Source organism: Balaenoptera musculus, chromosome 1 (assembly GCF_009873245.2).
Source record: "Balaenoptera musculus isolate JJ_BM4_2016_0621 chromosome 1, mBalMus1.pri.v3, whole genome shotgun sequence".
NCBI classification, from domain to species: domain Eukaryota; kingdom Metazoa; phylum Chordata; class Mammalia; order Artiodactyla; family Balaenopteridae; genus Balaenoptera; species Balaenoptera musculus.
Window position 1 is genome coordinate 150425294 of NC_045785.1, and position 70744 is coordinate 150496037.

The 70744-nt window shown below is 49.9% G+C and overlaps 2 protein-coding genes and 1 non-coding gene across 3 annotated transcripts; all 3 read left to right on the top strand.

Moving 5' to 3' along the window:
* The first annotated feature begins 18670 nt into the window (after positions 1-18670).
* LOC118882976 (proline and arginine rich end leucine rich repeat protein) lies at positions 18671-33014 on the top strand. The gene is made up of 3 exons (XM_036829418.1): positions 18671-18823; positions 26815-27800; positions 30326-33014. The coding sequence occupies exons 2-3, from the start codon at positions 26831-26833 to the stop codon at positions 30499-30501; spliced, it is 1146 nt and encodes a 381-aa protein (XP_036685313.1). The 5' UTR covers positions 18671-18823; positions 26815-26830; the 3' UTR covers positions 30502-33014.
* Positions 33015-36285: 3271 nt separating this feature from the next.
* On the top strand, positions 36286-43975 carry OPTC (opticin). The gene is made up of 8 exons (XM_036873670.1): positions 36286-36376; positions 38082-38319; positions 39076-39211; positions 40738-40896; positions 41598-41800; positions 42849-42944; positions 43432-43623; positions 43903-43975. The coding sequence occupies exons 2-7, from the start codon at positions 38089-38091 to the stop codon at positions 43600-43602; spliced, it is 996 nt and encodes a 331-aa protein (XP_036729565.1). The 5' UTR covers positions 36286-36376; positions 38082-38088; the 3' UTR covers positions 43603-43623; positions 43903-43975.
* Positions 36656-36762, top strand: LOC118887040. Its single transcript, XR_005017866.1, has one exon. It is a non-coding gene; the product is annotated as a U6 spliceosomal RNA (small nuclear RNA).
* Positions 43976-70744: the final 26769 nt, after the last annotated feature.

Consider the following 70744-nt stretch of genomic DNA (forward strand, 5'->3'; position numbering starts at 1 on the left):
TTCTGTTCTCCATTTCCACTGTGGGTAAGGTCAGAGGGGTGGGCTAATGAGTTCAGAAATATACCTGAATTTGATGAGAGACCCTGGGGCTTGGGGTAGGCTGTCATCCTCTCTGTTCTGTTCATTTCTCTGCTCTAGTGACAAGCCTTCCAGCCTCAGTCTCATACTCCACAGGGTAGGAGAAAATTCCTCAAGGGAAGGCTTAGAGAGAGCTGGCTTTGGAGGACTGAGCACCATTTAGAGAACTGGGAGAATAAAAATATATGCCCATGTCCATATCTGTGGGTGTATTTGAAAGTGGAAGACACTTGAAAAAATGCAGAACTGAATGATGGCATTAACTGAGTCACCCCCTGCTTGCAGGCACTCTGATCTGACTCCCGATAAATAGGTAAATCCCCAGTTTCCCTTGGGACATGAGCGAGTATTTTTTGGTCCAGATGATGTGGAAATGCTCCCCGATGTTTAATGTAAATCCCTCCTCCTGCAGCCAGCCTAAGCCCTGTTCTTCCTTCCGAGAGGTCAAGACAGTGAGCAGGCAGTCAGAGGGCCCCCTCTTCCTTAGCAAGAACATTTTCCAAGTCCATGGTGGCAGCTCATCCCAGTGGGAAGCCACTGAAGGCAGGAGGTTCCATGGCTCCACCTCACAAAGTGCTGGGGGAGCGGTGGGTACGGGACTCGCTGGGCCGCCCTTCAGAGGAGCGGGTGAGGCAGCTGTTCCAGACGTCAAGGCTGCTAGGGCGTTAAACACATAAAGGTCAACGGAGCCTGTGTCTGGAGCCTCCTCTGGGCTCCCCTGAGCAGCAGCCACCAAGGCACACTGTGTTCATGACCCATTACACCACCCAAGGTGGCGACAGCTATGAAATTGCAAAATATTTTCCATCCTCAGCCCTGTTCTGGTAACTTCACTCTTCGTGGCTAATACTTCTAGTTCTTCCATATTTGCCTGAGATGAATGAATGACTAGATTCAGGAGTTTTGTTTGGTTTTTTTTGTTTGTTTTTTTGGTGAAATGTTTGGAAAATTACTGCTAACATTACAGTGATCCTCTTTCTCCCTTTTTTTTTTTTTTAAGGGAGTGGGGTTGGAATAATTTTTTCTTCTTCTTCTAAAAGGTACTAGAGATTTAGATTTGTAGTACAGTGACCACCTGTCTTATATTTTCTCAGAAAGCCCCAGTTTTTTAAATGTAATTTGTGTAATCGTCACATAAATATGATTTAAATTTTATGAATCATTATTCACAAACTCATGTGTACTAGAAGTGTGACTCATTTTCTTTCATTTCTGTTTTGACTTTTTATTCAGTTGGGTTGGCAGAATCTTCAAGAACCACACCCCTTCCCCAGGGTGGTGTCTAATGTGCCTGGTCTGATTCTCAACATGGCCTGTTTGCAGAAGAAACCTCCTCTGGGACCTCAGCTACCCTACCTGGTCTTGGTGGATGGGACCCTCAGATAGTGAGTAGATGTCCTTTGTTCTGCCCCATGGTCCCTTCAGGCTGATGGCCCTCTCCGTTATTCTCTGCTACTCTCCAATGATTCTGGAGCTCCAACCATGTGCTGGAACAAACAGGAGCTTCTATAAGGCCTTTACGTGCCTAGGCGGTTTACCTGCCTAGGTGTAGCATTTCTCTACGCACTTGTTGCTGCCTGGAGCTGTCCCAGTCGATGAGGCCCACACCCCCTGTTCTTTTTTTTTTTTTTTAAAGAATCTTTTCCCAAACCTCGTATCCACCACTCCTTTTCTTTTTTTTTTTTTAATTATTTATTTATTTATTTATTTATTTATTTATTTATATTTTTGGCTGTGTTGGGTCTTCGTTTCTGTGCGAGGGCTTTCTCTAGTTGCGGCAAGTGGGGGCCACTCTTCATCGCGGTGCGCGGGCCTCTCACTATCGTGGCCTCTCTTGTTGCAGAGCACAGGCTCCAGACGCGCAGGCTCAGCAGTTGTGGCTCACGGGCCTAGTTGCCCTGCGGCATGTGGGATCTTCCCAGACCAGGGCTCGAACCCGTGTCCCCTGAATTAGCAGGCAGATTGTCAACCACTGCGCCACCAGGGAAGCCCCATACCCCCCTGTTCTTGGATCCCTCTTATCTCCCTGGTATTTTCCCCTCTCTGGGGTCATTGAGTGAAGAAATGTGTGCAGGGTCAGCTTTTCCAAAACTCATCAATGTCTGTGCTCTCTTGTCCCCCTCCCCCAACCCTGTACATCTGAATTTTAGGAGCTGTCCCTCTGAGCAGGGTGAGGAGAGTCTTATATTTCTTACATAAAAATATATAATATTATTAATATATTTCTTATATTTCTCTCCCAAGTCTTGTATCTAATCTATATTCTAGTCAAGGGGACAAAACTGTGCAGAGGGTGATTTTTGCTCTGCTGATACAACACTGCCCGAGGTAATGAACTGAGAAAGCCTTAGCTTTGGAGAGGAAGGGCAAAGAGGAGATGGAAACAAGGGGTGGGGGCAGGGGGAAGCATGTTAATAGTTCTGAAAGTTTTCCTGCTCAGCATAAAGACTCACAGCACTTTAATATGTTGACCATATGTCCAGTATTTCCTATGACGGTCCCCAGTTTGAGTAATTTTATTCTTTAAAAGGAGACTCAGTGTTAAATCTGTAGCTAAGTTTGTTTTAAATTGCATCCTTTGGGAGGGCTTTCCATATAGATACATTAAAGATGGGAGAGGGTGGGAGGACCCTGAGGTCGGCCTCGCTTTCTTGTGCAGGTGGAATGCATCATGGCCAAGTGGAGGTGTCCAGGGTCCCCTTGTGCCGCCTGGATTGGAAGAAGACATTGCTCAGAAACCCTTCCAAAGAACTGGGGAGTGTCCCTGAGCATCTCCCACTCCCAAAGGACAGTGCATGTGCTCCCTGGTTCCCCAAGCCTAGCAGAGCAGCTCGCCCCTCATCCAGAGAATTGTGGAATCCTATGTGCTTCAAGGACTGTTTCCAAAATGATCTCCCAAGCAGCTCATGCCTGAACTTGGAGTAGTGACAACTACATATCTCACACCCCACTCATTTTGTTCTCTTCTTGTGCCTTCTCCCCAAGTATAGCATCCTGTACTAGCATTTCCTAGTATGTAAATAGCTTATAATCGGGGCTTGGTTTACCTAGTATGTTCTTAGAGAAATAAAGGTAAGTGTCATGTGTATAAGAGTCACACCCAAGCCCCCCTGCTTTTCTCTCCCCCCACACCGCCCCAGGGTCATCCCAGCCACTCCCATGACTTCAGCTACCACCTATCTGCAGATGACCCAGTCTCTGTGTCCAGCCTACACTTCTCACTAAACCCCACACCTAACCACCCATCTGCCTAAGCACCCACCTTCCACTTGGAAGTCAAATTTGAAACAACTCAAATTCAAGTTCTCCAAAAGTGGACTCCTTAATTTCTTCCATAAACCTGAGGCTCCTTTGTGTTCCATATCCTGAGGTGTCACATTTGACAGTGGTTTTCGGTCCATGTATGTCAGTGGATGGATGGGTGGGGGGGGGGAAAGGGCGTGTATATGAACCTCTTGAAATTTTATGCAAGATTTTGTGTGTACATGTGTTTTCTTCCTGCAGAAAGAGATGGCAGGTTTTTCAGAATCTGACTGTGACCCCTGAACTAGAGAGTCAAGCCCCCGTCTGTTTCTCTGACTTCATCTCTTGGCAGTCCCGCTTTGACCCCCAAGCCCCACATCTCCTGAACCTATGCTCACGGGCAGTGACTGACTCTTGGAGTTCCTGGAAAATGCCATCAGTTTAATGTATGCTGGTTCTTCTACTGAAGGGTGTTCCCACCCTCTTTTTCTGCAACTTTCAGGCAGTACCTCCTCTGGGAAGCCTCCCTTGCCTGACCCAGGCAGAGCTGATCAGCCCTTCCCTAGTGCCCCACCTCCATATGGCATCCATCATACTGTAGGACAGCCTCTTGCACCCTGCGTGTGCCTCAGAATCCCCTGCTCATCTTTTAATAAAATGCAGATGCTCCAGCCTTGCTTCCTCCTCAGTGAATCAAAACTGTGAAGGAGAGAGGCCCCCAGGGGACTCTGAGGCACACGCTGCATGCTAAACCACAGTTGTAAGGCCTTTTTTGGGTCCATATTACTTGGATGCACCAGACTATGAACTCCTTGAGAGCAGGGATCTTGTCTCAGTCACTTCCCCAATCTCTGTGGCACTTAGAACAGTGACAGTGCACAGTAAAATGAGCCAATCTCAACACTGGCCTACTGGGTGCCAGGTACCATTCTAGGGATTTCCATATACTGCCATTCAGCACCTACAATTTTCTCATGAGTTACATCATTGATCCCCTTTAGAGATGAAGAAATATTTGTGAATGAGTGAACAAGTGAATCATACTTTCTAGAAAGCTGATTGGTTTAGATAAATCTGAGTATGATTTAGTTCATAAACATGACTTTTTACAGGGGCAAGAAATGTCTCACTCTGCTCTGATCATGTCCAGGGAGGGGAGAAAGAGAGAATCCGGGAAGAGATGTGATGATTTTCTGGAAAAGAGAACTACTCAGGTGGTGGCAGAACCAGACCAGGGCTGCCAGAAACTCACCCAAGAAGCCCCAACATAGCCCAGGCTGAGCCTGCCTCTTCCCAAACATGAGGGGTTTGGCACAGGGCAGACTAAGAGGGCCACCAGGGGAGGGAGGGCAGCATTCCTGTCTCCTGCCTCTTCCTTCTCATGGCCGTTAGCCCCAAGGCCCAGTCTCTAGCTGCCATTTGCTCTCTTGGGAGCAAAGTGATCAGGAGTACAGTTTAAATCATGAAATTATTATAAAGCCCTTGCCTACATAGGAAGCAGGCCTCTGTGTCCATTCACAGCCACCTGCAAGCTGAACAAGGCCTCTGAGATCACAGAATCCTGCTCCTTACCACGGAAGTAATGGGAGGACCACTCCCAGCCAGAAAGCACAAGCAGGATTCAGAAAACAATGCGGAAAGGTGGCGGGCAGGCCCTCAGTCACACCACAACCATGGCACTGGGGTGACCCAACCCTATTCTCTTCCCGTTTTTCAAAGTCCTGCTCTTCAGGGACCATCTTAACCCTAACCCTCCAGAAGCCTTCCCAGAAATTGCACACTGTGTCCTCTCTCAGGCATCCACACCCAACTCAACCCCAGGGCTTTCCCTCATAACACTTCTCTCTTCCCAGGCTGCTAGTCCCAGCTTCCCCAGGGAGCCATGAGCCCCTCAGACATCACAGACCTCCCATAGGAGCTAGCACCCCACTGGGAGCTCAAGAGTAAACAGCCTGACTATTCCGCTTACCAACAAGTCTGAAAAAATTAAAACCCTCCCAGTAAAATAACATCCAGTTATTTGAGTGAACAATTTGCCCTTATATTTTAACGTAGATTTTAGAGTTGTCCCAGCACAGTTTTTTAGAGATGTAACACAACAAGAGTTTAAAATGGTCCTGAATTCTAGACTTAGACCCCTTGGGTTCAAATTCCAGCTCTGCACCTTATTAGCTGTAAATTCACAGGCAAGTTCCTTAACCTTGCTGTTCCTCAGTTTCCTCATCCCTAAAATGGGTATAAAAATAGCACCTAGTCATAGGGCTGGTGTGAGGAGTGGATGAGTAAGTGTAAAGTACTTAGGACAGTGTCTGCCACACAAGCAGGAGCTCATAATGGGATCCTCTCATTAATTAAATTGATGTGATTCTCACATGACCTCTTGTGATTCTCACAACACTAGAAAGTAGGTAAAGATCTCTCCTCTTCACAGAAGAGGAGACCAGTCTCAGAGAGGTTATGTGACTTGCCTCCGACAACACAGCTAATACATGAGCACATGGTTTCTCAAAGCCAGGATTCTGAGCTCCACAGACATGGCAGAAAAAAGCCCTGGACTCTGGCATCCCTACTGTCCCTCCAACTTCCCCTCCCCTGGCATTCCTGTGGCCTTCCCACACATTCTTGAAGCTTCTCAATAACAGTTGGCTTTCTTACCCCAAACCCACTGTGGGCTGGGGGAATGGTGTCCCCCTCGCCCGCCACACTCCTACTTTTCTGATCTTGGGCAGAGAGACATTCACGAACCACTCTGGGCTCAGCTGACAGTGCTGGTGGGTGCTGTGAGCAGGCAGGAGCCACGGCCCTCATTTGGCTCTCCCAGGACCCAACCTACATAGGATCCTATAGATTATCTCGTGGTGTCATCCTGCCAGGCTTTGCTGACACAGCTGCCCAGGGCCCAGTGCAGTGGAGCCTGTCAGAGGGGGATGTCCTAGAACACAGGACTCTGCCCCTGAGGCAGCTTGGTAGAGCTGATGTGCCACGAAGGTGGCTGGGTAGGTGTCCTTGGACAGGCAGAGAGGACAGAGAGTGGGTTGAGGAGCTTGCTCTGCATGGGAGCCAGATGCTATCTGAAAGGCAGAATGATGTTGCACAGAAGATTTGGGTGGGATCCGCAGACAGGAGAGACCTGGACAGAGACACACGAGCTGCAGCGTGAATGCTGATCCCTTCAGGGTGTCCTGGGCTTTGCAGCTCACCCAGTCCCTTCAACACAGGTGTTGCCTCACTAAGTCTCATAACCGTCCTCTCAGGTAGATATTGTTATTATCTCCAGTTACAAGTGAAGAACTGAAACTCAGAGCTCCTGTCTCCAATTTAAGGGTCTTGCTACTAACCTCACCGTTGAAGAGACACAAACCTAAGTCAGGAGACCAGGCAGGATCCAGACGCGTATGTGAGCGGGTGACGCTGGTGGGCAGTGGGGTAGAGACTGGAGAGCAGGCTCTGCTCAGTGCCTTCTGATCATTGCCTGGTGGGAATGCAGCCTCAAGATTACAGGATCTTCGGATTTTTCCGGAGAAGCTGGAAATCTGCATTTTTAAAATGTGAAATTTCCCATTTTTTAATGTTGGCAACTAATTTTATTTAGTTTAAACTGTCTAGCAGGCTTCTCTGGTGGCGCAGTGGTTAAGAATCCGCCTGCCAATGCAGGGGACGTGGGTTCGAGCCCTGGTCTGGGAAGATCCCACATGCTGCGGAGCAACGAAGTCCGTACGCCACAACTACTGAGCCTGCGCTCTAGAGCCCGTGCTCCACAACAAGAGAAGAAGCCACCGCAATGAGAAGCCCACAAAAAAGAGTAGCCCCCACCCGCCACAACTAGAGAAAGCCTGCGAGCAGCAACAAAGACCCAACGTGGCCAAAAACAAATAAATAAATTAATTATTTTTTAAAAAGTCTAGTGGGCTAAACAAAACACATTCTTGGGCTGGACTTGACTCAGGCTGCCAATTTGCAGACTTGGGCCAGCACACTGCCTTTAAGATGCCAATAAGGCTGGGATAAGCCCCATCCTCCTTAACTGAATTAAAATGTTCAAATGCCCCAGGTAGGTCATACACATGTAAGTCAACACAAACCAGTGAGTGAGGAATTATTTACTGAATGCCTGTATGTCAGACTTAGTTTTAGGGATACAGGATGTATCTCAAGAAAAACAGAAAAAACACCAAACTCATGGAGTTATATTCTAATTGGGAGACATATGATAAAGATAAATTTGTGAAATTTAGGATGTGTTAATAACAACTGCTAAGGAGAAGAAGAACGCAGAAAAGGGACTTACGAAGTTTTGTGCAGGTATTTCAGTTTCAGGCAGGGTGGCCAGAGACAGCCACTGAGAAGGTGAAATGTGATAAAGACTTGAAGTTGAGAGACGAGGGAGTTATGTAGATATCTGCAGGGAGAACAGGCAGAAAGAGGGAATAGCATGTACAAAGGCCCTGAGGCCTAAGGAGAGTACCGGAGTGGTTGAGAAACAGGAAGGGAGCAAGAGTGGCCGGGAGAGGGGTGAATAGTAGTATTAGAGGTGAGAGAGGTAAGAGGTAAGAGGAGTGAGGAGGACAAAGCCGAAGTACCTAGGGCTTTGGGTCTCACTTGGAGTGAGACTGGAAGCCATTGGAGTGACAGGGTCATTCTTGCTGCAGTGTTGAGGATCGGTTGAAGAGAAGCAAGGAATGAAGCAGAAAGAGCTTTTAAAAGGCTAGTGTGGGGCTTCCCTGGTGGCGCAGTGGTTAGGAATCCGTCTGCCAATGCAGGGGACACGGGTTTGTGCCCCAGTCTGGGAAGATCCCACATGTCGCGGAGCGGCTAGGCCTGTGAGCCACAACTACTGAGCCTGCACGTCTGGAGCCTGTGCTCCGCAACGGGAGAGGCTGCGACAGTGAGAGGCCCGCGCACCGTGATGAAGAGTGGCCCCCTCTTGCCACAACTAGAGAAAGCCCTCGCACAGAAACGAAGACCCAACACAGCCAAAAATAAATAAATAAATAAATAAATTTAAAAGGCTAGTGTGATAATCTGGGTAAGGAGATCGTGGTGGCTGGGGTCACAGAGCTGGCTGTGAGGGTAGTGAGAAGTGATCAGATTCTGGACATATTTTGTGGGTAAGCCCAGTGGTGTGCTAGTAAAGGCTGAACAACCAGCTCTTGCAGGGTGGTGGCTGATTTCCATTCCTAACAGGTACAGAGCGGTGTGTGAGAGCACCAGGCCTGGAGCCCTCCAAGGGGCAGGAAGGGTGTCAACCCCACTCTTGCTGGATTCAGCAGGGGCCTGGAGGCAGAGTTACGCTTCCAGGTCCATTCTTCCCCACCAGCTTGGTTATCCAACTGCTTTTGTGGGATCTTGGGTACCCCTGCCCATGGGGCAATGAAGAATTGTAAGACACAGATCTTCTATGGCTGGTAGCTGTGTGGCTTTTGACAGGTTATTTAATCTGAGTCTCAGTTTTTTTGTATTTAAAGTGGGGATAAAAATGACAATGAGGCAATACATTAAGGTTCTTAACATATTGCCTGGCACATAGTAGCCATTTAATGTGTGAAAATTATTATTATTATTAATATGACAAGACTAAAACAAGGGGAAAAAATGAAAGATTAATTTAGGGTAAGATATAATTAAGGATATTTTTAGGTGGTATAGACCAGATCAGCCTTCAATCTTGGAAGCAAGTAGGGCCAAGAAAAGGGGAAAAATAAAACTGGAGTTAGTGCATCATTCATGCATTACATAAATATGTATAAGGGGCCTACTCTGTATCTTTTTCCCCCCTTCATAGTACAACCACCATTTGTGATATACTTAGATTTATTTATGCGTTTGTTTATTTTTTTTCCAGCTCTATTGAGGTATGATTGACAAATAAAAATTATATATATTTGGGTTACACAATGTGATTTTTTGAGGTTATTTTCTGTATCTCCTGCTAGACTGAGCTCTCCAGGAGGGCAGGGACCGTGTCTGTTTTGTTCACAGCTGTGTTCTCAGAGCCTAATATAGTGCCAACCACATAGTCGGTGCTCAATAAGCATTTGTGGGATGAATGCCAGGCCTGGGCAGGGTGCTGTGATACACTGTAAGACTTCATAGAGCATTTCATCTCAAGGGGAAGCTGGAATAACTTAAATAATTCTCTGAGGGCAGTTTTGAGATCTTTGTGAGAGCAGAAGGTATCAGGCAAGGGGCCTGAAATGAGGAGAGAGGGACAAGGCAGTGGAGGAAGATGACAGGCACATGAGCACTGATAGGAAGGCAGCAGGGGCACCAGAGATGGGCTGGGGTGGAAGGAGCAGGAGAAAGGGCCCAACGCTGGGCCTAGAAGCCAGGAGTGGGGCCAGGAAGGTGAGGGTGAAGCTTGCAAGAGGGAGGCTGAAAAGGGAGTGGCCTGGAGCCACCTCCGCCCCAACCCGCCAGGGGCTTGGGTGGAGGGAAGGGACCCAGCTCTGGGTCACAGGGACCGGGTGGAGTCGAGGCAGCCTGGAGCTGCACGGAAGGGTTGGGAGAGTCCTGGCAGAGCTGCAGGGCTCGGAGGCGCCTGGGGCTCAGTGAGGGCCTGGTGCAGAGGAGAGTGCTGCTGGAGCGGAGCGGCCAGGATGATTTAATCCCACGGCAATGTGACGGCTAATGAATTTCATATCCCCTCCCTGAGCTCAGCCACAAGAGGAGCCCAAGGCTGGGGGAGAGAGGAAGAAGCTGGGAGCAGGATGGGAGAATAAAGTGAGCAGCCTGAAGACGAGGAAAAGGAGAGGAAATGGGGGGATGGGTGAAGGGGAGGGAGGACCAGAGGAGAAAGGAGGGGGAGAGAAGAGTGGGAGGGAGGAGCAGGGTCTCCTGACAACAAGAATCAGTGTGACAACCTCACGGACCAAATGACCCATATCACACCCTTGTACCTCCATGGGTGGTGACCATCATAAATCAGGTTCATAAATGCCAGTCTGATGGGGTGACACAGCCTCTTCCTGGGAGAACATGTAGTCTAAGGGCAGAGCCACGTTATAAGAAGAACATAGCTGGCTCCCCTCTGAGCCCGTCCTTGCCTTCCTCCTTCTGCCCCCTCCTCCCCACACCTCCCCATCTCCCCTCTTTCTCCCTCTCCCCAGAACAAATGGGAAGGAGGGTGGCTGCCTGTCCAGAGAGCTACTGCATTCAGAAGGAGCAGACAGACGAGTAATGTTCATGATATAATAGCCCTAATGACAATGCCACCGTTTACCCAGCACCTGTCTCCAGAACCCAAGGCTCTCTTCAAATCCAAGTTCTGCTTAAGGCGGGAGGGGGCTTCTCTGTCCTCCAATAAGGATCTGAATATAAAAAAGGAACCTGAATTCCAGCATGAGAGAGGCAAGGTAGACTGAAGGAAGAACTTCCTCACAAGGTCATTTAAGCTTAAAGTGCTAGGCTAATGAAGACTGGGGGTATGAAGGCAAGGTGGGGTGGAAAGCCTTCATTTCTGGGGGTATCTAGTGAAAGCAGAGCCACCACTATCCCAGACTGCCTCCTCCCAACTCACCACACCACTTTGCTAACGCCAGAGCCTCTCATTGAGCCCTGGCCCATGGAGCAGACATTCGGGGCTGCCAGCCACCTTCCAAAACATGTTTTGCCTTTTTGCCTTCATTCTGTGGCTTGGCTCAACTGGGCCTGAAAATTCCCCACACCTGGGGTAGGCCAAGATGGGATGCTCCACCATTAACATCACTGTTTCCAGCCTGAATGCCCTGCTCTGTCCTCAGAACAGCCTTATGGGATGGGACAGCAGGTCTTCAGTCTCCAAAAGCAGCGAGGGGCAGCTTCCAGGGCCACATGGGGGGAGGGGCATCCAGAGGCCGCGGTTCAGAGTCTCTGGGGTCTTGCTGCACAGCCCCTAGTGCCACCCCCAGAGTGCCTCCCAAGAAAGAGCATCTACGGTGGTCTTCTAAGACCTGGCTGGAGCAGCCCCGTCAGCTCACTGCCAAGAGGTGACTGGATCGAAGGGGCATCATTTGTGCCCAGTAAATTTCTTCCCAGATTGCAGCCCTCGGCCCAGAGCTCCCTTGGCTAAATCCTCTGTCTATGGCCGCCAAGACCAGTGTAAACACTACAAAGGAAACACAGTGTCTCTTGGCAAGGACACTTCATAACAAAGCTCGGGATTCTTCCATGATGCTGTCTCATGAGCTACAGCCATAAAAAGTATTTATCCTTTACTGTGAATCTTTGGGTTCAGACAGTCGTTATGGGTCTTGTTGCCCCGATTGTCCTGTCTACGTGTGTATTGCCCATTTTAGACTGAGAGTCCATGGAACACTTCAAATAAGCCCTAAGTTCCCCTGCTACCCTCCCTGGGCACTGACTGGGGAGGGAGAACAAGGATGAAGCCAATCATGGCTCCTCTTCCCCACACCATCAGCTGGGAGAATCCCTTCTCACACTGCTCTTGGGAAATGCCAATGCCAGTCTGATGGGGAGACGCAGCCTCTGTCAGGGGCAGAACCACACCATGTGAAGAAAAGACAAAGGAGATCCAAGAACAAACCACAGGCACGCAAGTGTGAACAGAAGGCAGGGTGAATGTAGGAACAGAGAGGTTCCAGGGATCTGCTCGGGTGGGCCGCCCTCCCTTCCGGAAGGGTGCTTTGACACAATTTACAGGGCAGGATAGTGGCTCCACTCTGGAGGAGCAAGCTGGGGCCCACAGACAGCTACCAAAGGGCGTTCTCTCTCTCCCTCTGCTTCAGCCTACAGAGGGAGAACCCCTGGAGGCAACAGAAGCCTCAGGCAGTGGGTGGGAGCGTATGCACACAGTGCTGTGACATCCTACAGTAGCACTTCTGAACACTGCAGGCTGAGAAAGGAGAAAACTGGAGCTGAGAACATTGGCTTCCGTCTTTGCCTCTGTCTGGATCCTTTCCCTCTGGTGGGGCCGGAATCAGGAGGGAGCTAAGGGTGGGCAGCCACGTGGCTCAGCCCCTGAGCCCTGTGATCTGGCTCTGAGTGAGGCCAGGGGTGTGCACGGGAGGTAGGCGGAGGGGGGCCAGGAGGCAAGAGGGGGATGGGGCACCGTTCCCTGAGCTTCAGGCCAACCAGTCATTTTTCCAGACTGGGCAAGCAGAGCAGAACACAAGAAAAATAAAAAGAAAGGAGGCTGATGCTCATGGGGATAATGAGAGGAGTGGGCGAGCATTGTGTCAGCTGCTGGAAAAGAGATAACAGCTCTGTTATCTCAGTAAAAGCCACAGACCAGGTCTCGGGAGACCAGGGTTCCAATGCAGCCTGACACCGGGAGTAGTGTGGGTAGGAGTCGAGTCATATCATGTTTTATTAACTAACACCGCCCCCCACACTCCCAAACACACATAACTCACTGTGGATTACCATTCGCTCAGCAAGCATTATCAGTATAGTGTAGCATGGACCCTAGAGCCAGGCTGCCTGGGTTCAAATCCTGACTTTGACACTTAGAGACTATATAATACTCTGTAAAATGGGGATAATAATAATAGTACCTAGTCCTGTGGTTGTTATGAGGATTAAATGAGCTAATGCACTGTAAAGTACATGCATGGCACATAGTAAACTCTTGGAAATGTTAGCTATTCTGACCATTATTAGTCCTCTGCCAGGTCCTTTGCCAGGAGCTGGGTTTCTGCCTTGGAGACCCTCCGATCATACATAGGAGGTACAAGCAGTAACTGCGCGGTGCGGTAAGTGCAGTAAGAGAGCTGTGGCCCAGGGGAGCACGGACAAGAGCAAGCTCACTCTGCCTGTGGAAATCAGGGAGAGCTTCATACAGGAGATAATATTTGATTTGGGTCCTGCAGGGTGAATAGGAGTTCCCCAAATGACGAATAAGGAAAGAAGGACATCTGAACCTAGATTGGGCAAAAGCTTAGAGACATGAAAACCTGGGATACATGACCTCAGGAATCTGGCTCTCAAGTTCTGTAGGAATTATAGAAGGAAATGAGAATGGCAGGAAAGCCAGGTCAGACTGCAGGGCCTCGTGTCATGTTAAGGCATTTGAATTTTGTTCTGTAAAAACCTGAGACTCACTATAGAATTTTAAGCAAGGGGATCGCATGATCAAGTTTGTGTTTTGGGAAATAACACACTTGTGGGTCATGGAAAATAGATTAGAAATTGAGAAGCCTGCAGAAAAACACACACAGGAGGATTTTGCAATGGCTTGGGCAAACACAAAGGAGGAGAAAGTATTTTAGTGCTTCTGGACTGGCTGCCAGATTACACTGAGGCCAGGGTGCAGGGTACTGACACCTACTGTGTGTCAGGACTGTGCCAGGTCCCAGGGCTCCAAGTAAGAATCAGATTTGACACAGGCCACTGGGGAGTTTGTAAAGCAGGCAGAGAGGAGAACAGAGGAGGGCAGGGAAGTGGCACAGGTCCTGGGCTGGACACACACTAGGGGGCTGCTGGAACACATGGACAGAGTTCCTGTGGCTACCCATGGGGTTGGAGAGGAAAGTGCTGTCAGGAGATCATCCTAGAGGATGCAACAGCTGGCGGACAGAAGGGTCAGAGAACAAAGATGTGGAGATGTGAAATAGCCTGGAGGATTCTGGTTGTTGTGAGACAGTCACATGGTTAGGGTCTAGAGTTTGAGAAATGGGGCTGAAGAAGTAAGGAGGAGTCAGAGCTCAGCCAAAGGTGGTGGATCCCAATCCTCTCACGGTGGCAGCCTTTAAAAATACAGATCTAGGGCTTCCCTGGTGGCGTAGTGGTTAAGAATCCGCCTGCCAATGCAGGGGACACAGGTTCAATCCCTGGTCTGGGAAGATCCCACATGCCCGGAGCAACTGGGCCCGTGAGCCACAACTACTGAGCCTGCACGTCTGGAGCCTGTGCTCCGCAACAAGAGAGGCTGCGATAGTGAGAGGCCTGCGCACCGCGATGGAGAGTGGCCCCTGCTTGCCACAACTAGAGAAAGCCCTCGCACAGAAACGAAGACCCAACACAGCCAAAAAAAAAAAAAAAAAAAAACACATCTATTTGAATCAGCATCTCTAAGTGGTGGAGTGGGCGGGGCGGGGGGTGGGCTCAGACATTTTTAAGAGCTCTCTGGTGAATCTGACCTGCACCATAGGCTAAGAACCATGGTTATGGGGACAGGGAGTCACTGAAAGGTGACCTGGTCAGATCCACGCCTTAGGAAGATCCAGGTGGAAGGTGGAGGGCAGAGGGAGGGGTGAGGCAGGGACACTCGTTCAGGAGCCCCAGTAGTGGTGTAGTACCATGGCAGGTGAGGGGGGAAGGTGCCAAAGCCATTAAGGAAATAGAACTGACAGAACTTGAGGAGTCCATACGGTTGGTGGGGGAGAAAGAGAGGAGTTGAGAGTAACTCTGTATTTTAGGGATGAGAAACTGAGGCCTGGATCAGTGGTTCTCAACAGTTTTGAGTGTGAGGATTTCTTTTCAACATAAAAAAAAAATGTGATGATAGTTAAACTTGCATTAATAGAAAATACCTAAGGACACCAACTACATGGATTTCTAAAATGATCTCTAGATCATTTTAAAGATCTTGCGTTTTATTCATCGCAACAGCATAGATATATACATGAACAAGAACATTGGAAGCAGAACAACCTGGATTCCAATCTTATCTCTACCATTACTAGACGTGTGACCTTGGGCACATGAACTATCTGTGCCTCCGTCCCTCACCTGTCCAATGGGTGTTTCAGCAGTACCGCATCATGGAGTTGTACTAGGATTGAAGTGTTGTTCATGTAGAGGGCTGAGAAGAAGGCTTGAGGTATGGTAAACTTCAATGAGCTTTAGCTATTACTATAACTTTTATTCAGGTTAAAGATGATGCTTGGTGCACATGTGGATGTGAGGACGCCCAAGGTCATGTGTGGTGGTCCCAGGTTGGCCTGAGTTGCTCCTGCCCTCCTGAACTTTGCAACATGGGGCATAATTAACTACATATGCCCACGTGTCATCATCACATGGAGGCAGTGTGACTGTGCCTATGTAAGGCAGTGTCATTACCCAACATTCCATTGCATGGAGCAGGATGCCATCGGTGACTTATCAGAATTATATCTGGAACTTGGATATTAGATCTAGGTGTTGTGACTTGCAAAAGGCAATTTTTACAACCTAAATATTAAGTTAGACTGGAGTTCCAGGATGATGTAATTGGAGGGTGGAAGAGGCATCCCAGAACCTTGGAGGACCTCACCTTGGAAGGCAAAATGCCATTACCACTCCCCTGAGCCTGGCTTCTCGAGGACCTGAGGAACTCTGGAAGCAATGCTGACTGAACAGCCCCCTGACCAGTGTTGTCTGGTCATGCCAGCTGATGGTGTAGCAGGACTGATCAGCTGGCCCACAAATTGACAGCCTCTAGACAGGATCATGAACAATGAGCAGGAAGGGACTTCAGGGTCCTCCAGTACAACTGCACTCCCTGAGTGGCTGCAGACACGGTTCATTTCTCCCCTCCCTGTCTTTCCCCCTCCCTTTGGTTGACAACCAGAGCCCTTGGGGGTTTCTGAGTATACATGCAGTGTCTTGGCCAGAAGTAAAGAGGATAAGGAAGCTTCTTCCCCGAGAAGAAATGGTCCCTGGTTGGGGCCAGACCAGGGGAGAATGTGGGGTCTGGGGGACCAGAGCCCCTGGCAGAGTACCAGGAGCCAGCATGTCTCCAGAAAGGAAATGACAGCTTTGCAGAAGGTTTCTGGCCTCGGTACACAGCCTTAGAAAGTGTCAGAGGGCTTCTAGGCCAGAGGGGCCCCCCAGGATGAAGGGCATGTCCTGCAGTGCTGGAGGTGAAACGTTAACTGCCTCAGCAGCTGGACAACCCCGAGGGGAGGGACACCCAGGACTGAGGTGGAGTTTTCCACTGTCCCAGTGACAAGAGTGCTCAGATTCAGAAACTAAGTTAAATTATAGAAGCAAGTTTAAATTATAAAATAATTTAACTACTTATTCAGTAGACTGCAATTGATACCTGCCACACACAGATGGGAAAACTGAGGCTCAGGAGGGGCAAATGAGTAGCCCAAGGCCACCTGGTTAGCATGGAAAGGAGGCAGAGCCAGAACTGGACCCAAGTTCGTGAGACTCCAAGCCCAGCACTGCTTACCTTAAAAATGGGTCAGGAGGTGGCAACAAGCCCAAATGTCCATCAGGAGGGGCTGCTCAGACAGATATGGGGCAGAGAGTGAGAGAGAGCCTTTTGCACCAATATGGAGTGATCATCAAGATATCCTACTGAGTAAAAATAAAAGTGCATAGTTGCTTGAACCTACTGCTTGTATGTGCATTAAGTTAAATCTGGTAGCACGCAAGAAACTGGTATGCTGATTGTGTCCTGAAGGAAACTGGGTTACGGGGAAACAGGCAGGGGGAGAAGACTTTTCCCTGGTGCAATCTTTTGTACCTTTTGGATTTTGAATCAAGAGAAGGTATTAGCTTTTCATATTTTTACAATAATAACATTTTTAAAAAAGAGATCGACAGAGAATGTCCTTGTTCAACCCTCTTAAATGTGATGAAACCGACTCCCTACTGAGCACCCAGGGCTGTGCCCAGCTCAGGTGGGTGCTGCGGGTTATACCGCGATGGCAGGAATGCTGCCTCACCCACCAGGAGCCACTCACCCCAGGCGACCCAGACCCCCCAGTCTGGCTGAGGTGGGTGCGCTACCACAGGACTCCCACAGCTCCTCCCTCTTGCCGCATTTGCCCGGACCCCCCAGCCACCCGAGGCTGTGAGCCTCAGTTTGTGAGGGGTGAGGGTCTGGACCCAGGATCCAGCCCCTGTGGCCTGATGACCACGGGGCAGTGTGAGCCCAAACTGCTCAGGGCCACACCTCTCCTTCCTGGCAGAGTCTCCAGACAGGGCAGTGGGGAGGTGGGGAGCCTGAGCTGCCTCCCTGTGGAAAGGATCATAGACAATCGTGCCCTTTCTTCTCCTGCGTTAAGCACTCACTGCTTGTAATCAAGCAGCAGTTACTGTGCAGATCAAATACGCAGTGAGCCCCCGAGATGGGATTTCAACCTGGGTGGGAAGTGTGAGCAGGTCCTGACTCTCTGGAAATGTAGCTGTAATCCACCACATTGGAGAGCCACCTCCCCACTGCCTTGCCTTCCCTGCACTTTTCTGTCCCCGCATTCCGCCCCCTCGCTCTATCCTAGGAGTGGGCAACTGCAGCAGCAACCCAAGTATCTTGACTTCCCACCACTTTTCCCAGTCTTCACCTCATATTGTCCTTGACGCACCAAAAAGAGATAAATACCTCCCTTGGGGTGAAGCTACACCAATTGGTGCCCCCGAGACTCCAGGAAGGGAAGCTCTTTCTGGAGGAGACACCTCTTTATGGAGGAGGCTAAGGGTCCGGCTATATGAAGCCAGTGAATCGCAAAATGCTTCCAATGAAGCAGCTCTCCAGGGACCTGATGATAGAAAAAGTAAACATCAAATTTTCTAAGTAGTCAGCTGAGGTGGCAGGAAGTTTTGATGGGCTGCTACTTAACACTTAGCTACAAGTGTGTTGCAGTTTTTTAACTGAGGAGAATTGTTAGAGGTAATGGTCTTACTTGAATGGGTCTTCTGGGATGACATGGACAGGGGACATTTGGGTTTCCTCATGTACTTTGTGTGATGACGATACAGCCTTCAACCTCTCCTGAGGTGATATACATGGAGAAGCTGAAAGAAGACACTGACGTTGTTCACCTGAACCACTGTCAGACCTTACCACTTTAGGTCTACATAAAATCTTTATTCTGCCTCCCTTGCTGTGTGATCCCAGGCCAGACTTTTCCCTCTCTGGTCCTCAGAGCATCCTGGCAGCCAAACAAGGCTGTCTCTTGTGCTAACTCACACACAGCAAGACTCCATTCCCTTAGCAACCTCCTAGACAAGGTGACCCAGGGAAAGGATTGTCACTTTCAGAGGGACACATCCCCACACCCCTCACATTTGGGAATGTAACAGCAGGGGAGTGAGGGGCATTAGAAGCAAGGCAATTGTTAGGAGAAGGAATGAAAGAGTCTGGCGCTTTTCGTTCCTTTTCCTCTGTTAATTTGGCCTGTTTTCCAAACATGGGTCAAACAGTCTCCCTCCCAGAAGCAGCAGCAGCAGAAGGAAATGTTATTAAAAACGGGTCCGTTAGTGGGCATGGTGTGTGGATGAAGTCTTTGGGAGTTTTGGCTGCTAAATAAAGACTTTATTGTTGTCATTCCTCCTTTCCCAAGCTCCCTCCCTCTCTCCTCTCCTCCCTTCCTTCTCCCCTCCCTCCCTCCCCTCCCTTCCTCACTCCTCCCCTCCCTCCTTACAATTTGCCCGGCCCTCCCCCAACCTAACCTCCCCACCCCAATAGGATCCGGTGGAAGAAAAGCCAGGCAAACACAAGCAGGCACACACCACTGGGAGATCAGAACTTCTAGCTGGCTCTCTGTTGCCACAGCTCCACCAAAGGGCGGGGGGAAACGGAGGGAGCCTTACCGACTAAACCCAGAGCTGAGAGGAGAGGCAGGTGGTGCAGGTAAGTCCAGTCTGGAGATGGGGAGGAAGGCTCCTGCCTCCAGCCGGTTTCTTCCTGCTCCATCCAAGCTAGTTTATTGATCTAGTCTGTATCCTCTCCTTCCTTCCTTCCTTCCTCCCTCCCTCCCTCCCTTCCTTCCTTCCATCCTTCTTTCCTTCCTTCCACCAAATTTTTCTCCTTTCAAAGGAGCTCAAATTAGTCTTCCTCATTTCTTCTCCACCCTCTTCCTCCTCTGCATCATTCTGTACCCATGTATTTGCTTGTTGCAAAAGCTAAACTTTCTTGGTACAGACGTTGTAGCACAGAGTTATGCTGCACACAGTATTTCTACAGATCAAGTTCCCATAGAAACCCTACTCTAGAACCCATTTCTCTGCACCTTTCACGTTTTGTCACACACTGTCACAGGCACACACCCGTGTCACACAGAGGCTGCACTCTCACTCCACATGCACACCCACGAATACACACACAATATGAAGGCATCCTGTCCATTCACCTCCACTCTTCTGCATTTGACATGCAGGGCTAGAGCACATAAGGATGAGACACTGGCAGGGACACACACAGGCACACGCACACACACTGCATCTTGTCTCCTGCCCTCTCACACGCCTCCCCAGCTGTAAGAGAAAAGAGAAAGTGTGTTTCCCCACTGAGATGGCAGAGCCAAAAGAAATCATGTGTCCTGAGTCCAGGCGGAGTAGGAAGGGGCTGAACAACAGCAGGAGCTGGAAGGATTTCTTCGTTCTTTAGAACTTAATTGAGCGGGAGAGAGAAAAGCAGGTTTCCAACCTGCACGGTGTCTTCCCAGTAGCTCTGACTTTGGAGGTACTAATTCCCAGCTCTGGGGGCAATTCATTTCTTTTTTTTTTCTGCAGGCAGCTAGATAAGATTTCTCTTTAAAGCCACTTCAAAATTATCCCACATTGGTAAGGGGTCCCTGTGGGAGAGGAAAAAAGACAGTAGTTCCTTAATTAGTCAGGGAGGGGAAAACTGAAGTGGCCAACTGAATGGGGCCTGTTTCCGAATAGGATGGTCCCTCTCCATCTCCCCGACTCATTCCTCTTCGACGACCCAGAGTGCTGTCCCAAAGCACGCAGGGCATGGGCTAGAGCAGGGTCTCCAAATATGGTTGATCTTCCAAATCCTCTGAGTGCAGGGGAGGGGGAGAAGGGTGCTTACTAAAAATATAGATGTCTGGACCCCTTGCTCCAGACCCACTGGATCAAGACCCAGGAATCTATTGTTGTCTTAGGACTTGAGGGTCATCTAGGGCTTGAGAACCTGAACCAGGGGCCTGAAGGAGACCTGTGTGGAATTGATGAGCCCAGGATTCTGGCAGTTAGCTGCGCAGGAGGGCTGTGTGGCTTCCTGGACCAGGACCGTCTGGTGGAGGAGCTCCAGAGCGTCCCAAGTGGGCCACCCTCTTTTGCGGAGTAGAAGCAAGCACCTGAGGGAACAGGGAAGACCTCCTGTGAGCTTTCACCCTCCCTTCTCCTTGTAAGCACTGACAGGTATGTCGTGGGGGAACATTCCAGAAAGAAAGTTCCCCCAAGATAGCTCCAAAGAGTTTATGTTTCCTCTTACCTGCTAACCTGCCTGCCCTGGGCCCCCAGGGGCATGCGTGGGGCTCCTCTCCATCCCTTCTAGATCCCCCCCGCTCCCCTGTCCAACAGCTGTCTGTTCTGATGGGCTCACACAGAGGATGGGCTGAACACTCCCCCTTCGCCTTCCTGGGGGAGGGGGCGGCAGCCCTATTTATTGGGCCTGTGGGAGAAGCTGGAAGGGGCAGAAAGGTGCAACAGGTTGGGATGGGAAGTCATGGGTCACAGTGGGACTCCACAGCCTGCTGAGGACAGGAGAGTGCACCGTCCCTGGTCAGCATCCCCTCATCTGCTTCAGAAAGGCTAGGGGTGGGGGTTACTGAATTGGAGGGACAGAGTAAACGTTCCCTGAATGGCCGGGGGCATCTGTGTTCTCTCTAATTTGTTGGTTCTGAGACCCAAGTGTGGTCTCACAGGCCCCAAAGAGGAGGAAATTTCTCTGTGTAGGAGAGCTGGGGAAAATCCATGTGCCCACCTGCAAGGATCAGCCTTTCGGTGGAGGGCAGGGCTGTCCTCTGGCCAAGCTGAAGGGAAAGAGACCCCATCACTTTGAAATAATGTCAATAATAGCTTAACATTCACTGAGCACTCACTTTTCACACATTTCCTCACTTAACCTTCAAAATGATCTGATAAGAAGGTGTTAGTATGCCCATTTTACAGATGAGGAAACTGAAGCTTAGTAGAGGTAAGAGATTTCTCAAGAGTACCCAGCTAAACAGCTGAAGAGTTGCAGGGTTGAGACCCACATCTACAAGCACCCAGTGCATCAGACAGATTCTTGTATGCTTTTTTCAGGGCTTGGAGATGTTAGGGGATGGAGGCAGAGAGAAGGATATGGTGAGGTGACAGGCTGTCAGAGGACTAGAGCCATTCTCACCCTTGTTTCTTCCTCAGGCCCTTGGAATGGAAAACTTGCTCTTCTGGACTAGTGGCCTGAGGCCAAAAAAAACATTGTGTTTACACTTTGCCTGGTGGTAGACACTGGGGAGACAGATTGTCTCTCCATAATAGTGTTATATTGATTTTTAGCACTTTCTGATCTGCAGCACATTTTAAAGTTGCTTATCACACTTACTTCTGAAAACAACTGGATGAGGAAGATAGGGATAGGGAAGATTTCGTTATCTCCATTTTACAGGTAAGGAAACTGAGGCAAGAACAGGGTCACGTCACTAGGTCGAGGTAGACGGGTTGTGACCCCACGTCCCCTGTCTAATATGCACCGTGATGCGCTCCCTGCCTCTGCCCCCAATCAGGCTCACCCTTACTCTGATTTCACTCCCCAGGAAACGGACAGTGCATCAGTGATGTGCTGAATTTATCATGCCTCCATGTTAACCTTTTCCTTACCTCAGGACCCCACAAGCCCTGCTTGGAGGCCTTGGAAGAGTCTCAGGCAGCCTGGCTGGGCCTGCCTCACTCCTCTGCTAATAGCTGATCAGAGACCACCTGATTCACCTAGCTTCCAACTCTCTTCTGGGCTTCAGGAAGAGATAAAGGGAACAGGATGGCTTTCAGAAGTCTGAGTTTAGGACAGAAGGAAGGGAACAAAGAAAGAGGGTCATCCCAATGTCCATGGGTGTGTCCAGGGGCAGCCCCATCCTCCATGGTAGGGTCACTGGCTGTGTTAAGCCATGGAGGCTCAGGGGTGACAAGCTAGATGGGAAATCTGACAAGAAAGAAGAACACCAGGAAGTAGTGTGGAGTCATCCTTCTTTAACAGGGGGAGACACACCCAACCTCACTCCCAGCCCAGCCCCAATACTAGATTCTCTCCATACAAAGCCAATACCCATAAACTTGCCCTAATGACTTGGCAAACCCATGTGGACCTCAACCCCGCCCCCCCCCCCCGCCCCCAATCCTGAGGCTAAACATTGCAAGGGTCCTGGGAGTTTGAACCTTAAATGAATGAATTTATGAGCTAAGCAGGGACAGGGCTATCTCACTTTAAAAATCAGAGTCTCTCAGACTTCCCTGGTGGTCCAGAGGTTGAGACTCTGTGCTCCCAGTGCAGAGGGCATGGGCTCGATCCCTGGTTGGGGAACTAAGATCCCGCATGCCACACAGCACGGCCTAAAAAAAAAAAAAAAAAAAATAGGTCAGAGTCTCTCTAGAGAATATGCTCTTTTATAAACAAATAAATGAATAAACGAAACCACTGCCATCTGTAGAGATTTTATGCTCTACAACACACCTCAATGTGTGTGATCTCATTTGATCCTCACACAGTTGAGGAGCCTGAGGCCTGAGGAAGAGGGTCAGAGCCAGGATTCAAGCCCAAATCTCTAGTACTTGGAACTGAAATTTGAATTTAAAACTCTCTTAGAAAATGTTCTTAGGGCTTCCCTGGTGGCACAGTGGTTAAGAATCCACCTGCCAATGCAGGGGACACGGGTTCGAGCCCTGGTCCGGGAAGATCCCACATGCCGCGGAGCAACTAAACCCGTGAGCCACAACTACTGAGCCTGCGCTCTAGAGCCTCCGAGCCACAACTACTGAGCCCATGCACCACAACTACTGAAGCCCGCGTGCCTAGAGCCCGTGCTCCACAACAAGAGAAGCCACCGCAATGAGAAGCCCGCGCACCGCACCAAAGAGCAGCCCCCGCTCACCACAACTAAAGAAAGCCCGCGCGCAGCAATGAGGACTCAACGCAGCCAAAAGATAAATAAATAAATTTATTAAAAAGAAAAAAGAAAATGTTCTTAAATGAGAGAGTGAATTTTGGGTCGGTCAAAGCAATTGCTTTCCCCCCACAAACGAGCAGCTTTTTGAGAACGGATGCTGGTGAACAGGCTGCAGGAGGTCAGTGGTTATAGGTGGTCCACATGCGTTCACAGAGCAAGCAGTGAGCACAGCCCAGCAGAAAGCTGGGAGGCGTGCTTGCAAAGGCATACGAAATTTAAAACTCACACACACTTACGACCCAGCCTAAGGCACTGTTATGACTGGACAGAAGGTTCTGGAAGACAGGAGCAAAAGAAGGTGTGACTCTGGGCTTTGTGAGGAAGACTATGGCTCCCCTTGGAGTCCAAGGACCTCCAGTCTGTCACAGATTCTGGTTTGGAGACTTAGACTCTGGGGGCTGCCCAGGCTCCAGCAGGACGGGGCACTGCCTGATGAGAAAAGCCTTAGAAATGAGCACTATTTCCTAAAGAAGGAAGTGCATGCGCATGCGAACACACACACACACACACACACACACACACACACACACAGAATGGTTCAGCCACAGGGCTAAGAGAAGGGGAATTGAACAGATCCAGTTTCTCCACAGAACAGCCCCAGGAGCTTCTCCTTGGGAACCGCCTCTCAGCTCTGAGAGGAGCTTGGCCAGCCCCAGACGTCTAGAGTGTAGAAGGGTCAGAGGACCCATGGGAAGATAAGAGAAGTTCCCAAAAGATCTGGCATAGGAGGTGGGGAAGGAGTGGGAGGCAGGCCTGCCAGGTGGAGCTGTGATTAACCTATGACTAACCTGTGATCCTGTCACCCCTGACAATGATGCCAAGTGCTGCCCAGGCCCTGAGCCACCAAGAAACACCCCTGAGTGAGGGCCAGCTGCCTGAGTCACAGGGCCTCACAGAGCAGGCTTCCACTCTGGACGAGCTTTACTTGCTTCCCTCAGGGCCCAGCACCAGGTAGATGCTCTTGGTGACGAAGGCAATGAAGGGAAAGAGGGCCCAGTCAGCCTGGGAAGCCTCCCCAGGGCAGGGCTTCTCACACCACGAGAGAGCTCTTGCTTATTGTCAGGCTTCTGGGAGATCAGGAAATAAAAAATGCCAAAGCAAAAAAATTCAAGGTCACAAAAATTGGGGCTCTTAAAAATGTTTGATTTTAGTACACTAATGTTTTAACCACATGTTTAAAATCTATGTGCAACATGGTTGTGCTATTTTCAAGAAAATTACAGGACTTGTAACGTATTAATTCATGGTTCACCAGTTACAAGTGGTGTGGGGTCTGGCAACAAGACTCAAGTTTAGTTTTACAATGAATGCCTTTTCTTCTCAGTCCTTTTGGTGTATCCCCAAGACTGTTACATACTCAACTGGAGATAAAGCCAAGAATCTAACTGCAAGGTCCTTTGTGATGGGAGGCCCACGGGACATGGTACTCTGGGACCCCTTGGAGAGGTCTGCCTGGGAAGAGACCACCTTAGAGGGAGGTGAAGAAGCAACAGAAGCTGCAGGGCAGTCTCCTCCTTCCTCCTTCCTCATCTGTCTTCCTTCCTTCTTCCTCTCCTTCCTTCCCATACTCAGTATCCTCTATGAGGACTCACTCATGCACACAGACGACAGGGGAGCGTGCGTTTGCTTATGTGTGTGGTACGGGGAGAGGAGTGGTGTGTGTGTGAGAGTGTGCAGGCTGGGTGTCCACTTTCACATAGTGTGAAAGGTGTGGGGAGACGCCCTCTGCGCCTCCAGGGTGAGCTCTGCCCTCTTTCCTGTTTCTTGTCGCATTCCTCCCAGGCATCGGACTCAGGACTAAGTAGCTGGTGAGGGGCTTCTATCGTCTTCCTTTGAGCAAAGCCAGCAGGGAGCCGGCACTGGGTCACACAAGGAAAGATGTGGGCTCCAAGGAAAGAGAGGGGAAGCCTGGAACAGAGGCTTCACAGGGTCCAGATGCAGCTGGGGATACACTCCAGCCCACTCTTTCACAGGGCACCCCAAGAAACCTGCATCTCCAATGTGCCCCAGACCCCAGGAAGGAGAGGGACAGACCACCACAACTGTGAAGCAGCAGCAAGGAGGGCCATTGGAAGCAACGTGGAAACAGAGACCCTGGAGGGAGACCAGAGGGGCTGTCACAGGGATGATGGCCCTGGGAGGGGAAAGTACAGGTAACCCAGCCAGGCCAGGGGAGCAAGTCTATGGGAGAAGCCAATTTCCATCTGCAGACTTGGGTCTACTGCAATTTCCCCAGCTTAATTCAACTCAAACTACATGGCCCTGTCTGAGGTGTCATCAGGACCAAGGGGAAGGGCAACCCGAAAACATCCTTTAGCAACCTATTCCACTATGTCTCTGAGGCAGGAAGTTCTTCTTTATATCCCACCTCAATCCCACCAACTCCAATGGATATGGAAAGCAGCAATACCAGGTCAGAAGAAATGACCCCCACAGCTTTTTTTTTAATTGAAGTATAGTTGATGTACAATATTATATAAGTTACAGGTGTACAATACAGTGATGCACAGTTTTTAAAGGTTATACTCCATTTATAGTTATTATAAAATATTGGCTATATTCTGCGTGTTGTACAATATATCCTAGTTTATTTTATACATAATAGTTTATAGCTTTTAATCCCCTACCCCTGTATTGCCCCTTCCTGCCTCTCTCTCCCCACTAGTAACCACTAGTTTGTTCTATATACCTATGAGTCTGCTTCCTTTTTGTTATATTCACTAGTTTCCTGTATCCCCCATAGCTTTCAGTTCCTTCCTTGTTTACTTCCCCAGGAGCCTCCACATCTGGGGAGAAATTCTTCGTGTGTATCCTGCTGGCAAAGACCAGCATTCTCTGAGCTGAGCACTGCGGGTGAGGGGCGATCAGGGGCAGACACAAGGGTATCTGCAGCACTTCCTTCCCAAGAGCTCTGTGAGCCCATGGAGACCTGGGGTTTTGTCCTGGGTCTGCTGTTACATAGCTTCCTGGCCTTCACAAGCTACTTCTTTCCTCCAGTACTCAATTTTTATAAATAGTCAAGTCTGGACTTGATTGGTGGATTTCAAAACATTTTTAGCAATGCAACTTTTTTTTCAAATGAATGCTTTGGCTAAACCTCAATATACATAACAGATTAAAAAAACACAGAGCTGCTCAGGTTGGCACAGGGGTGGGTTGAGGGTACCCCAGGGCCATCCCCTTGGTCTCCCTCTCTCAGGAGGACTCCACAGAAATGGGGGCACAGTTTGAAAACCACTGAGTTATGGGATCCGTAAGGACCCGGCAGATGTAACACCCCAGGACTCTATGGCTCACATATTCTAACATCCCTCCTATAAGGGGAATATAAGTGGAGGGATGATTTTCTCATGATGCAAATGGGGAGACCGTGGGCTAGAGAGGTTAAGGGTCTTCTCCAGGAAACCCCGGGACTCCTGATTCACAGCCCAATGTGCTTTCTGCCAAGATGGCTCACACTCTCCAGAGCAAGCTTAACACATTCAGCGGCTAGGCCTCTGGGAGAGGGATCCAGACCCTCCAGCCCTTGTTACTTTCTCACCTGCTGGATACAGGCAAACAAGGAGATGCTTCCACAGGTCCCTCCCACAGCTGCCCCTGGAGCCCATCCTGACCAACTCTAGCTGCAAAGACATGTCCTCTCATGACTGAGGCCCAGCAGGCTGATGACTTCCTGTATTCCTCCCCACAGGGGCGTCACCTGGATCATGAGGTCATCCCTCTGCTGGCTCCTCCCACTTCTCCTCATCTTGGCCTCAGAGGCCCAAGGCCAGCCAACAAGACGACCAAGACCCAGACCAAGGCCCCAGCCCAGACCCAGACTCAGGCCCACACCCAGCTTTCCTCAGCCCGATGAGCCATCGGAGCCTACAGACCTGCCTCCTCCCCTCCCACCAGGCCCTCCATCTATCTTTCCTGACTGTCCCCGGGAGTGCTATTGCCCCCCTGATTTCCCATCTGCCCTCTACTGTGACAGCCGCAATCTTCGAAAGGTCCCTCTCATCCCATCCCGCATCCATTACCTCTATCTCCAGAACAACTTCATAACTGAGCTCCCAGTGGAGTCCTTCAAGAATGCCACGGGCCTGAGGTGGATCAATCTGGACAACAACCGAATTCGCAAGGTGGACCAGAAAGTGCTAGAGAAACTACCCAGCCTGGTGTTCCTCTACATGGAAAAGAACCACCTTGAAGAGGTGCCCTCGGCTCTGCCCCAGAACTTGGAGCAGCTGAGGCTAAGCCAGAACCATATCTCCAGAATCCCACCCGGCGTCTTCAGCAAGCTGGAGAAACTGCTGCTCCTGGATCTCCAACACAACAGGCTAAGCGACGGCGTCTTCAAGCCCGACACCTTCCAGGGCCTTAAAAGCCTCATGCAGCTCAACCTGGCCCACAACATCTTGAGAAAGATGCCACCCAAGATCCCTGTGGCCATTCACCAGCTCTACCTGGACAGCAACAAAATTGAGACCATCCCCAGTGGATACTTCAAGGGCTTCCCCAACCTGGCCTTCATTCGCCTCAACTACAACAAGCTCTCAGACAGGGGCCTCCCCAAGAACTCCTTTAACATCTCCAACCTACTCGTGCTCCACCTGTCGCACAACAAGATCAGCAACGTGCCTGCCATCAACAACAAGCTGGAGCACCTGTACCTCAACAACAACAGCATCGAGAGTGAGTGGGGGCAGGGCTGGGGTGCAGCCACTGGGAGGGAAGCTGGAGTCTCTTCTGCCTCAACACTTTCTCATGAGCCTCATGGCGGGGTGGATGCAAAAAGCACCCAGTGTGGCCCTGGTCTTCAAACCTTGGTCTTTCCACTTACTATCTATGTGACCTTAAAAGGATATCTGACCTCTCTGGGAAGTTTCCTCATTTGTAAAATGAGAATGGCACAAAGTTGACATGAAGATTTAATAGTTTAATATGGATAAAGTGAGAATACCATGCTTGGAGGGTAATAGCTTTTCTCCCTCCACCCCTTCCCATCAGCCCCAGCTCTTTTGCCCTCCAGATCTATAGGTAAGGTAGACATGGAATATAGCCCTGGACATTCTCCTAAAAGCAGAATGGTGACATTTAAATGTTGACTCTGAAATGTCCTGGGCCCGTCCACTGCAGAAACTGGCAGCTGTGAGGAAAGAGGCTTCTTCCCAAGCCTAAGCCTAGGTTTTAAGGAGTCTGTAAAAAGCATACACAGAGAGGCAACTATATACTCAGAGTATACAACCGGTAAAAATGTGCAGCCAGAAGAACATGTCCGTATGCAGGTGCTTTCTGAATCTATCTGGAAGGCTGGAAGATTTAGTCATATAAGATAGTACACTTAAGGCAGAATTTGCCTGAGCTACATTTACAGGGTCCCGGGATTGGGATAAAAAAATCGCAGGCCAGAAAAGAGGCTCGAAGTCACAGTTTTACTTCAATCAAAAATGTCAGGTCTGAGTAGAGCAACAGCAGAATAGTTTGAAAACAAAAGAGAGAATATTATCTGGTCCGTGGACAAAATCAGGCTACACTCACACAAGGAACACAGCAGCTGCGCAGATAAAGGACACCACGAGGAAAGAGAAGCACTCCTAAAATAATATTAGTAATCCTTAGTTTTCAAGCCAAAGGATGAGAGGAGGATTTTTGAATTTCTATAATAGTGAAACAAGCAGGTGGGAGAACAGGCTTATTCACTCATCTGAGATAATTACACAAAGGTAGGGGAAGGCTTCTTAAAATCTTGTAAGAAACAAATTCAGGAAAAGGGAAAACTACTGTCTAATTTTACCCTGCAGGTAGCAAACTAATGGAACACATTACCCCCAGGAGGCTGGATAGGCCACAAATCTAGACAGAAAGGATACCTTGATTAATACATGGCTGACAAGTTTCTACCACATTGTGGAAGAACAGGCTGCAGGGGTGGGGTGGGTAGGGGAGTATATTATCCAGCCTTCTGAGGTTGAAGACAGAAAGATCACACCCACTCTCACCATTTCAGATTTGAGGACTAAGCATCAGGGTGGTAAAGTCCAAAGTCACAAAGGTCATAGGAAGAAAATCCATCTATGTCAGGGCTCCTTCTGCTACTCCAATGTTGAAGAGAGAAGAAAGGGGAGAGAGGGAAGACGAGGAAGAGGAAGAAGGAGATGAAGAGCAACCACAACAACAACCCACAGAAGATAAAACAAGCAAGGCTTAGGGAGAATAAAAAGCTCCATTTAGAAGATGACATACCTCATGTCATCTAATAAGAGGTGAAGGAGAAAATGGAAGCTCATTTTCCATTTGAAAGCCTACCACAATTTGGCCATAACTTACCTTTCCAGCTTACTTTCCCCAGAATCGGTAATCAACTTCAGAATCAACAGATTCATCGTGTCCTAGGGCCCCATGCCCTTCCCAGGCCCCCTTTCCTCTTCCTGTCATCCCTATTTCAGCTAATGTAACCATCTCCTGCTCATCATCATGCCTCACATCCTGTTCACAGGAAAACCTCCAGAGTAATCCATCCACCTGCTGGCTTCAGATCTTGCTTCCCCCTATTGTTTCTCCACACTGTAGCCAGATTCATCTTTCTATAGTATAAACCTGATCATAGGACCCTTCCAGGTTTAACACTCCAGGACACTATGGTTCATATATCCCACCATCCGCCTCATAGCAACAGTCCTGCTCAGTGCCATTCCTCAGACTGGAAATCAAAGACCCCATCCTTAGTGAAATATTTGAAAGCCTACCATAACTGGTGGCCACAACTTACCTCTCCAGTTTAGTCTTCCTAGTATATCACATTGTACTATTTACTGGTCCCAAACTCTGTCATGAGCTTTTTGGCCTCCACAATATCATTCAAATAGGTCACAGCATCAGAACACCATCCCCAGGTCTCTACCTGCTGTAATCCTATCTTTGAAGGTTCAGCTGAAAGTTTACTTCCTCTATGACTCTTCTGAGTAAATTTTCCATAACAATTGTTGATCAATTCCAACTTAATTTGTTTCACAAATGGGTAAATGGAGCCTGGAGGTTAGGGTCGACTCATTCATGGTCACACGTTCCCAAGAACTGGTCAGCCAGTTCCAGAGAGGAAAACTCTAGAGTCCTTGTCCCTGTCTACCCTCTTCTTCCTCTTTGTCTTTGCCTCCAGCCCCGTCAGGCCTGACCCCCTGCCCATCTCTCCTGCTGACTTCTCCCCTTTTTCTCCATAGAAATCAATGGGACCCAGATTTGCCCCAACAATCTAGTTGCCTTCCACGACTTCTCCTCGGATCTGGAGAATGTGCCACACCTCCGCTACCTGCGGCTGGATGGAAACTACCTGAAGCCGCCCATCCCACTGGACCTCATGATGTGCTTCCGCCTGCTGCAATCTGTGGTCATCTAGGCCTTACCCTGCCCCTGGAGCTCCTCTGGCCACACTTGAATACAGTGGCCCAGGTGCCTGTGCCCACCATTTGTTTTCTCTGTCTCCTTTTCTTGCTCTCAGCTTTGCCTTTCTTATCCCACCCTCCTGATGCAAGGACAAGCCACATACTCTGCAGCCCCTGCAGCTTCTAGAGCAAGACTTCCAAAGGCTTGATTTGGTCCACCCAGCTCAAAGACATCCACTGCACATCCAAACTTCTGGACCCAGAAGCACAGAGGTGTGTCTAAAGACTTCATATTCTCTTCTCTCTCCTCCCCCCCTCATCACTCCTGGGTAAGTCTGGGCTATGAACCGACATCTGGATCTTGTCCTGGCCAAAGCAAGCAGAAGATGGTCAGGGGCAGCCTAGAGGTGAGGTTTGGGAAGTCCTGGTGGAAACTCCTCCATGGTGGGCAGCTCTGGCCCAAAGAGGCTAAGAAACCCGTGTCTCCCTGGCTGAGGATCCCATCTTCCAAAACTGCTACTCCACCACCCCATTCACTGGCACTAGACAGCGCACCAGCTCTGTGCCAGCCCGTGTTCTCTGGAAAGGAAGTGCAAGGGAATGGCTGAGGGAGGGCAGAGGGTCAGAGATTCACACAAGGGCCTGCATCCAGCTGTCTCTTCATAGGGATGAGATGGGGCCCTCCTTCTCAGAACACAGCCTCCTGGCTGGTCCTCTCTGTTCCAAGAGTAAGAGCAGGGAGGAACAATCCAGGAGAAGAATGGCTCAAAAAACTAGGAATCAGCTGGTGGGAGAGGGGTGGGAGTCAGAGACCCAGGATGGGCCCGTGTGGGTGCAGATGGATCCTGCTGCCCCCTTGGCCACTCTGGATAAGGGGCCTGATGCCCTGGGGAACACAGCGCCCACAGTGGAGTGTACACAGCCACCAACCCCGCCCCGCCATCTGTTCTCTATCAGTGAGGATGGCCCAATTCTTTCCACTCCCGGGAAGCAGTTCCTGAGAAACTGCTCAAGAAGGGGTGGAGCACCTGGAAATCTCCCAGAAGCCTCTTCCACTTGCGCAGATTGGCCTCCCCTTCTAAGACAGACACAGCAGTGACACCTGGTGGCTGGTGCTTGCCACAGCTGGCTCCCACGTTCCTGCTCATCTCTCTGGTGTGATTTTCCAAGATCAAGGAGTTGGCCTCAGGTTCCAACTTGGAGAGCCATGGGCGATGTGCATGGTCTCTCTCTCCTCTGGGGTCTAAAGGGCACAAAGGTACAGAGGCCCCAAGGTGGGGGATCGGATTCCCATCATGAGTGAACACAAGTGGGAACCTTCAGGAAACCAGTTGAGGATACAGTTTGTTCCGATCTGCTCTCTTACCTTATGGGTCCCCTCTGCTCTCAGCTTTCATGTGGTACACCAAGGAGGTGGATAAGATACCCCTCCAAGGACCCTCTGGCGCTCATGTTCCTGTATGCAGCTCCATCCTTTAGACCATGTTCTAATGCAGGACAAGTCCTAAATATTATCCCTTTCCCTTGCAATAATTTATTCCCTGTATGGACTGTCCTTCCCCCAGAGTTCCCACCCCACCCTGTCTGGCCCAGGTGAGCAGTGTGACAGGCCTCTAAGGGAAGCCTGGGTTCCACAGGGCTGACTCAACCTCGTCTTCCCCTTAACTCCCTCTAGGGGATGCTGCCCCTCTACAGCCTCTGAGTGTATGTTGGTGGGGGTGGGGGCATATGTCGTAGAAATGAGCAGGATACAGTGCCCACTCCCAAGTTAGGTTGAAAAAAGTTACAGCGATGTTTAAGAAATTGGATTAAACTAGGTCCCTTACTTCAAGAAATTCCCATTATACTCTTATTTTTCCCTTTTGCTAATTTACAGAAAATGGGCCCATTTCATTACAGCCTCCTTCCCCCATGCTCACATACAACTGCTTCATTCCTCGAGGCTGCAGCTGGTTTCTTCGAGGCTGCAGCTGGTTTCTCCAAGGCTCCTGCTTAGAGTCAAGATATCATTGTGGCTGTAAGCAACCTGGTGATGGCCTGGATAAGCCCCTTCTGCACCTTATTCCCACCTTGCGCCCTCAGCCCCTCTGATGAGGCCCTCAGGGGAGCATAGCTCCTGGGGCTCCCCGGGGAGGAGGGGTCATTCCCCAGCTCCTGCCAACCTGAAGTGTTTTGTTTCAGCAGAAACAAAATCACCATCATCCTATTGCCACATCTAGAATATTTCTGCTTCCTCCATTGCTCCCTGTATCTGTAAACCAGAGGAAATTAAATTGGCTTTACAGCACCACCCTCCCACATACAATGTGCTGTTTTCCCTCGGGCTTAAGGAAGCCCCCTCCTCCATATACAAGTTAATTCTCTCAGTGCTGCTGACATATGCACATACAGGTGTGTAAGTAGGTGTGTATGTATGTGTACTCTGTACATATATCTATTCTTTCTTGAAGACCATATTAACTTTGTGCAACAACTTTGACATTCCAGCACGCTTCACAGCAGAGAAAATAAAGTGATATGAAAAATATCCTGCTTGAAATTGACAATGTAAACAGATGAGAATAGTACCTTAAAGTCACTTTGCCACCCCTCTCCCCCTGCCTCCCACCTTTCTTGCTCTGAGAAGACTGGTGGAGAAAGGATCCTATCCTTAAGAAGCTCTAGGAAAATTATTCCAAAAGTTTTTCTGGTGAATTTCCCCCAAACTCACAATTGTTACAAAAATAATCCCTAAAGTCAGACAAGAAATTTGACAGCTACATTTGAAGCCCAAATCTCCAAGTTCTTTTTAACCCGCAGATACCAAATTGTTGAGGTCTCCCAAATGCTCTGTACTGAAAGACAGAAAACAGACACCACTCCTGACCAGGAAAAGATAACAGACTAGTTGAGGACAGGTAGTGTAAGATACACAAAACAGTGGCAGAGGTGTATCAAGGGCAGTGAGCAAAGGGCCAGCCACATCATCTGGAATGGTCTACATGCTATGCAGATGTTCACAGAAGGGCAAAAACAGGGTACCCTGGAATCTCTCTTCAGGTGGAAGGTTTGTTCCAGAACCAACCCTGTGATCCTCCCGGACTACACCATCTTCTTTCGAATGAAAACTGCCAGATGCTGTCCCACCCCTCCCACCCTGCCCACTAAATTCCTGCTTCAGTTCAATTCAGCAAGTTTTCAGCATATATCAACCATGTGCAAGGTTCCCAGCTAAGAATTCAAGGATAAGTAATATATACCCCATGCCACTGAGGAATTCATACAGGAAAAAAATCCATGAATTAGTAATTGCATGTCTTAAGTGTTTGCAATAATGTTGGGTACAGAAAGCATAGTGGAGAGGGCCTCTACTTCTGCCTGGGAGAAACCAGAATGGCTCCTATCATTTGAGCTGGATCTTAAGGTTTGAATCAGATTTTGCCAGGTGGGAGAAGGAGGAAAAAGCACATAAACAGGAAAGAAGGGAAGCAGCATGAGAAAAAGATTGGGAGACATGGAGTCTACCCTGTATGAGGTGTGTGTGTGTGTGTGTGCCTGAGAGAGGAAGAGAAATGAGTTCCAGTCATGGAGTTATGTAGCTACAAGCCCTCAGCAGGGAATATACCCTTGCTGTCCAAAAAGCAGGAGGGTTCCTGAAACTTCCACCCCTGCCTCTCTCTCTGCCCACGAACAGGGAAGCAACAGGGTCAGCTGGCCAGACTTCTGTCCCCAGGGCCTGCCACCTCCGTTCCATCATCATGCCTCCTGCTTCTCCTAATGAGATTCGGATTAGACCAGCTCCTGCACCTCCCGCCACCTTTTGCGGGCTCTCTGGGAGCTGAGCTGCCTGGAGCAACAGCATGATCTCGTTAGACGGTTCCCACGTAGGTCACACACACGCACACATCCCATGGACCCTCCCTGAAATCCATGGTAACCAGAGTGTGTGCCGGTGTATTTGTGAAACCGAGAGCAGAAGCTGGAAGAGGGTCTAAGACGTGCAGCCTAAACCAGAAGCTGCTCCACTGGGGGCCGGGGGCGGGGGCGTGGGGGGTGGAGCCAGCGCATGCGTGGCGTGACCACAAATCTGGCCAAGCTGGCCGAGTGCGTGGGAGAATACCGATTGTAGGGGCCACAGCGATAGAGCCCAGAGAGCAGGAGGGCTGGCGGGTGTGCGTCACCGAGAAAGCGGGGAAGGAGAGTGGGAGCAGACTGCAGGGGGGAATGAATGAACCGTCACATCTGCATTCTTCGCAGGGAATAAATGGTGTGGGGTGGGGAGGGGTGACGCCCAGGCTGACTGGGGCGCGGGGCGGGGGCGCGGGTTTCTGGCTGCGGAGCCTAGGCTGTAGAGAGAAAGTAGAGGAGGACAGCCCGCCACATATGCATTCTGTTTCCTGGGCACCTTCCTGGCTCCAGGGGCTCCCTCCCTCCACCAGCAGAGCCCTGCGTGTCTCTGCACACGTCGGGGGCTGTCTGGGGCACAGGAACAAGTGTTGCTCTGGTGACAAGGTTCTTGGGCTGGGGAAGCCCTCTCCACACCAGCTGGTGCCCAGGAGCACTGCCCCTGGAGCCAGGCTGTTAGCTCTGCCCCTTCACCTGTTGTGCCAGGGCAGAGATGAGTTCTGCCAAGGCCATCTCTTCTGAGGGCACGGAGACACATGGCCTCAGGACCTCAGGGGTGAGGCAAAGAAGGGGAGGGTCATATGAATAAAGGAGAACTCTCTGGCCTGAGAATCAGGAAATCTAGGACCTGGCCCTGGCTCTGTGTGACCTTGGGCAAGTCACCTCACCTTGCTGGGCCTCGGTTTCCCCACATGCACTATGAAAGTTTTGGATTAAACGATCCCAAGGAGAACCATGCAGCTGGGATTCGGTCTCTGGTTAGTGGGAGGAAGTAGGGAGAAGGGGCGTCACCTAAGAACCTGGACAAACACGTATGCAGGCTGGCAGACTCCTGGGGACGATGTCTTAGCCCCTTACCCGTGCCTTCAGCAAGGACTTGCCCTGCAGCAACCTAAGGCACCAGGGAAAGGAGAGTCTCTCCTGACACATACACCTTTGTTAGGGGACCATGGAGTGGGGGGGATTCTCCTCAGCCCCCTGAGGACCCCACACAATGCCTCCTGGTGTTTATGATCAGGAAGTTTTTTTCTAGGGCCCAATCTTATAGATTGGGAGAATTTCCTATGTCTTCCTCCCCATCATCGTCAGAGAGCTTGAAGCTGGCTATCAAATCCTGCTCCATCCCCCATTCACCTTCTCTTTGAATCTCTCTCCCTGTGGTGATCTTTGTTCAGTTATGGTCCTGGATTAGAGGTCCAGGTGGTGGGTAGTGGTGCTGGTCGGAGTACCTCAGCTGAGCCTCTTTTAATCTTTGGATTCTATCTATGAAACCAAAGCCTTATCACTCTCTGGCTGGAGAAAAAAGCTGGAAAGCCAAGCTCTATCCCTCCACATACCCCCACTGCTGCCTTTTCTTCTTGGAGAGTACAGAATCTGAGGGGTTGATCTACCCTCAGGAGGTGGGAACCACCTGCCCCCTCAAAGACGGTGGGCCAGAAAAAGAGAGACGTAGCAGACAGAGAAAGAGAGGAAAAGATGATGGGAGGTGGGGAGGGGTACGTATAGGGGGCTGAGAATAGAAGAGGTGGAGGGAGGGAGAAAAAAATTCTTTCCAACCAAGCAAAGGAGTGGGATAAGGGACCTGCTGAGGAAGGAGGAGAAGAAACAGCTGGACATCAGGAAAAAGAGAAGTCTGATTGGCTAAATTCCTGCCTTGGCTGGCTCCCCTGCCCTCCCCAGGTGACTGTCTACCCAGACCCCTCCGTGGGTCATGACTTCTCCATCAGACTCCCCACCTCTCTGGAAGCTGTGAGCCTCCATTTGGAACCAAAAGAGTCTACAGGGGTAAGGTTCAAGGCTTTGAGGTGTTAGGCCCATTGGTGTGCAAATGAGGGAGAGTGCTTGTGGGGAGGAGGGCACAGGGGTGCAGTGGGGTGGGGTGTCTGGGTTGAGACAGGGGATTGAGGTTGGAGGGAGGCAGTAAACTGTCTTAGGGCTTTTGCTTTAAGATTTTTTTGATTATATAATTTGGTTTGGAGTAACGTATGGGAGGTAAGATGAAGAGACACCTCTTGCTAGGATGGGGGCTTACCCCCTTGCCCAGCTAAAATTAAGAAAGGGAGCGTGCTTGCTTTGGCAGCACACATACTAAAATTGGAACGCTACAAAGAAGATTAGCATGGCCCGTGCACAAGGGTTACATGCAAATTTGTGAAGCTTTCCATTTTTTTTTTTTTTTTTTTGCTGCATTGAGTCTTTGTCGCTGTGCGCGGGCTTTCTCTAGTTGCGGTGAGCAGGGGCTGCTCTTCGTTGCGGTGCGCGGGCTTCTCATTGCAGTGGCTTCTCTTGTTGCGGAGCATGGGCTCTAGGTGCACGGGCTTCAGTAGTCGCAGCACGCTGGCTCAGTAGTTGTGGCGTACGGGCCTAGTTGCTCCGCGGCATGTGGGATCTTCCGGGACCAGGGCTCGAACCCGTGTCCCCTGCATTGGCAGGCGGATTCTTAACCACTGTACCACCAGGGGAGCCCCATATTTTTTATAATTGAGTCACTTTGCTGTACAGCAGAGACTGGCACAACATTGTAAATCAACTATACTTCAATTTTTAAAAATGAAGAAAAAAAGAGGGAGAGTCTACTAGAGACTTGTGTAGCCGGCTTTGGGGAGAGCTGCATTATCAGAAATACACTGGGTACCTCACACCCACACTGCACACATTCCTTGACCCATCTGTGCATATGTGGATGAACTTGTATGAACATTTGAATTCACCTGTACACAGAAACCTAAGGAATTTTCCGGGTGTGTACAACCAAACACAAAGAGCTCTTCTGTTTCCATAATCATTTGTTTCTAAAAAGCTGCATTTATAAATAGATTTTAAAACTAACATGCTTTTTTACACCGTAATCAATTTTTAAGCCTATGTTCTCTAAATGGACTAGTCATTCCTGGAACTAGGCATGCCTTATTTATTTCTGTGCCCCCAGAGACAAATACAGTGCCTGGGACTATTAAGATATCTCATAAATGTTTGTCAAGCAAAGGCATGAATGAATGAATGATCTTTTAAAAACCACAGGATTCCTTAATGGTGAAGTTTCTCTAAATCTAGTTTAGTGGCTAATGGTTGTACTCTGAGTGGGTGGTTGTATAAGAGAGAACATCTGTGTAAATTCACGAGCGTGTGCCTAGTTAGTAGGGAGGTATGTAGACAAGGGGACATGCATGAGTGTGTCTGTGTTGAGATAAGTAAATGAGCCTTTGCCAGGTGCCTGCACATTCCTGCGTGAGTGAATATCAGTGTGTGCATGAGCATGTGAAGAGACTGAACTGGCGAGCAGTGAGGGGGGCTGGCAGGAGATATCCCCCTAGATGTAGCCCCAGCCTTGAAGGAGCCTGCACATGAATGAAGGCACTAAGTGTGTGACAAATGGCTTAAGAATCTGCAAGTGTGGGGGTGGGAAGTGGGGTGAGTTTGTGAGCTGTTCCCCCAGGACTGGATACCTAAGTGATTCGGCCCCATTCTCATCCCATCCGCCACCTGCCAGGACTTCCATGAAGCTCCTGGCCTTACTCAGCCTGCTGGCCCTGATGCTGCAGGAAGCAGGGACAGCATCTCTCCCAAAGACGGAGAGGGAGAGGGAAGGAGACCAGCCACGAGGGGAAGGCGATTCTTATGCAGTTCTGCATCTGGGGGACTATGTCCTGAGCCTGGACAACTACGATCAGGTCATTGACCTGAGCAACTATGATGAACTCACAGACTACAGGGACCAGCTCCCCAAGGTGAGGGGCATGCAGCAGACCCATTGCATTCCCTGCAAGAAACTGGGAGCCTGAGGCCTGGTCCCTCTCTACCTGTTCCATAATGCAGGTATCTCAAGCCTCCAACTTTCTCTAGGAGGTGGAAATTCTTGTCCCTCCACAGGAACTTGTCATTTAGATAATACTAAGAAAGAGGACACAAAACTTCAAGTTCTTTGTCTGTTTGTAGCAAATTTTGTGGGACTTCCCTTAGAAGTCATACATCCCTCCTTCCCTCTGCCTTCAAGACCATAAGGTGTATCTCACTGGGACAACAGCAATGTCCTCACATTCTCCCTTGAAGAAAGGAATGCTACAACCTGTCTTTTCTTAGACTATCTTCAGTTCTGAAGTTCATCTCTCAGCCCTTTCTGGCCTTTGCAGGGACTAATCTGAAGTCTACACTCAACTGCTGTCTGACCTTGGTCTGTGCGGGCAAGGGAAAAGCCCAGCCTGGGGGGTCTGGAGATGTGGTTCTAGCTCTGCCACCAGCTTAGCCACCAGCTGTCCCCTTGAGCTCAGTCCCTCCCCTATCTGGACCTCAGTTTCCTCATCCATGTCATGATGAGGGACCAGATACTCAGAAGGTCCTTTCCTTCCTCACTCTTTCTGCCATCCCCTCCTCGTTCTCCACAGTGACTCTTTGCAAGCTTGAAATTGGTTGCTGAAGTTCCCAGAATCCAAAGTGAAGTCCCTCTCAGTCCCTCAAAGCTGGCTTACTGTATACTGTGTCTCCAGGTTAAAGGGACCAGCCTGGCTTCTCCAACCAGGACAAGTTTCACTCAGAGCACAAAGGCTCCAAGGACACCCCCTTCAAACCCCACAATGGCCAGGCCTAGGACGCTGGGCCTGCTGGTTTCCCCGACCAGCCACGGTAAGTTCACAGGCACAGGTCTCAATAGCCACAGGTCATGGGTGGGCAGCCATGACCCAGCACCAGGGGTGCCAAAGAGGAGTGTAGTCAGAGCTAGGGAGTGGAGGATCAGGGAGAGAAGGGGAAACAGCTGCAGGGGAGAAAAAAAAACAAAACAAAGGGAGAGGCTGGCTGTTCCTAATGCTTCTGCCTGAGTGCACAAACTGGATAGGAAGCAAAGAAATGCAAGAACTCCGCTGTGCCTAGAAAAGCCACCTACCTTAATTAATAGCATCACTGGGGGAGCAGGTTGAGTGGTAATTAGATTAGAGACAATTAAAGGCCTGTAGAGAAGTATAAATAACTTTGTGGCTGTCATTTGGCATGGGGGCAAATGAAGCAGTCATACTGCTTTTCAGCTTGAATTCCCTCGTTAGCAGCTTTCCCCCCTCCTTGAGGCCCTCCTGGAGACTCTGGGATGCTGGCATATCCGCCGGTAGGGGGTTGGCACTCTGCTGGGGATCAGAACTGAGGCAGAGGAGGATGCAGTTAATTCCTGACTTGCTTGCTCTCGGTTCCTGTTCTCCTCTTGAGATGTTTGCCTTGGGTGGGTGTAGGGTAATGGGGCATCTGTAGAGAAAACACTTCTGTCAGGAATCCATGACCTCCCAGGCTTAAAGAGACCATAAAGGGCCTCAGCTGGACTTGCCATTCAAGGCCTGGGGATAAGTACACAGTCTGGTCACGGCTGGTGAAGAAGAGCTATCTCTTAATCTTGGGTCTGTGTCACTACCAACAGAGTTCCCCCTTGAGTTGGACTAGCCGTGATCTCCAGTAATCTCTGTCCTTTCTAATAACAAGGGATGGAAACCTCCTGCAGTATTCAGTAAAACCTTCCCAACTTTGTAAAGCCAGTCTGAGCTCAATGGCCTGGCCTAAGTCTCATGACCACTGGTCATGGACTGAGAACAGGGGAGGGATGTTTTCCAATAGAAAACTGAGATGCTGATACCATAAGAAGGGGAAATGAATCCTGGGCAGACAGTGTACACTCCACCTTGGCTCTATTATGGTTTTTGGAGCCACACAGAACATGTCTAACTCCTCGCCCACAAGGCAGATGGCAGAGCCAGCAGCCATTGGCCATTCCACTGAATTCTGGCTTTATTTCATCTTCATTGCACCTTTTAGGACTAGAGAGGAGCCCTATGGAAAAGAGACTGATAGATGTCCTAGAAACACCCACATAGGTCCAGAAAAACCTACACAGGACCAGGGTCTGATGAAGGCACTAATGGGCTTGGATTGTAATGGGTAATAACTGAGGGTGGATCTGCTTCTCTTAGGTCAAGGGCTGAGTGCCAGGCTGGCAGCGGCCAACAGCACTCCTGGGTACATTGTGACAGTCGGTCTGGGCAGCAACCCAAGAAGACACAGACAACCACGGCTCAGACACTCCCTGGGGCCGGGGCTATTGGTCCCAGAGGCTGAAGGGAGTCTGACTGAGGAGGGGGGTCTCCCTTTGTTCTGTCTTCCACCTGGGCCAGGCCTGCCAACCTGTCTGATCTGCGTGTGCCTTGGTTCCTCTGTGTACTGTGACGATGCTGACCTAGAGGACATCCCTCCTCTTCCCCAGACAACCGCTTACCTGTACGCCCGCTTCAACCGCATCAGCCATATTCGGGCTGGAGACTTCAAAGGGCTGAGTATGTAATGTCCTGGCAACAGAAAAGAGTGGGTGGGCAGAGGGAACCCCCAGGGTTCTTTCCCTTGCCACCCAGCCACGTTGAACAGTCACCAGACCAAGTGCCTTTCCCTGTTGGCTTTCAGTCTCTCCAGCTATCAAACGGAAATAGCCCCAGTCTCTTTAATTCCTTTCCTTGAAGATTTTTAGATGGCAGAAGTGACCTGTTCTTGTATGTTCTCCCCGAAGCTATGGGAAGCAGGGGAGGAGAAAGTATGATCAAGCCTACGTTTTCAGGCTGTCCCAGCAACTGTAGCTCTCTGCCGTCCTGGCCTCTGGACAAGACCATGTTAACTCTTGTCTCTAATCCAGATTCTTCCACTAATTACTGACAGCCTTCCTGGGCCTCATTGTTCTTTTGTGTAAACTAACAGGTAGAAGTGGGATGGATCCAGGGATTCCTGAGCCTGTTGGGTCTTACCCTCAAAAAGCTTCTTCCAAGCCAATCCACATAGGACAGAACTCCAGGGAAAGGTATTAGAGAATCTGAGGGCTTTTCCAGGTTTATAAAGTTATTCCTTCTGGTTTGGACCTGGTGCAGGTGGAGAGCTGGCTAGCATCCCCTATCCTGAGAGGCAGGGAGCAGGTCACAGGCAGCTCCAGCAGGAGCAAGGGAAGATGGTACGTCCCTCATCTCTCTGTGTTCTGCCCTGCACCTCTTAGCAAAACTGAAGAGGATTGACCTCTCTAGCAATTTCATCTCCTCCATCGATGACGATGCCCTCCTCCTGCTGCCTGCTCTGCAGGATCTTATCCTCCCTGAGAACAAGCTGGCAGCGCTACCTGTGCTGCCCACTGGCATTGAGGTCCTGGACATCCGCCTGAACCAGCTCCGGAGCTCAGGGATACAGCCTGAAGCCTTCAGGGTGAGCCAGGGCCTTAAGTCCCCCATCTACCACCTGCCACCCATGCCTACGACCACACACACACACACACACACACACAAACACACACACACACCCCTGACCCTCACGGGGTATCTCTGCTCCAACCCTGTTCTGGGGCGTGAAAATCAAACCCCATTTCCCTCATCTAAACCATCAGCAGCTCCCCCTCTCCCTCTGTGGGGCACCTGGTCTCTTGGCTTCTTTCTGTGCAACTGCCCAATCACCTCCCTCTGCACCAACATCCTCACACACTCAGTTTCTGCTCCCCTAAAACTTTGACTTACATGTGACTGGACTTGCAGTGGTACTGGCTCCAGTTCTCACTCTACATATTCTTTTATTTCCAAAACCCATCACTGACTGACTAATCACTGTCTTTCTAGGAGCAAATTCTCAAGAGAGAAAATCTGGTCACTGGCTGGCCAGTTTTGCTGGGAAGGGCTAAACACATGGCACAAATATGGCCCCCTGGGCTGCCCACTCAGCAGGGCCAGGAATAGTCCTGGGGACAGTTCCAGTGAGGAAATGAAGAGGGGTGTGGATGAGATTGACACCCCAGCTCTGTCACACTCACATATGCAATTTGCTTCCATTGTGCCTGTGGCTCTCTTTACGCTAGTCCGAGTATTTCCCGACCATGCTCTCCATAGCTGCTCCAGATTTAGCATCTGGAGACTTTTCATTTGGGAAAGTCCCCTCTGATAGCAGAGACGCTGAGGCTGGGCCGAAATGTCCTGCGTCCTGCCTCCCACCCACCTCTGCCCCTTGCCTGCTCTTCCCAGAGTCCCCACTGACACTGCCGAGTGCCTTCACACTCCCCCAGCTGCTGGTGCCTCAGTGGCAGCAACTTTTCCTTCTGCATCCAGTGGGAAGAAATGGGCCTCCCCCACAGCACCCAGCGCGGAACCTGGCACCTGGCTGAGGCCCAGGAGACCCTGAGTGAGCGAATGGAGTCACATCAGGCACCCATCACTGCCAGGGCCCCACAGCACCCACCAGCCTCCCGCACCATTTGCCTCCTCCCCAGGCGCTGGAGAAGCTGCAGTTCCTCTACCTGGCCGATAACCTGCTGGACTCCATCCCCAGGTCCCTGCCCCTGAGCCTGCGCTCACTACACCTGCAGGTGAGCGGCCTCCCCAAGAACAAGAGCATTGAACAGCACAGAAAGTGGAGGTCAGATTGCAGGGAGCCCGCCCCCTTAGGCAGCGGTGGGTCTACATCACTGAGAGCTCACTGGAGACAAGGATTGGTAGGTCTTGTTCAGACCACTGTGCACAGACTCAGTTTGATTTCTTCCCCTTGCTGCTCTTTGAAACACTTCCCCTCCATGTCCTTTTCCCATCTCACCCAATTGCTTGTTCCTCTCCCCCTTCCCTTACCCTCTGTCTCCCGTCTTCCCTTCATCCCTCTCAATCTCCCCTCTCTCTCCATCCGTCCTCAATGGGTCTCCTCTCCTCTTTCCTTGTATGGGGCGTTGGCTTTCTGTGCCTCGGTTTCTCCAGTTGTAAAGGGGAGGCAAGCTGGTAGGGAGAGCGGACTGAGCCTGCCTTCAGTGCTGCCTGAGGGCAGAATCTCCAGGCGGAGGAGGCTTGTCAGTGTGTTCTTTCCAGAATAACATGATAGAGACCATGCAGAGGGACACCTTCTGTGACACTGAGGAGCACAAACACACCCGGAGGCAGCTGGAAGACATCCGCCTGGACGGCAATCCCATCAACCTGAGCCTCTTCCCCAGTGCCTACTTCTGCCTGCCTCGGCTCCCCACGGGCCGCTTCACCTAGCTCACCTTCCACTGCTCCCTAGTAAGAGCCCTTGGAGGACCACCGAGGGCACGGGCCTCCTGGGCCATAGGGCCCGATCCCTGTCAGTGGTCTTTCATCCAGGCATTAATCACCCTCAAGATCCGATTGCAAAAATCCACACACACCCCTCCCCCAACACACACACGGTAATGTCTTCCAGGAGCCAGATTTGTATTTCTCCATCCTCTTTCCTTAACACCTTATGGCTCCTGGCTCAGAGAATAGCGGCGTCTGCAGCAAAACTCTTTCCCATATCCCCCATCCCTCCTACCCATACAGAATGCCAAGAAAATCATGTAAGAGGAAGAGGAGGAACAGAAAGAGAAGGAGGAAGTGGGGAGAAGCAGTGGCGGACTAGAGCCAGCTCTTACTACTAGGCTTGCAAGAACTGATTATTAAAATCTTCCAGAATTTTGCAAGCCCGTTGTTAAACACAGCCATTATCAAAAACTAAATTATATAAACTCACAATTAAATATATTATGTTGAAAACAAATGTAATAAATATTCAAACTCATCACTTCCCAATTATTTTACTATGTTTTATTGTTAACCATGTTCTTGAACTTATTTACGTCCACGGTACTTGTGTGGTGGAAATACTATATAATGACATGCTACTACTGCCCATCTCTTCCCAACTCTGCTTTCAGTGACATCACATTGGTAGTTTGAAATTGGCCATGTTGGGAGTATTTATACCATGCACATCAGTAAACACTACACATTAGGATTTTTTTGAGAAAGAGAGAAAGCCTGTTGTTAAGCATTTGCCAGCACACCACTGAGGAAAAAGAACAGCTGTTTAAAGTACCCTTCCCCCTATTTCCAGGGGGGTAGGGTGGGGTTTCTGTGGGGCTTTTAAAATTTTCTTACTTTTCCTATGCCAGAGCTTCCTGTTATACTTGGAGGGAGCCATTCATAAGGATGGAGAACTGACATGAATCTTCATCTGGATGCCTCCTTGTAGCGCTTACCTATTCCTGGCTCAGTGACCAGCTTCTGAGCACGGATGGCTCAGACAGCTGGTTCCTAGCCATGCTCTCTTGATGTTTAACCACCAGAGGGCAGCCTTGTGCAAAGATAAATAAATAAATATAGCAATTACCCACCTGCAACCTTCTTGGATCCTGGGCTGGGCCTGCTGTACTGGGCGAATGGAAAGAAGGGCAACTATGATCTAGCCAACTTGCCCCTTGAATTATAATGGGAGGAGAGATGTCATCTTTCTCCTTCTTATAAGGACATGTTGGGCAAGGAGGGGTGTAATAGATGGGTGCTTGGCATCAGGTGTTGACTAGGGCATAGAAGAAGGGCGAGGCAGGCAATTCATGTATTCATTCAGCAAGGATTTTATTGAGCACCTACCTGCTATGTGCAGATGGTATGCAATAGACATACTCCTTTTCTTCATGGAGCTTAAAGTTGAGTGTGGAAGACATGTGTGAAACAAATAATCACACAAATAACCACACTATTCAACTCATGATAAATACTGTAAAAGGAATATACAAAACTCTATGAGAACTTACAGGAGGGGGACACAGTTTAAGGGTCCAGGAGACCTTGAAGAATCAATGTCTAAGCTGAAAGCTGAAGGAATAGGAGTTAGCCAAGGCAACCACTCAAGGCCCCCGGTGGTCCCCAAGTCTGGATGGACAGGTGTGTCTTGGGGCCCACCTGGAAGGGAACCCATTCATCTGCCTCCCCCACCTCTGTCTAGACCTCTCCAAGTACTGTGGATGCTCAGGACAGTCCTGTAAGCAGACCAGTCAGGGATCATTATTCACATTCTTCAGATGAAGAATTTGAGAACTAGAGAAGACTCCACACACAGGCTGCAAACTAGGAGTGGGAAGTCTCAAAGGCGGTGAGAGGGGCCTGGTGCAGTTGCTGCTGTGTCCACCCCCGCTCACCCCAAGAACCCAAGGATTCCAGGACCCAACAAGCTCCCTCTCTCTCTCTCTGTCTCTTTCTCTCTGTCTCTCTCTCTTGCTCTTTCTATCTCTCTCACATACATGATCTCTCTCATTCCCCAGTCCCATCCTCTTCCATATCCCACTTTATTTGATTATGACCAGGCCGAGGCATGCAACAGTTGGAAACCTCAAGATCCGCAAGTGCAAGAAACCCTGATTTGAAATAATCCAATGAAAAAAAACAGAAGAAATTTTCCAGAACTGGGGCTCCCGTGTGCTAGAAGCCACATCATACCCATATGCCCCAAGGTTAATATGTGCTAAGTACAGAAAGTCATCTGACCCCTGTTCTATTGTGGGAGAAGGGGACTCACAATTTCTGGACTCCTGGAATTTGCCAGACACTGTATTAGAAGTTTTTATGCACATCAACTCACTTAATCCCAACCACCACTCTAGATAGTAGAGATGTTTATCTCCACATTGTGGATGAGGAAACAAGTTTATGAAAGGGAGGTACCCAAATTCACACAGCTAATAAGTGGCAGAGCCAGGATTCAAACCCAGGTCCCTCTAAGCATAGGTTATGGAGTCCCGCTGTCACAGCACACTTCAATGTAGGCACTACTTTCAAGACCAGTCAAAGTAGGCAGGTTCCTTTCCTGAGGCCATGGCTGCTGCGCTGGGTAGGATTTCCCCAAGGGCCTGCTGCCTTTGCAGCTGTCTCCTAACTAATGCCCCATTTTTGGCTAGGGAAACCCAAGGAATAGAAAGAACGCCCTTGTTGGCCGCCTCCCTGAAGAAATTATAAATAGTGCATCTGTCCCTTGGCCCCTCCCATGATCCAGGGAGTGGGGCGGGAAGAGAAATCCAAGTGGCTCCCAGCAGCTCTTACATCTTGACTGAAGGAGCTGGGGCTCTTCTCAGGGACCTAAAGAAATTAGGGTCGGACACTTGGCAGGGGAAAGAGAGAGCACCTCTTTATCCAGACTGAGGGTCTCCTGTCCGGTGGAATGGTAAAGACGGGTGTGAACTAGACCTGAGGAAAAAAGGGAGAGCAGAGAAGAGTGGGCTGCGGGGGTCCAGTCAGGTGGGGAAGGGGACTCACTGCTGATGCAGCGGGCAGTGCTAGGTGGGATTTAAATCCACCTCTTCAAAGAGCTAGTCTTTTCTAGCCTCACTCATCCAGGTCCTTAATGGCACTCAGCACCTGTGCTCCACCTTGGCAACCTTGGTGAGGACCCTTGCTCTTGGGTGGTTCCCTGGTGGCCCTCCTGCCAGCCCTGAGCAAAGGGGAGCACCCCCCACCGTTGCACCCCATGGCCTCAGGATGGTTCTAGCTCCAGGCAAGCGCCCTGACCAGTCCTGTGACTGTTGTGGGAGGAGGCAAAGAGGCCAGGGTAAGTTTGCATGACTGCCCGTCCACCTGCCCATCCTCAGCTCCACAGCCAGGCCCAGGGCAGGAAGAGGCTGGTAGGGAATGGAGGGAGGGAGGGGCTGCTGGAGGGGCTGGAGCTAAATCCATTCAGGAGCCAGGGAGTGTTTCCTCACCCTGGCCTTGCCTTGCTTCTTCCTTTTCCCTTTAATTTCCTCCCTGAATAATAATCTCTTATGCTTATGCTGTAAATTTTCACTTTACAGATCTCTTTGATATATGGGATTGAATTTATGGTCCCAATAACTCTGCAGACGGTATTATTATCTCTACAGATAGAAAATGGGAGGCTAAGTGATTTGTTCAAGAGAAAGTTGACTTAACATATAGAAGCACAAGGGAGATGGGGGGAGACAACCATCATTTCTTGGGAATTCCTGCAGGAGAAATGGAAATCCCATCACCAGCTGCTGGAGCAATGGATTAGTAGCCCCCTCCCCACTCCCCAAGAGCTCTTTGAAAAGCAAGGAACAGGGAGAGCATCTCTCAGACTGGCAAAATGCGTGCCACCCACAGGGCTGTGGGCCTGCATCCTGATGGTGCACAGGAGGTAATGAGGAGAAGGCAGCTTCTGTGAATCTCAGCGCAGGAAAACCCCAGGACTCAAGGACACACTGCCCCCCATCTCTGCCCCCACCCCAGCAGGCGCATGGACAGCCCAGCACCCACACGCCCCCATCTGTGTCCTTCTTGCTTCCGGCCAGAAGGAGGGAGGCAGACAGACAGGAGGTGCACGAGGCTCTGCCCTGCCCCCTCCACCGTCTGGATCTCTCAGCTTTCTCCTTCCTCCTGCCTGCCCCTCCCCTCTCCCCCACACTAGACACCAACTCAATTTGGCCTGTCCTCTCTTTCAAGGTCATCTCTCTCAGCTGGACGAGCTTCACATCCCCCAGCAGCCAACATCTCACCGTCTCACAGACCTCCCTCCTGTGGTTGCCGGCAGCTTAAAGGAGGGTCTCCATAAGGAGGGGGGATGCTGGCTTCTTTCCCCACGGCTCCCATGTCTCCCTTCTCCTCCAAGAGTGACAAAGCAGCCAGGGGACCACCTCCTTCCTGTCTCACTGCACAACCCCCCAAACTCAGACCTCCTTCTTATCTTCAGATGAGCCTGTTCATCCCTCCCAGGCGTGGCCAAACCTGTGGCCGGGACATGCATGTGCACACTGTCCAGTACGTGTATGCAGAACGCGCTACATCTGCTCTCTTCTTTCCTCCCCTCTGCAATCTGGTTCCCTTCGCATACCTCCTGCTGTGCCCCAGGCACCAGAGCAAACAGTTCTTAGCCTTTTCCTGGCCCTGCTGGTCCCAGCCCCATTGCCCTGAATCCTTGTTTCTGGTGTGTATCTAACACACAGTTCACACAAAGGAGGAAACGCAAAGTGTTCTGTGCTGCAGCCAACTGCAAAGGAACCACGGTTCAGGGAGCGAGCAACTGGAATGAGAGTCCAGAGCCCTGAGTCTGACCATCTGAGGCCCTGACTTGCTGTACGACACGCGGCAAAAGTCATGCCAGCACCACACTCTGCCTGCCTTCCACTTGGGGCCCCTCAGCCTATTTCTGTGGCTCAAAGCATAAAGAAGCCTGGTGGGCGTGGTGTCTTTCCCCACCCCCATTACTTTTCTAGTCTAAGAACAAAGACCAAACCCTCCCCCACTATTCCCAGTAGCACAGGCCAACGTAGACAGAGACACCTAATGGTAAAGGAGAACAAAGGAAAACAATGGGGAATAAGGACAGAAAATACACACCACCCAGAATATGTCTAGCCCCCAACTCAAGGTTTCTGATCCCAGATCAACTGCACTTTGACCCAAAAACTGGCTTAGCTGCAAGCCTTCCTGAGCCCCTCTCTGGTCCTGCAGAAGAGGAAACAATCCAAGCTCTCCTCCCACTTAGGCCCAGGAACATGGGACAGGGACATCCATCCTGACCCCTCTTGACACAAGAGGCAACAGCTCTTGAATCACATGTTGCCCATGATCAATGTTCACCCACATAAGGATAACCACTCACCAGAGGGTAACCGAAACGCAGTCTCAGGAGAGGTGTTTCCCTCCCCCAGAGGGGACCCTGCATCCGAGGACAGGCTCCTGGAGCCCAGTGCCTGCAAGAAGAGCAGCACCTCTCTTGGGGACCTAAGAAATCCCCATGGAGCCATGTTCTGGGAGACAGACATGATGGCAGGTTTGAACCTTGGGGACAAGTGATGGCAAGTGAGACTGTGACCTTGGGGAAAGTGCTGGGGGAGGTGGGGATTGGCATGGGCAGAGGAGAGGTGGGACCCTAGCCATGCATGAAAAATGCCAGGCTAGAGAGATGCCCACAGGCCCCATGCCCAGAACGCTCTGCAAAGTAGGAAGGTGTTAAGCAGTTACACAGATGTTTCAAGCTAAAGTACCCTGCAGAGGAGAAAAAAAAAAATGTAGTCTTTAGGGATTCGAGGCTTCCAGGTAATCTGTACAGTCGGGTTAAAGTCACCTTGCCCAGGCAGATGCTGGTACCCCTTTGAACAAGTCAGTCTGAAAATAGGGTCCATTTTAAAGTCAGCAGATCAGAACATCATCCCTACAGAGATTATGGGAGGTAGCGAAAGATGGGAAGAAACTCAGTATTCCAAAGGCCTTGAGATTGCTCACAGACCTTCAGTCCAAGCCCCTGTGTCCAGGAAGGTCTTTACCTAGTGCAGGTAAAACCTCCCCTGGTTTTAAGTAAGAGCCAGAGGTCCAAGCTGCAGAAAGCTACCCAGCCACCATTTGCAGGACACCGTTGCCTGGCCTTGGCGAGCCCTTTGCATTGCACGCATGGTTACATTTAATCCCCATAGTAGCTTGACGAAGTGAGCAGTGTCCCAATTTTATAGAAGAACACCGAGAGGTTAAGTTCCTTGTCCAAGGTCAAGGAGTTCCTTGTCCAAGTTATGCAGCAAGTAAGAGGCAAGTTTGAATGGAAATTCAAACTTGGCCTGACTGTAAAACCCTCTAACCCTCTTGGATTGGTGCTGGGTGTCTGACATTCCTGGTAAATCATGGGTCACCTCATGCTTCCCATAGGAGCCTTGCATATGGAACACACCCAATAAACACCATGTGGCCAACTCCATGGTGTCGTGGTCCGAACGCAGGCTGGAAAAGAACTGCCAGACATAAGGCAGAACGTAAAGAAGATAGAATTTATTAGAGGGAAGGTGGCTGCCAGAACAGCAGGCCGACATCCTAGTAGTCTGGGAGAGTCGAGCCCCGAACATGTGCTATTGATCAGTTTTTATAGCCAGAAAACAAAGGAATGGTCCGAGGTGAAAATTTCGTTTACTAATCTGTCGAGGCACATATACCTTCCTTCTATAGGGTGGGAGTGGGAGAGGGCATATGCCTTTCCTTATTTGGGACAGGTCCCATTGCGCAGGTGGGCGTCGCCCAGGTGGGCTCAGGAATTTCGTAACCATCACAACATGGTGGGGAGGGCGATTAAGAGTCCGTTAGGGGGTGTGACGCTGACACTTTTTCAGGCAGGGTCGTCCTTTGTCCTTGAAGCACCATTGTCCTTGGAGCACCACACATGGCATGGGGAGGGAGGCAGACTTCTGCAGAAATCTGACCTTAAATAGCTCCTTTTCTGCCCCCTCCCTACCCCAATGGTGGCACCCGCACACCTGGATTTCTCCTTCAAGCCTTTTCCAGTCTAGATCTCCCTTCCCACACCCCCTCCCTTCCTACCCATTGTCTCTTAGCCCAACTTCTTGGCTCCTGATCTTCTATTCACCGATTTCTTCCCGCTTCTTTCACCCTGAATACAATAGGTTCCTTCCCGTGTGTTGGTAAACAGAATCACAACATTCTGAGGGCAGTGTGTTCCAGACCAGGTTTCAGCTCCTCAAGGAGCCCCTCATGCCACAGTCTCTTCCTGATGGGGACAGAACATACTAGAGAGGTGGTCTGGCCTGACCCATGCCCTGCCTCTCTGCCCCTGCCATTCTTGCACATTTCAGCTTAGGGGACAAGTGGTACAGCGCCGAATGTACTACCTCTATTTTTCCTCAGAGCCCAGGAATTGCTCTCTCAGCTCCTGCCTGGAATACTGGAAGAGGAATGGGAAGGGGAAAGTGTTTGTTTGTTTGTTTGTTTGTAGCCATCACCAAGCAAGTTCCTACCACCCCACACCCAGGCTGAGATCTGGTGGGTGGGGGAATGGTGTTTTCCAAGTAACCTCCATGACAGCCGGCGAAGAAGCAGCAATAAACATGGCAGAGACATCAACACCGGAGAAGGGAGACACACCCACCCGAACAGAGCAGGCGGCCACAGCTCCTCCATCACAGAGAATGATGGGGATCCCCTAATTCTTGACTCACATGGATCCTGAGCCTCAGTTTTCTGAGCAGGCTGGAGAAGGAACATCTGAGTCTGCAAGGGCCCATCAACCAAGAGATTCACATAGAACTAGGCCCTCCCTCAACCGTAACCATCTCCAGTGTCCTTCATTGATTCTTTGAACAAGTCTTTATTAAGTACCAAGCATCAGGGACATTATAATAAATAGACAGACAAGGTCCCTGTTCTCAGTGGGGGAGACAGGCAGTAATGGAATAAACAAACAACCAGATCAACAATATAATTCAGACACATGCAGCAAAATGAAGGTGATGTGACAGAGACTGGTGATAGCACCCGCAACATTAGAAAGGGTAATTAAGGAAAGCCTCTTGGAGGTGGTGATGGTTGAGCTTGGACTTTCATGACAAGAAGGCAGCAGCCATTCCAAATATGAGGGGAATGCTCTCCAGGCAGAAGGGAGAGAAGAAGCAAAGGCCCTGAGCAGAAACAAGCACATATAAAGAGGAGAGAGGAGATCCATGCAAGCAGCCAGAGCTGGGTGTGAGGCAGGGGGAAGCAGCAGGCCCTGAACATGAAGGTCTTGCAGGATTTTACTGGAAATGCGATGGGTCCTTTTCCGAGGAACTCAAACACCCTTACCTGCTTGTCTCTCTGTTAGTGATGCTAAAAACACAAGGAAGGAGGGGAAGGAAGCGTGATTCACTGGCGATGACATTGACCAGAGCCAGTATAACCTTTTAAGGAGGAAGGATCTGTTGCTTGGCTACCAGGCCTGGGGAGGGTCATGGCTGGAAATGGGCAACAGAAGTGGAGCAAGGAGAGAGACACCAGGAGGTAGGGGAGGACTGAGAGCAGGAAATCTTGCTGGGCTGGAGCTTAAAGAGCGAAGGGGGCATGAGCAGCTCCCAGGAGCTGTGGCACTTGGAATAGAGGGGAACAGAGTATTTTAAGCAAGTCTGGTTGGCTTTCACACAGTGTAATTTCCCCTTGGTTATCCTCTCAAGAAAACCTTGTGTTAAGAGCTTCACTATGTCCCAAAGCTTTTAGAGTCTGATGTCAGCTCCTTTTGGACAAGTCTAGAGACTTGAAGTGGGCCTCAGGAGAGGCCCAGTGCTCAGTGCACTGTTGAGATTGGAACACAGGTGAAAAGGGTTCCTGCTGGGACACTCGCCTGCTGTGTAGCCTCAGTCAAGTCACTTCTCTGTTCCCTTCCTCTGGCCATGAGAGGACTGACTTAGATGATCTCCAAGGTGCAAGCAGTCTGGGACTCCAAGATGCCGCATGTCCTTTCGTTTCCTTAACAGAGTCTTGAGAAGATGGGGCTTAGATCCTCCTGACCTCCAGAGAAGGTTGTCTCACCCCTGCAGCAGGCTGTCCTGCTGCCCTTAGTGCCAAGAGAGGACAGTTTTAGGGGCACACCTGCTCCCTGACCGCCACACGCTGCTCAGGCCCAGCCTTCTCCAAGGAAATGACCTCCCTCAGGGACGGGGACTCCTGGAAGTTTTCATCAGCGCCTGTCTTTCGATGCCAGGACTGGGTTGGGTGCAGCCCCCAGCAAGGTAGACCATGTAAACAACTCCTCAAGGAAGATGGCTATGACCTCAGTGGGTGAGATACCCCCTGGGGAGCGGAAGAGCCTCTTCACCTTCTGGAGAGGGTCTGGGGTGACCTGTGACCCTGGCAGAGCCAAGAGTTCAGGCCCTCTCTCCTCCTCACCCTGCTGCTTCAGGGCCAAGCAGAGTCTCCAGACCCTGGTCAGCCCTCTCCTTCCTGGCTCCTTCCTTCTAGCTTGGCTGCAGGAACCTGGGCATAGCTGCTTTAGCAGGCTGCCTGCTTTCTTCAGCACAGCAAGTCCTTCCTGCAGAACCTGCAGCGCTTTCTACCACCTTAGTAACCAGCACACGTACCCAGAGCTCTTCCTCTCCTCCTCTCCCCTCCTCCCCTGCCTCCTGCCTCTTTCCTCCTTTCTCTCTCTCTCTCTCTCTCTGTCTCTCCCCCACCCCCTTCCTTTACCTTCCCCTGCTTCCTCCCCACCCCTCAGAGCCATTGCCACCTCCTGGGAAACTGAGAGGGTTTATCACCAAATCAGGCTTTGTCATAAGGAAAACAGGTTTATTTTCCTCACTTTGTAAAGGTGCTGACAGGAGCAGCTAGGTAAAGGGTGGTTTGTATATTCAAAGCCTCCATCTGTCCGTCCCCCACACTCCCTCACCCCCACCCCCATGGCTGAATCTGGCACTGTTTTCTCATTTTCCTCAAAGGCTGCTCCTCTGACCTGCCTCTTGGGTCCGCCATTCTCTTAATCCTCACCTGTGAGCCTTTGCCCACAGGACCCATCCACTCCTAAGCATTCCTTCATTCAGGTCATTTCACTCATTCAGCAATTTAGAGTCATTGCTTTTATGTGCTAGGGACTCCAGGTGCTGTGGATATGAGATACCGGGGGTGGGGGGGTGGTGCATGGATACATGAATAAACCATTAAAGTACAAAGCAGTAACCGTGGCAGCAGTGGTGGCACACAGCACCAAGGGGGGGGGGGCAGAGACCATGGAAGGCGGAAGGTGTGCTGAAGGAGAAGATAGGGATGCCAGAGCAGGAAGCCTGAGGCCAAGTGGGATCATGGGATCAAGGGCTGGCGGGGGGGTGGGGGGTGATGCGCTACAGGCCTGTACCCAGGGCACGCAGTGGTGCTGAGCAGGGTGATTCTGGAGCAGGCGTTGTGAGCAGAGGGAGCAGGGGCAGGAGAGGCTTATGAAAGGAACCCCTGCCGGGTGGCACGTGGGGGATCAGAAGGGTCAGGCTGGTATCTCAGAAGTTCTGTGAAAGGCAGTTTTGAGGGGGACAAGCCTGGAGTCTGGGGGAGGGAGACTGGTTAGGAAGCCAATGCCATGAGAATCAGAAGTGAGTTCTGGGACTTCCCTGGTGACGCAGTAGATAAGACTCTGGGCTCCCAGTGCAGGGGGCCCGAGCTGCATCCCTGGGCATGGGAACTTGATCCCACATGCATGCCGCAACCAAGAGTTCGCATGCCGCAACCAAGAATTCACCTGCCACAACTAAGGAGCCTAGGTGCCACAACTAAGGAGGCTACATGCTACAACTAAGGAGGCCGCCTGCCACAACTAAGACCCAGCACAACCAAATAGAATAGAATAGAATAGAATAAAAAAATAAAATAAAATAAAATGAAGTGAGTTCTGAGTTGAGAACAGTGATGGGACAGGAAAAGTCCCAGGAGCCAGTAAAGGAAGAGCCTGCAATAGTTTTGGGGAGTGGGACTCTCCAGCAGAGGGGCAACTGAATCCAGGAGGGGGTATGAGATGGATTACTAAGCACATGAGCTGTGAGAAAGGCAGCCAGGGGGCAGAGAGCACTGCCCAATGGGAGGAGCCGCAGGCCGGGTGGGTGTGCAGGCAAAAGAGAAGCCAGAGAGGTGAGAGCAGCAGGAGAGACTGGCTACCCAGAAGGGAAGAAAAGGGGTGGAGGGTAAAGTGGGAGGTAGTCGGGTCAGGCTTCAGAGCAGAGTATCACTAACAGTTAATACCCTGTTCAGTGAGGAAGTGACGTTGGCCCTGGTGACCCCTGTGTGAGCAGTCTGGGCTCACTGCTGCCTCTCCCCTCACCTCTGGGGTCTTCCTGGAGACAACCACTCTTCATTCTGCCACCCCATTATCAATCACAGTGACTGCTGGTATTGAGCACCAACTGGCAGTCCACCCTTCTACGGGCTATGTAGCGTATGGGAGAAGCACAGCCCTCATGCTCTCATGCTCAGAGAGCCCCCAGTCTATTGCGGGAGCATGTGCACAAAATCTCCATCCATTAAAAAAGCAGCCAACAAGGGACTTCCCTGGTGGTGCAGCGGTTAAGAATCTGCCTGCCAATGCAGGGGACACGGGTTCGAGCCCTGGTCCGGGAAGATCCCACATGCCATGGAGCAACTAAGCCTGTGCGCCACAACTACTGATCCTGTGCACCACAACTACTGAAGCCCGCGTGCCTAGAGCCCATGCTCCGCAACAAGAGAAGCCACCACAGTGAGAAGCCCACGCACTGCAACGAAGAGTAGCCCCTGCTCGCCACAACTAGAGAAAGTCTGCGTGCAGCAACGAAGACCCAAGGCAGCCAAAAAAAAAGAAAAAAAGCAACCAACAAGTAATATCAATCAGGAATGAACCTAAAGTCAATGAATGCATGCTAAAGTGATGCCCAAGAGAAGAGGCTGACTCCAGAAGGAAGGCACGGACACCCCAACTGGCTCTGCAGCACCAGGACCGACTGGGACATGAAGTCTGTAATTCATAGCCAATCAATCCTGGAGGGCCCAGTGCTCTGACCCCTTTGGAAACCTCTCTCTTCTCTGACAGCTGAGCCCTTCTCCTCGGAGGCCTAGGGCAGAAAGGTTTCTCTGTGAGATGTACTCTGGTGCCCCACAGCCAGGATGATGGATGAGGAGGCAAGAGAGCTGCTCAGGGCAGCTGAGACCAGTGGGGCTGAGCAGGGAGAGAAATATTATGGCAGAGCAACTGAGAAACAGGAGAGGCACTCAGGGGCTGGATGGGAGTGGCGGGGAGCTAGGTCCTTCTCTCAGCCATCTCCATTCACCTGTCTGCTTCTCGAACCAGGTCCTAAGTTCTATGACACAAATGACACAGAGGGACAGCTGAGAGGGGAAGGTGAAAGATCAAGGTTCCAAAGGATCATCTATTCCCTTCAAGGTCATGGGTTTGGAAAGCTCTTGGGTGTACTCAGGAGTAGCTCACCTGGCAGCCAAGTCCTGGTCCCTGTTCCAGTGCCCCAGTGCCCCAGAAATGGGCCCAGCCCCAGATTCTCCTGGTAGAGTTTCAAGCTCCCATTCAACCTCACTGCTACAGGCATAGGAGATGCTGGGGCCAGCAGCTAGCAGCGGGAAAGACACATCTCCTTGGATTCAATCCAATCAGGACTCCATCCCAGGGTCCAAGGTACAATAGAATGGCAGCCAATCCCTCCGGGAACTGAGCCTGCCATTTAAGCTGACTGGCAGGCTCCGCAGCCCATAGATGTGATGAGTAAGGCCTCAGCCTACTCTTCTCCAGCCTTTGCATTCCATTTGTCCAGGCCTCTGGAATGTACTGCATCCCTCCCATGTACGCACAGGACGATAGGGATGCCAGCAGGTTACCACTGTCCTCTCACTCCCCAGCAGCTGCTGGATAAGGGGGGAATCAAAGAAACAGAAACTCGTGGGAGCCACCCTTGCAAGCAGCTAAAGTGAAAGGAAGCTGGGCACAGGGGGAGGGGGCCTGGGGCTGGGGCAGCTGGCATTATTAGTCTCACCTGCCCAACAGACAAAAAATGACTGCATTATCGGTTGGGCAATTGAACTCTCTTTTCTAGAGGTGAGCACAGAGCAGTAGGGTAACAGAGCTTCTCTAATCTGAGTGCTCCATGCTTTGTGCTTCCCTTACTCCTAGGTATAGAGTTATGCTGACAAGTCAAACATGAGCCTGTGCTGGAGAGTTTACTCTGGAGGCCATAGCTGAGGCAGTAATGCTAACAGTGTAAGACATGGAAGCTCAAGGGAGGAGGGTGCCGTGGGCTGAAGTCAGCTGGAAGCCTGAATCGGGGAGGCAGTGTGTGGCCTGCCATGGCCCCTCCTCACTCCCGCAGAGGCAGCTGTTTAGTACAACTTGTGCATGGCAGGGACAGGCCTTACACACAGCACAGTACGTATTTATGGAAAGAATAAGAGGCTGCTGGCAGCGAAAGTATGTTTCTGAAGGTAAGATGCATGAAGGGGCCCCCCTGGGTAGCTGGCCTTCGGCAGTCCCTCTCTTCCACCCCTTCCTTCAGGGGGGCCATCTTCTCCCTGACTCCTCCCCATCTCTACTTGGCTCCCTCCCCATCTCCAGGTAGGCCCCTGTTCAAATCCCCTGTGTCCCTGAGGGGAGGAACGGGAGCCTTCCCCCCTGGCTCTCACACCCAGGACATCAGGTAGAAGCTGCTGCCCTGGACGCAGGCAAATTAGCACTCCGTGCTTCCCAGCCCGACCCTTATCGGGCTCCTGGAGCATCAAGGCAGTGCCAGTTTCTCAGAAAGTTCCAGGGGCACCTTGCATTGCATAGCCTCCATTCGCCCCTCCGCCCCAGCTCCCACACTCTCCACCCTCCTCTGCCCTGCTCTGAGCCCTGTATCTGGAAGACTGATTTCTAAGCCTGCACCAGCCAGGCCCCCTAGACCTCCAGCCTCCAGTGGGATCAGCTGTTGGAGACCTGGCGCAGGAGGAGACTGTGCCGTCCTCGTCCCCTCGTTTACTCCCCGGCCCTCAGCTCTCCTCTGTCCGGCAGCCTCCTCCTGCCGCTGCAGCTCTCTCCAGGTCCCAGGGAAGGCCCTCCCCCATTCCTTCAGGGTGTTTCACCTTCCCTTGCTGGTGTCCCACAACCCTGCCGCGGTGTATATGCCACCTCTTTCCTGCTGGAGCCCCTCTAATGCATACTTTGCCCCTGCTCTCCTCACCAGTGGGAAATAGGGAGAAAAGATGCCTTAGACCGCTGCCCCAGAACAAGGCCCAGTTTGGTTAACTTAGAGATGAATCTGGGTTTGAAACTTAGTTCTACTACAAGGTAAGTTATTTTTCTTGTGTTTCACTTTTTGCATCTGTGAAATGGGAATACCACTCCCTCTCGGGGTTGTTATGAGGCTTAAGTTAAGTAATGTACACACACATAGTGCTTACCATTATTTGGCACATAGAGCTTGACAAACAGAAGTGATTGTTATTGTGCTTTAAGAGAAGTATGACGTGCCCTAAATCCTCCCTCTTTGAACTCCCTTTGGGGCTCATCAAGCAGTCATGGTGACCAAGGCATGGGGCTATTTTGGGGCCTCTGAGAGACTGCAGGACAATTCTTGGAGGGTGGGTCTCAGACTCCCCTTTCTTGAAAAGTTACCTTCCCAGGAGACCTCCAACTTCCCTCTGATGCCACAGAAACAGCCTAGGAGCAGCATGTCGGTGGGGGGAGGGGAGTGGTGGGAGGGGTTATAGAGACCCTTTGTATTGGAATCCCAATTGGTAAGGGCAAGGATCAGAGCAGCCTGCCTCTCTGACTCATTTCCAAGTTTCATGATGCTCATTATCATACTGAGATCATAGCTCAAATGAGCTTCTCTCATTTCCATGCTATCGACTTCTGTGACTCATTCTCCAAGTCCCAGGGTGCATTAGGAGCCACTGAGGCTATGTGGATCCAGATATATCACATCTTGGAAGTGGGAAGCAGGAACAGAGGCCTGAAGCTTCAGGTGGCATAGATGAGGCCAAGGTGACGGCAGCTCTAGCCAGCATTGGCCTCCCAGGTGCTGACTGACTCCCAGGCTTATTGCATCCCCACCCCAATCAGATGCTAGAAGGGCACAAATAAGCTAAAAAAAGGAAAGGGAAATGGGGAACTAAGACCGATGAACTCCCCCTGTGTGCCAGATGTTGGGTTAGGCACTATATACCCACTATCTAATTTGATCCATACCTTCAATCAGCTGTATCTCCATTTTACAGATAAGAAAAATCTAAGGCTCAGAAGGGTGATGTGTTTGCTACATGACAGACAGCTAATCAGCGGGGTTCCAGCCCTACTCCTCCACTTGCCCAAGCTGCACCCTCCTAGGGAGGAATACTTCCTCACCAAGAGCATGTTGGGCGGCTGGGTGGCTGCATCCGGGGGTTCAAGAAGGGAGTGATGGAGGTCAGTGGGCAAGAGCACCGTGAAGCTTGGTGAGCTAGTGGGGCTGGTGGTGGTTGGGCCTGAATGGCAGGGGCCCTGAGCAGCACACAGGTTGGGGGCTGGGGGCTGGGGACAATCAGCACCAGAGGCCCCTTGGGTAGGGAGCTGGGCCCAGAGCGCCATGTGGTTCTCTGAAAGATGGGGGTGGTGGGAGTGGCAGAGAAAACAGCTCAACCAATTTATTTATTTTTATTTATTTATTTTTTTTTTAAACATCTTTATTGAAGTATAATTGCCTTACAATAGTGTGTTAGCTTCTGCTTTATAACAAAGTGAATCAGTTATACATATACAATATGTTCCCATTTCTCTTCCCTCTTGCATCTCCCTCCCTCCCACCCTCCCCATCCCACCCCTCTAGGTGGTCACAAAGCACCGAGCTGATCTCCCTGTGCTATGCGGCTGCTTCCCACTAGCTATCTATTTTTTTTTTTTTTTTTTTTTAATTAATTTATTTATTTATTTATGGCTGTGTTGGGTCTTCGTTTCTGTGCGAGGGCTTTCTCTAGTTGCGGCAAGCGGGGGGGCCACTCTTCATCGCGGTGCGCGGGCCTCTCACCGTCGCGGCCTCTCTTGTTGCGGAGCACAGGCTCCAGACGCGCAGGCTCAGTAGCTGTGGCTCACGGGCCTAGTTGCTCCGCGGCATGTGGGATCTTCCCAGACCAGGGCTCGAACCCGTGTGTCCTGCATTGGCAGGCAGATTCTCAACCACTGCGCCACCAGGGAAGCCCTAGCTATCTATTTTACATTTGGTAGTGTATATATGTCCATGACACTCTCTGGGGAGGGGGTGGGGTGAGATGTGACAGGGTGAGAGAGTGTCATGGTCAACCAATTTAAAAAAAAAAAAAAAAAAAAAAAGGGATTTCCCTGGTGGCACAGTGGTTAAGAATCCGCCTGCCAATGCAGGGGACACGGGTTTGAGCCCTGGTCCAGGAAGATCCAACATGCCACGGCCAACTGAGCCCCTGCGTCACAACTACTGAGCCTGCCCTCTAGGGCCCGTGTGCTGCAACTACTGAGCCCGCATGCTGCAACTACTGAGCCCACGCACCTAGAGCCCGTGCTCTGCAACAAGAGAAGCCACCACAATGAGAAGCCCACGCACTGCAATGAAGAGTAGCCCCTGTTTGCCGCAACTAGAGAAAGCCTGCGCGCAGCAAGGAAGACCCAACGCAGCCAAAAATAAATAAATAAATAGGGCTGGCTCCAATGCCAAAAGAGACCCAGGCTTGGGGGCTGGGGCTGGGAAGGCTGGCTGTGGCCGGGGCCGCCTTTGCTGGAGAGGGAGCCGCAGTAACAGGGATGTGGGCCATCCTGCTGAAAGCACTGGAGCCCCGCCTGCAGCTCTCCCAGTGTGACCCCAGAGATGACAGCATAACCAGCCTTGCACTAGGCCCTGAGGCAACTCAGAGGACACAGGGAAAGGGGAAGGGAAAGGGAAGCCAGGGAAACAGAGAGGAGAGCTGGAGCTCTCCTGCTCCCTGAGGAGGAAAGGGACCCCCTCCTGGGTCGGGGTGGAGGGAGTGCCCCTGGAGGCATTTATGCTGCCTCCCCCATCCTGTCCTCTCTGAAAGTAGAGGAGCCTGGGTGTCAAAAGATCACTAGAGCACAACTCTGTGGAGGGACAAATCCCCGCTATAGGATTTCTGTGACGTTTCTAGTACAGACACTCAGCAGCCGTGTGTCTAGGACACTGTCCTCCTGGCCCCTCTGCCACAAGCAGGACAGTGGGTGGGCCACCAGAAGAACCCAGATTTCACCAGTGTCAACCACAAAGGCCTGCAATCATTTTTAACTGCTAACACCTAACCTGCTTAATATTTTCAGTAGAACTGAAAAATGTTCACATTAGACATCCATTGTTTGCGGGTGTAGGAAATCCATTTTCATGATGTTTAATATTTTTTGATTTATTGGATTTTCACTTGACTTTTATTGGCCACTCTCCCCCGCTGCACTTGCTACAAGAGCTTCACAGAGCAGGGTAATTGTTTGCACAAATTCAGCCAGGAGAGAGGATGGCATCCTGGGTAGTGAGAGAGTGCCAGGTGCCAGCCTGCAGCAGGACCCTGGGACCATGAGGGCTCTCAGGGCAGTAATGGACAGAGGCTTCAGCCAACCAGAATGGCCTTCCCTCAGCACACCAATGGGGGAGGGGAACTCGGGTGCACACCAGGAGCCAGAGCTGAAGCCCAGGGCAGGGGCCATGGGGGCTCTTCCCGGCCACTCAGGGCTGTTGCCCAACCTCCGAGCCTAGGCAGGTGGCTCTCACATGGGACAGGTTCCACTCTCCTGGGCTCAAGTGTATGATGAGCCTGAAGCTCACTGAGCATCCTCAGTGCCTGGACAGGACAGGGTCGGGCTGTGCAGGACTGACATCATCAAAGATCTAGAAGATTCTGCCACCACCTATCTCTGAAGCGGAGTTTTCCTCACCTACAAAGTACAAGACCTGAGTCTAATCCCAGCTCTGCCCTTTCCTAGCTGAGTGACCTTTGGCAAGTCACTCTGATTCTCCAAGCTTAGTTTCCTCTACAAAATGGTTTTAACAATGTGCCATTGGAAAGGCTGATGTGAGCTTTAAAGGGAATACCATGGGCAAAGCTCCTAATGCTATGACTGACACATAGTGGGAGTACAACAAACGTTCATTCACTCTCACCCTCACCCCTAACCCTGGGAAATGGTCAGGGTGTCGTGGCCACACCGACCTCACCCCCATCACTGCTTCTTACTGGCTCTGCAGACACCCAGACACTCTTCAGTTCACCCCCCACACCATCTGGGAGGAGTGTGGGTGAGGAAGCTGCATGGCCATGAAGGGAGGCAGGGAAGAGAGAGCACTCTGATTAGGGGAGGGGGCTGGTGGCATATCCAGCAGAGCCAGGCACAGCCAGGCCCCAGCTGGAAAGAACTGCCTACCAGTATCTATGACTGGAAGCCCAGGGTGGCCCCATCCCTCTTTCCATCCCCCACTTCCCCGCCACCAGACTGAGTCAGGATGTTTCTGGGTTAAGTGCTCTGTATGACTCTGGAACCCTGGGGACCCTGCCTGCCTGACTGAAAAGGTCCCAATGCCCAGCTCTGCCTCTGTCCTGGGATCCACAGAGGCTTGTATTACTAACAATAGCTGCAAATCCCTGATTAAAATGCTGCAGCAGGGAGAATCAATAACCATTGGCAGCTGCGCCTCTAAAAAGTATAACAATCACCATTAAGGGAAAGAGTGAGGGAGTGAGTGGGGCTGGTAATACAGCGATTACATTAATCTGACTCCATCCCCCTCTGCATCCTCCTGCTGTTGGCGTGCCCTCGCCAGGAGCCAGTCAGGAGGGGCAAGGGATGCCAGCCCAAGCAGGCAGCCTGGCTTCACCCTGTTCCCAGCCTCCGGGGGTGCCGCAGCCCCCAACACCCACTTTATTCACTGATCTGGAGAAAAGCTCCCTGCCTGGATGGGAGGAGGCAAAGTGAATCTCAGCGGGGAGGGGAGGGAAAGAGAGGACATGGAGAACTCCTCACTTGGAGGCCAGGACTGCTAATAGGTGTGAGTCTGTTCAGGCTTCAAGAATTTCTTGCTCCATGAGCTCCACGGGGCTGATAATTTATTGAATCTCATTTAATAGAAACTTGCATAGTGCTTACCATGCACCACACATTAGTTTAAGCATTTTGCAAATGTAAACTCATTTAATCCTCATAACAACCCACAGAGTAGATGTTCTTATTGTCCTCACTGTGCAGATGAGGAAACTGAGTCACAGAGTTGGTTAAATAATTTGCCCAGGGTGACTAAGCCTGAAGTGGCAGATCCAGGACTTGAACTAGATGGCCCAGCTTTACTCTCTGTGCCCTGAACCCTTTTTCTATGCGGCCTCTGTAACCCCTGTGCCTGACACATAGTAGACACCAGACTCATTGGCTGTCTGGAGCATTAAGCTACCCCCAGTCCCTCCCAGTTATGGTATTAGCACTACTTGCCCCCTGCTTTTATTGTATCTAACCCCATCCCAGCGTCTGGGCATGTTCTAAAACGCTTTCTAGCAGCATTGGTGAACAGGAGTGAGGCCTGTGGGAAAGCACTGCCTCATCCCTTCTCCCCAGCTCTGGCTAAGTCATGAACACTGCCATGCCCTCCTCATGGCTGTGGGACCATGACACCAACCCAGAAACCCTCTACAGTTACATTCATGTATCTCACCTGCACTCAAAACCTAAAGCTAAGTGAGCTGGAAGCGGCCGTCTTCCAGAGGCAGAGTTTTCTTGGAGTTGGGACAATACAGAGGGGTTTGTTGGAAATGTCCGTGCCCACCTTGTCCACCTGGGACCTAGCCACCTCTCCAGCCCCAACATGCAAAATCAGGGCACATGAGACCTCACAGTTCATATTATCTCCGATAGTTTAACTGGTTCCCCTAGAACTGCAATTCCCCTAGTTCTGATCATTATTGAGGAGAAAATAGGTCAGCATCCAGGTCTGTCATGTTTGTCCCACTGTGCGCCCTGTTCGGAGCACAGTGCCTGGTGCATAGGTGTGTGTTTCATGATACGGAAGAACAAACGAATGAACAAGTTTTCTCCTTGTTCTCATTCACTATTTCGTATTCCAAACTCCAAGCAAGTTCTACTTAAATGAATTGGGTTTTAGGAAAGAGAATTTTTAATGTCTTTTTAGTTTTCTTCAATGCACATTTTTTTTATTGTGTAAGGTATACATAACATAAAATTGACTGTTTAACCATTTTAAGTGTATAGTTCAATAACACTGAGGACATTCACATTGTTGTACAATCATCAACACTATTCATCTCCAGATTCTTTTCATCTTCCCAAACTAAAACTCCATACCCATTCAACAATAACTCCCTATTCCCTCCCCCGCACAGCTCCTAGTAACCGCCATTCTAATTTCAGCCTCCGTGAATTTTACTGCTACAGGGCCCTCATAATTGCACAAGTTTGGGTAGATGGCTCTGTCATAATTTAGTTAACCATTCCCTTAGGACTGATCATACAGATTGTTTCCAGTCTTTCCCTAACAATAATGCAGCAACAAGTATATTGAATATTTGTGCAACTAGCTTTTGTGTGTGTGTATTTAGGATTATTACCTTGGGTTTGATTGTCAAAATCGAGAATTACTGAGGAAAAAAATAGCTTAAACATATTTTTGTTTTTGTTATATATTGTCAGCTTATCCTAAAGGATTTTAGAGTTAATGTATTACATCTTAAACATTACACCAGCAACATAAAAATGTGCCCATTTCTCTGTATTCCTACCTCCACTGGATTTTTAAAAAATGCATTGCTAATTTGTTAGGCAAAAACCTATACGTCATTGTTAGACTAAAAATATGTCATGGCAACTGGAGTTTAGTGGAAAGATGGATGAACTTAGAATCAGATCTATTTTTGGAAGGTGAGTATAAAGCAAAATGTACGCTGAACTGAAAGGAAAACGAATAGCTGCCACCGTTTTCAAGTGTTTAGGCCCTAAGTGGGGCTGGCAGAAGGAAAAGCAAGGGAAGGAAGAGAAACCATCATCAGGAAGAGAAACCAGCGTCTGTATACCGGGCACTGCTGTAGCACCTGGGGGTCCAAGTCAAGAAGACAGTCCCTCGATCTGCTCACAATTGAATAGAATTTTTAAATTCCTTTTTACAGAAGTGAAAACTAAAGATGAGAGTTAGCTGTTAAAATAACCGTTGCAAGGTCATACAACTCATCAGTAATAATAGCAACTAAAATGTATAGATGGCTAACCACATGCTAGACACTGTGTTAAGCATGTTATATAGTGTTTTTTTTAACGTCTTTGTTTGAGTATAATTGCTTTACAATGGTATGTTAGTTTCTGCTTTATAACAAAGTGAATCAGCTATACAGATACATATATCCCCATATCTCCTCCCTCTTGCATCTCCCTCCCACCCTCCCTATCCCACCCCTCTAGGTGGTCACAAAGCACCGAGCTGATCTCCCTGTGCTATGTGGCTGCTTCCCACCAGCTATCTATTTTACGTTTGGTAGTGTATATAAGTCCATGCCACTCTCTCACTTTGTCCCAGCTTCCCCTTCCCACTCCCCTTGTCCTCAAGTCCATTCTCTATGTCTACGTCTTTATTCCTGTCCTGCCCCTAGGTTCTTCAGAACCATTTTTTTTTTTTTTTAGATTCCATATATATGTGTTAGCATACGGTATTTGTTTTTCTCTTTCTGACTGACTTCACTCTGTATGACAGACTCTAAGTCCATCCACCTCACTACAAACAACTCCATTTCGTTTCTTTTTATGGCTGAGTAATATTCCATTGTATATATGTGCCACATCTTCTTTATCCATTCATCTGTCGATGGACAACTTAGGTTGCTTCCATGTCCTGATTATTGTAAATAGAGCTACAATGAACATTGTGGTACATGACTCTTTTTGAATTATGGTTTTCTCAGGGTATATGCCCAGTAGTGGGATTGCTGGGTTGTATGGTAGTTCTATTTTTAGTTTTTTAAGGAACCTCCATACTGTTCTCCATAGTGGCTGTATCAATTTACATTCCCACCAACAGTGCAAGAGGGTTCCCTTTTCTCCACACCCTCTCCAGCATTTGTTGTTTGTAGATTTTTTGATGATGGCCATTCTGACTGGTGTGAGGTGATACCTCATTGTAGTTTTGATTTGCATTTCTCTAATGATTAGTGATGTTGAGCAGCTTTTCATGTGTTTGTTGGCAATCTGTATAGTGCTTTATATAGTGCTCATTTATTCATTACCTTCCTAAGATCACAGAACCTGGACGCCTGGTCTTACCGTGTGACCCACCCCCCAGGCTTACCTGCATGTCCCATCATCTCTCAGCACCAGGCATCCCATTCCAGACAATGCATAGCTCCCGGAAATCTCCCTTTTTTCACTCCACGCCATTTCCTCTTCTTGGAACCTTGGAACACCCATCCACATTCCCCAACCTTTTCTGTTTGTCTAACCCATTCATAAGAATCAGCTCAGAATCAGCCCTGACCCCAAGTACCTCCACCCCACCTGACCCCACATGGGGTTTGGTGTCCCTGTTACAAGTGTCAGTGGATAAACCTATCACAGCACTTACCACGCTATATTGTAATTGCATATGTGTCTGTCTCCCTAGCCAGGTGTCTAAGATCACAGGCTGTGCTATTTTATCTCCATACTCCTTTACCTGAGTCCTGGTACTCAATAAGAGTTTAGTGAATGAATGCATTCTCTGCCATTCAAACCCAGATTTGGCCCATTCTGAAGTCTGAGGAATTTCCAGCAAAGGTGAATGAAACAGGGCAGGAGGAAGCACAAAGTCTGGATTCTCCTCCTGGGGGAACTTTGAAATCCCCTGGGCTGGCACCATCTTCCCATTCTCCACACCTGCACCTTGGTAGTCACAGACCTGCTCGTAACCAACACTGGAGCGCTCGAGAGGGAAGCACTGTGGAAACAGAACCTTCGGCCTGGTGAGAGGCAGTAATTAAATTTCTCTGCTAACATGCTCGTCCTGGAACAGCCTCGCCTCCAGACTGCTCCTCTAGGAATAGAGACCTGACTGTTTTCTTTTTCTGCGGCCAGAGTCAGTGGCTGACTGGAAGTGCTGGAGGCCCAGGAAGCTGCTGGCACACACGGGGAGAGAAAGTGGATCTGGAGGTGGGGGAGCTCTCCCTGTTGCCTAGAGCCTGGGACTGACAGCTTCTCCAGGGAGGCTGGGGAAGCCCCCAGGATCGCAGGCCACCAGGCAACGGTGCAGGGATTCCAGCCTCTGCTCAGAAACAAGCTGGCCCTCTCACCATACCCAGTGCTCCAACGCTTACGGGACACCCAGTAAAGCAGACACAGGAAAAACAATTCGAGTGACTTCATGTTTGACATTCTAGTCAGCATTATGGGAAAGTCAGAACTCTTTGGGAGTTTCTTGCCTTAATTCATGTTTCATTTTCTGCTATATCAGGATGTCGGGGCAGTTGAGAAAGCACCATAGTCTTTTTAAGGCTCAGGACTTCCTAAATATTTTCCTCTGGCTCTGGCAGGTCCACATCCGAGGATGAGAACCCTGAGATTTAGGAGGGGCAGATCAAGAAAGACTTCCTGAAGGAGTGTGAAGAGAGCAGTCTAGGGGGATCTCACTGAAGTTAAGCCCCCTTGAGGCTTAGTTTGCATCTCTTATTTGGCCTTGGGGATGATGCCTTGCTCTTGCAACAAGCTTTTGTGCATGTGTATTTAGGATTATTACCTTGGGTTTGATTGTCAAAATAGAGAATTACTAGGGAAAAAATAGTTTAAACATATTTATGTTTTTGATATATATTGTCAGTTATCCTAAAGGATTTTAGAGTTTATATATTACATCTTAAACATTGCAGGGATGATGCCTTGCTCTTCCTTCTGGGACTAGGCGTCCATGCCAGGGCCCCTGGGGGTGGGGGTGGCTGCCCTTTGCCCAGCACAGCCTTGTGGGCTGATGTGCACAGTCCTTCCTAATGAGCCACATCTCCCACTTCCTGACATTCCATTTTTGGAGAGGAAAGTTACCAGAGGGGGGGGAGGAGGGTCAGGAGGAGGGTGGGCTGGGAGTGGGGAAGATGGGGCTCTGCCTTACAGGATTATTAGTCTTTCAGCCCTAGAGTGTTTAAAGATCAGAATGATTATTTAAAGGTAAAAAAACAAAACCAGCAAGGCAATTACTCTAAAGAATCTTCCCTGAAAGAAAATGGGGGAAATCAATATGTAATTCAGAATTCATTGATTTGCAATTTGGGTACCACACTCAGCACTCGTTTTTGTTCAGGTTTCTCAGTGAGAGATTATTATGGAGTCACTGGCAATGGATACTTAGTGCCTCAGGGAAAGGCTGTGATGGGAGACAGAGAAACAGGGGAATTTCCCTTGAGTCAGCTTTCCCTGTCTGCTCCCGTCTCCAGCTCCAGGTGCCTCCCCTCCCTGAGAGCTTGGGGAAACCCAGGCTGAGAATGAGATGGCAGCCACTGAAATCCAGGAGGGATGTGAGAATATATATGGTTCATTCTCCTGACTCTGGGTAGAGCGGTATCCAAATCCTCTCAAAATGAGCTGCCTGCACTTGCACACACACACACACACACACCCCACCTTCATCATCAAAAATGCCCTAAATTTTTAGAGATGCAAACTGAAATAACTAAGGATAAAAAATTATAATATCTGTGATCTACTGTAAAATGCTTCCGAAAAAAAAGATCAAAAAAAAGAAATCTTAGAAGAGAATTCTCAAAACTTCACACAGTCTCTCCCTTTTCTTTCCTTGCGTCTTCCAACTAATCTAATCTATCTAAAGTCTAGCCTAAATCCATGTTGTTGCAAATGAAGCATGTACCATTCTGTTCTAACTTTCGCTGTCATGGAAACTGGCTGCTCACCTGTACCCAACCCCCACCCCAGACCCCCCAAAAAAGAGGCAGTGACTATGAATCCACAGAAAAACTGGATATCACGACATACTTGCAGCCAAGCTATCAACTAGTCAGCTACTCAGCAGATGCCGCGGCACAGCTGCCCTGCTGAGCAGCTGGAGGTGGGGGATGGGGGAATGAGGGGGTGGGACAGGGGTGGGAGAAAAATGGAAAAGTATGATTTTCAGTCTTCTCTGCCACCATGCAGTCTAGATGGGGACATACACCTGGAGCACCCAGGATCAGAGAGCTCCAAGTCCACAATAAATGACATATTGCCACACTAGTGGGTTAGTGTCTTAAAAATTAATTAATTAAAAACAAAAACACACAAAATTCTCTCCTAGTCCTTCAGAATTTGTTACAATTTTCAGTGTTCTTTTATATCTGTTAACTGCAGTTGGTTCTTGTTCCTTGTTCAGAATACTATGAAATGGTTAGGGCTGGAATTATTTGTCCCCATTTTACAAGTGAAGACATTGCGGCACCGGAAGTTGTATGAATGAGTAGCATAGATTAGTGGCAGTGCTGGGGCCAGGACTCAGGCCACTCCCCACAATGCAGCACTTTCCCAGTCTTGCTGCCTGAGAGTGTTTCTGCACATGCCTCAGGGAGCCTTCGAGCTGGACAACCTCTAGGCCATCTTCCCCAGCTTTCCTCCTCTCTTAGTCCAGCAGCAGATCCAGCCAATGTCCAACTATTCGACCTTTCTCAGAACTTCTCTGAAAGCTCCCAGCGGTCTTCTGCCACTGAGCCCCTCCATCACATATGGAACAAGAGAAGCCACTGAATGAGAAGCTAGTGAACCGCAACGAAGGGTAGCCCCCGCTTGCCACAACTAGAGAAAGCCCACGTGCAGCAGTGAAGACTGAACACAGCCAAAAGTAAAAATAATAATAATAAAAATTAAAAAATAAAATTAAGAAATATCTTTTAAAAAAGTAATTGAGATTGATCTTTTAAAAAAAATGAAAGTGCCTTATACATTACAAAGGGCAATTCTATCATGAGTTATTTTTTGTAGCTAAGAAGAAAGAAAGAAAAAAGAAAGAAAGAAAGAAAGAAAGAAAGAAAGAAAGAAAGAAAGAAAAAAAGGAAAGAAAAAGAAAGGAAGGAAGAAAGAAAGAAGGAAAGAAAGAAAGAAAGAAAGAATTTTTTAAATGCCCCTTATTAATAGTTATAATTTATTGAGTGCCAACTAGGTGCTACTTACTACATTTAGTGATTTAAATATATTCTTTCCCAAACTCACAAAACCAGTAAGGAGGGCACTGACCTCATTTTATAAATAAGTTGTCCAAGACATTCAACTAAATGGTGGAGCAGAAATTGGAACCTAGGTGTGTCTTCTTGCACAGTCTGTATTTTTTCTCTACCCTAGCAAAAGCCTACACCACACACATGCTTCCATTACCATGTTTACCACATTGCATTTGTAATTTGTTTGTCTATACATTTTTCTCCTAGAAGACCATGGACTTGTGAAGGACTGAAACTATACATTTTGGTCATTTTAGTCTATACATCTTGGTCCTATCTTTGTGATTGTCAAATAATAGGCATTCACTGAGTGTTTATTGATATGGCTATTCACCCAATCTCATTTCCTCCTAAACATATTCAGAGGCCCAGTATAAGGGTGGAAGGGTGGGGGGGAGGTGTTAAAGAATAGGGCACACAGGCCCTCTGCAATTCTCTGTCTAGGGGGCCCTAAATCCAGGAGTTATCCTCAGAAGCCTGCCTCTTCCCAAAGTTCTAAGAGCTCATACATATTCATAATGGGAGAAAACACTGACAAGAGATATTTATTTTGTTTATTAAACTGACATCTTGGCAAATTCATAGCAGAAAAATGAATAAGTCTGTTTCCTCCTGTGCTTTCACAGTATGAGAGCTGAATTGATGGTGACTCCTAGCCTGACAGTTGGAAGGAACAAAGAGATCTGGGCCATCACCCAACCAGAGTTAGCCTGGAGCAGCTCCTAGGGCAGAGATGGGATTCACCAAAGGGAGAGGATGCCCACTGGAGTTTGGGAGCCTCAATAAATAACACCCCTCTTTTCTCTACCCAAGTGAAAAAACAAAACAAAAACAAAAACAAAGGAGAGGGGACTTCCCTGGTGGTTCGATCCCTGGTCAGGGAACTAGATCCCACATGCCACAAGTAAAGATCCTGCACACCACAACAAAGATCCCAAGTGCCACAACTAAGACCCGGCAC

Coding starts and splice junctions, on each gene's coding strand:
- OPTC (XM_036873670.1), top strand. CDS start 38,089: ATGAAGCTCCTGGCCTTACTCAGCCTGCTGGCCCTGATGCTGCAGGAA. Junction 38,320..39,075: donor ACAGGGACCAGCTCCCCAAG/GTGAGGGGCATG, acceptor CTGTGTCTCCAG/GTTAAAGGGACCAGCCTGGC. Junction 41,801..42,848: donor TACAGCCTGAAGCCTTCAGG/GTGAGCCAGGGC, acceptor CCTCCTCCCCAG/GCGCTGGAGAAGCTGCAGTT.
- LOC118882976 (XM_036829418.1), top strand. CDS start 26,831: ATGAGGTCATCCCTCTGCTGGCTCCTCCCACTTCTCCTCATCTTGGCC. Junction 27,801..30,325: donor CAACAACAACAGCATCGAGA/GTGAGTGGGGGC, acceptor TTTTCTCCATAG/AAATCAATGGGACCCAGATT.